This window comes from Globicephala melas, chromosome 10 (assembly GCF_963455315.2).
Source record: "Globicephala melas chromosome 10, mGloMel1.2, whole genome shotgun sequence".
NCBI lineage: Eukaryota > Metazoa > Chordata > Mammalia > Artiodactyla > Delphinidae > Globicephala > Globicephala melas.
This window is the reverse complement of record NC_083323.1, coordinates 73,301,191-73,362,138: the sequence shown is the minus strand read 5'-3', so window position 1 is coordinate 73,362,138 and position 60,948 is coordinate 73,301,191. Positions and strand designations below refer to the sequence as shown.

The 60,948-nt window shown below is 41.4% G+C and overlaps 2 protein-coding genes across 2 annotated transcripts; one reads left to right on the top strand and one right to left on the bottom strand.

Annotated features, from left to right (window-relative positions):
• Positions 1-927: 927 nt before the first annotated feature.
• LOC132598023 (uncharacterized) lies at positions 928-3,454 on the bottom strand. Its single transcript, XM_070046546.1, has 4 exons — positions 3,185-3,454; positions 2,803-2,888; positions 1,692-2,708; positions 928-1,178 (listed from the first exon to the last, which is right to left on the bottom strand). The coding sequence occupies exons 1-4, from the start codon at positions 3,452-3,454 to the stop codon at positions 1,148-1,150; spliced, it is 1,404 nt and encodes a 467-aa protein (XP_069902647.1). The 3' UTR covers positions 928-1,147.
• A 161-nt stretch (positions 3,455-3,615) lies between these two features.
• Positions 3,616-52,663, top strand: LOC132597892 (uncharacterized). The gene is made up of 6 exons (XM_070046545.1): positions 3,616-3,720; positions 6,946-7,178; positions 7,284-7,449; positions 14,005-14,095; positions 16,519-16,580; positions 48,678-52,663. The coding sequence occupies exons 1-6, from the start codon at positions 3,616-3,618 to the stop codon at positions 52,050-52,052; spliced, it is 4,032 nt and encodes a 1,343-aa protein (XP_069902646.1). The 3' UTR covers positions 52,053-52,663.
• The last annotated feature ends 8,285 nt before the right edge of the window (positions 52,664-60,948 follow it).

Genomic DNA, 60,948 nt, shown 5'->3' with positions numbered 1-60,948 from the left:
AACCCTATGTCATCACCCTCGTTACTCCAGCAGAACTCCAGGGATTAGCCCTGCATAGCTCTTGTTAGCCTCTATTCCCTTCCTTGAACACTGTAGCCAGAAGGTTTTTTTTCCTCCTCAAACCTTAAGTATTGAAACCTGGAGGAGGGGCATGTCTGAAAAGAAAATGATGGACTGGACTCTCCCTAGAAGGACGATAAATGGGTGGTCAACAAGAAAAAAAATATCCTCTGTACCAGGAAATGTTTGAAGTGTTGTTTGGGTATCAAAAAACGGGTGCCCTACACATAAAGCAACAAAGGATATTGGTCTAAAAACAACACCATGGCCAAAGGTGCATGGCCTATTTCAACAGAGGATTTGAAAGTTAAAAGTTAACCTGTAAAACATTCAATTCAATTTCATCATTTTACAGATGGGCAAAGTAAAACTCAGGCACAGGAACAGAAGTGCCAAGGTCATACAGGTGGTTGGTGGAAGAGACAACCAACTTCCCAACTTCTGACTTTTTAGGTGTGTGTGTGTGTGTGTTGTTTTGTTTATGTGCAAGGACATTTTTCTTTAGTACACTAACATTACAACAGAAAGTATAGTCTTGTTTTGGTTTTCTCTGCGCCCTCAATTCTGTATAAGACAGTTTCGCTGCCCTCCAACGGAAAGGCTCAGCAAGAGTAGAGACCACCATAAGCAGTACACGTGGGCACCAAGGGCAGATACATTGCCCTTCCTTGTGTAGGAACTAGGGCCACTTGTTGCTGGGCCAAGTTTGGGCTGGACCTGCAGGATGGGACACCTTTGAAAAACAGCTTCCTAACTGCACTACTACCTGCTCTGGCATCCTGATTCCACTCCCCAAACCCCCCAAATCTTCAGCCAGAAAAAAAAAAAAAAAGAATGGATCACTGGATCACTGGATCGATGGGGAGATTTCTGTCTGCTCCTCCTACTGTCACCTCTTTCTTGCTATTTCCTGCCCGAGGAAACCTGACATCAGCCCAAAAGCATCTCTGGAAATGGGTAGGAGGGAGCCTTACACCTGTCAGCGCCAGAGAAGAAAGTGCGCTCTGCAGAGTTCTCAGTTGTTCCATCTCTTGCGATGAAAGGAAGAAAAGGAGCGAATCCGCCACAGATTTACTGGAGACCAGGGTTACTTCATCCGGCTCCGGCCACAGTAACCCCTGAAGACCAAAGATGCATTTCCATTCCCAGCATTTCTTGTTGGCGTCTTTCCCTACAGGCTAGCCCAGTGCCTGGCCCCGGAGAAGTCTCTGCGTAAAGGTTCTTTAGGTCATAAATCAGGCTCCTGTGTGTATGTGTGTTTTTCTTAGGAAAAACTGGCACAGACGAATTAGCAGTAGAGACTGGGGGCTCCCTACTACCCTTCATGCTTGGCGGCATCACCTTCGACTACCTCGCATTCTCCCGGCGCTGACAGCCCCGGCTCCGGACCTCAGGGTTGGAAGCAGTCAGCCCCAGCTAGAACCGCCCTGTCCGGAGCTGATGCCACCCTGTGCCTAGAATGTGCGTGTGGGTGCAGGCGGGCGAGCGAGCGGCTTCTACAGTGAGACCGAAGCAGGAGCTCAGCCTTCGCCTGCGACCTGCAATCCCCAGATTCCCTGGGGACCTCGAAACTCCCAATCGGAGGTACTCCCCCCGCCCCACAGCCGCCCACCCATTCCCTCCCCCCTTACCTCAGCACGCAGCCCCTCCCTGCGTGATGTTGCAAAACCGTGGGGAGGGTGGGCGCTGGGAAGGGTGGGGAGAGCCTGAGAGCGAGCGAGGGTGGGAGGGAGTGGGCGGAGGAGGAGAGGGAGCCGAACGCGCATTTAAAGCGATAGCCATCCTCGCTCTCTCCCCAGTGCTGGGCTGTTGGAGAGCTCGAGCTGCAAGCCACCGAGCGCGAGCTCGAGCGCGGCGCGCTGGCCGGGGAACCCGAGAGCGCACGGCGCCCCAAGCTGGCAGGCGCCGCGGGACCCCCCACCCTCGCCGGCTGCCCTTCCCCGGGCGCCCCTACCCTCCTCGCCCGCAGGAGACCCTGGGCTTCACCGGAGGAGCTCACCCCAAGGGGCCAGGACTCCCGCGGGCCCGCCACCGTCCCCTCCAGTGCCGCCGCCACCGCCGCAGCCGCGGGAGCAGCACGGTCCAGCTGGGGAAGCTGCTCCGCGCCCTGACTTTGATGAAGTTTCCCTGCTGCGTGCTGGAGGTGCTTCTGTGCGCGCTGGCGGCGGCGGCGGCGCGCGGCCAGGAGATGTACGCCCCGCACTCCATTCGGATCGAGGGGGACGTCACCCTCGGGGGGCTGTTCCCGGTGCACGCGAAGGGTCCCAGCGGAGTGCCCTGCGGCGACATCAAGAGGGAGAACGGGATCCACAGGCTGGAAGCGATGCTCTACGCCCTGGACCAGATCAACAGCGATCCCAACCTGCTGCCCAACGTGACGCTGGGAGCGCGGATCCTGGACACTCGTTCCAGGGACACTTATGCGCTCGAACAGTCGCTCACTTTCGTCCAGGCGCTCATCCAGAAGGACACCTCCGAAGTGCGCTGCACCAACGGCGAGCCTCCGGTTTTCGTCAAGCCCGAGAAAGTAGTTGGAGTGATTGGGGCTTCGGGGAGTTCGGTCTCCAGCATGGTAGCCAACATCCTGAGGCTTTTCCAGGTAGGGGGGCGCTCCCTCCGGGGCAGAGCGCGCCGTAGCTCCCCGCGCTCTTTATCCTGAAGGCTGGCTTGGACTCCAGGGGTGCGGGGTCTGGTCAGCCTTCGCTCATTTCCACCCTGGAGATCCTGCCGAATCCCTCCCACCTCACCCGAGGAGGTACTTTCCCTGCTTGATTCATTTCCCTTCCATCTCTCCCCTGTCCGCGCTCCACTCCATCCGGCTTGACATTCTGGATTTATGGCCCCATTTAGAAGAAACAGTCTCCGAAAAACAAGGCGATGATTTAAATGGGTTTGCATTCGAGTGAAATATGGTTCCAAAACAGGCTTGTAAAAGTGCCGGGCTCCTGTGAGAGCCACCTAGGCGCAAGGAATAGGAAAGATGAGAAGACGCCTAGAAACTAGGCATTTCTCAACTCCCCAGCTTCCCTGCCCCAAGCCGCCCGACAAGCTGCAGCTGCCTTGGAAAATTTCGAGAAGAGCTTAGGGAGGCAGTTCTTAAACCGAAGGCTAGGTCTTCACCTACATTTGGACGTGAATTGCCCATTTCGCTCGGGTTGGATTTCCCGACCTGTAACCTGTCTCTGCGAGGGCATGGGGCGGAAGGCGTGGGGACTGTCCTCAAGCGGGGAGAAGCCACCCGCAGACGTGCCCCCAGGTGATTTGCTCTGGGCAGTTGTTTGCACCGTCTAAACTGCCTTTGCGATCTGGCCACTGGCAGGAGCCGGGCGATCAGCTTTCTACTCCTGCTAACTGCGAAGCACAATCGCTTTCTCTGCACCCACCCTGTGCCCATCCTTTCCCACGACCTCCCTAACGCAGCCCCCAACCCCAGTCCTGGGTTTTGAGGACGATTCTCAGAGCCAGACAAGAAGGCGCCTGGAGGGAGGCAGTAGGGTGCGCTGAGCAAGGCCGGGCGGTCCTCTAGCTCCGGGTGCAGGCGGGCAACGGCGGAAGATGCGAGGACGGCGGATCGGGCCCGCTGAGCCGTGGGCGGTGCTGCAGTGCTCTCTCACCGCCTGCTCCCGCAGCCTCGGCCCCACGGCTCCTGTGCCGCCCTGGGTATAGATGGATGGCTTCTGGATGAAGAAATTGAGTTTCAGGGTCTGCGTGACTATGGATTCTCTTGTTTCTCTGTCTTTCTTCCTGTGTGTCTCTCTCCTTGTGTCTCTTTCTCCCTGCTGTTTTTTTTTTTTTTTTTTTGTCTCTCTGTTTTTACGTTCTCCCTTTCAATTTCTGCCTCTCTTTTCCTTCTCTACCCCTATATCCAAGTTTTTTGTTCATCTCTGTCTTGAAGTGATCCTTTCCTAATGCATAGCTCTCTCCCTGCCTGGTAGGACCCAAGCTCAGTTAGTCCCTTCTCCAGATGTTCTGGCTGACCCTTATGCTCCCCGTAGCTAAAAAGTTGGCTCCCTCTCAAGTGCCTTTCCTGAAGCATGTTGGGTTTCTGGAGGGGACTCCTTGTGATTCAAGCTGTCACTACATCAGCACCCAGGAGTATGAAGCTTGTGTTTGTGCCAGAAGGAGGGGTGCCTGTCTAAAGCTGCAGCCTGGTATGGCCCCTCTGAGCCTCTGAGCATCTCTAGCACCTCTTGAGTATGCCACCATGGAGATCTCTAGATGTTTGCAAGGCCAAAAGTGCTTCTGGGCAGCCTTCACTTTGAGGTAATGCTTTCAGGAAGAGCCTGGGTTGTTGTAAGCAAAACCCAGAAGCACTTCCTTTACCTCTGAGCTTAAACTAGAGAACCTGAGGAGGCAGCGCTGCAGGGAGGATGAGGCCAGAGGTCACCTGAGAACCACAGGGGCAACTCACAGTAGTTTTACTGGAGCTCTGGGGGTTGAAGGCACATTTGCTGTTTGACATTTTTAAAATTATTTTGGTGCCTTCACTTGGAGCTTGGGCAGTACTGCAGATGGGCCTGCCTGTCGAAAAAAGAGTGAAATCTTAAAGTCAAGAGAGAGCTTGCCGACTAGGCTGAAGGATTGTGTTTGCTGAAAAAGATTCCAGGGGGAGCTGATTCCTTCTCTGGTGTGTGGATCTGAGGCACTTGCAAGAAAAGAGAACGCTTGCCTTATGCTTAGTTCCCCCGTTCCCTGGGCTGGGAAGGAAAGGAACTGAATGCCAACATTAGCAGTGTGGGTTGGGACCAAAACCATTCAGAGAAAACACTGTCATTTTCCTCTAATTTGCAAATTGCAGCTATTCATGTTGGATTGAACAGCTGAGGGAAAAGAGCCCCCAGTTTTCACCTGCATTTATTGAGAAGAGGCTGGTAGTAGGAGGGAATGCACCAACTTGTAGCTTGTGCTGCAAGCTGGATATAAGCTTGGTGTGAGCATCCTGGTTAACCACTGCCCATGTTCAAATATACAGAGATAGATTCCAACAATCTCTTCCCGTAGCCTTATTTTTGCGTGTGATCTTAGAAGCTCCTGGCATGTAAGTCCAGTCCCCAGTTTCCCAGCCTCTGTAAACCTGCAAAATGAATAGAGAGAATAGTGGAACACAGACCCATTGTTCAAAGACACAGTCACTTTAGGGAAAGAAGAAAAGAACGGGTAGGTGAATCTTCTCTGGGATTGCAGGGTTCAGCTCAATGAAGACTGTCCTGTATAAAAGAAACTCCTCTAAATGGTTGAATTCTTAGCTCTCCAGAGATCTGAGTTTTCTTTTCCCCAGTCCCTGTGGGTTGCTGTGGGGAATGTGCCAAACCTATCATTTGAGATAAAAATTTATGGTGAGGTAAGCTTCTAGGCTGGGGGAAGGAAGACTTAGTGACTGAAATGGGGGATGCTAAGCACTGGGGGGCAAGAAGGAACAAGGAGCTAGTAATGGATGTAACAAATGCTGCAGCTGCCAGCAAAGCCTGGATTGAAGTTCCTTCCTGAAAATGAGGACCCGGGCAAGAATGACCACTCAGATGTAAACAGTGTCTCTGACTGGGAATTCTCATCTGCCTGCCGGTGGGCCAGAGCTGAGCAAGTCCTTTCTCTCCTCTGTATGCACACTGAATTGGTTAGTAAGTGACATGTCAGAGGACAGGAATCATATTCAGTGGATCTTTCAAATCCAGGAGTTTGAGGCTAATGAAATTAGTGTGTGGCCAGGGCTCTGCCAACTAGAAGTAAGTCACTGCAGCCACCCTGCAATGCATTTTCAGCCTGAAGGGAGCATCAGGGAGGAATTTCGGGAGATTTGTTTCTGAGCCTGTACAAAATAATACTCTCCTAATGCTAAGAAAGATTAAATGTAAATTAATATTGACTACGAGTAACATATTTAAAAAATAATCGCCGAGTGGGGGATGGCTTAAAGTGGAGAGATTATATAATATGGTGTCCAAAGAATAAATCTCCCCTGACCACTGTTTCATGGGCTATAAGTAAGATATATTACAATGGAAATTAATGGGAACGTTTTTAGTCAAGGCTTCTCTGCTATTGACTTGAGAGCAAACACTCTGAGAGTATAAATTACTCTTGCTATGTGCTGACTCTGAATGAACAATATTTCATGTGCAGTGACATGGTCTAAGCTATAGACTTGGAATTGAATGGCATCTGTTTCAATTGTTTTGTTCTCTCAAGAGCAACTAGATAGAAAAAAGCGGTCAATTTGACCCTTGTGGGAGCGTGTTGCAAATCTAAACCTGTGTCCCTCATACCATAAATGAAATACATTTGTAAATTTGTAAGTGTTTTCCTTCTGTTCATTGATGCTTGAGTATAATCTCAAACTTTGGGAGCAACATTTTATACATAAGTACTTGGTTTTCTTCCTTTCTTCTTTCTCTTTCTCCTCTCTCTCTCTGTTTCTCTCTCTCTCTCTCTCTTTCTCCATCTTATGTAATTGGATAGAACTGGGCACCTAGGATGATGTGGTGTTACTATAGTGGGATTTTTTTTTTTTAAATCAACTCTAACTTACTCTTTTAAAAATTTCATAAATACAGGTGTCGGTGCCATTTGGAATAGTCTCTATAACAATTTCTGTCTCCACATTTACTGTGTTTCAGCAAATTTACCTAACAGATGGTGAGTGGGCAATTTTTAAAGGGGCATTTTTTTACAAGAGCGGAGAGGGAAGGAATTAGAGACAGGCACATACTATATTTGAAGTTACCTCCACGTGTATTTTATGTATGTATACCCATACAATTAAGAAGTCTTTGGATGTTTTATCTTCAAGAATAATTCAGATAATGGATTACTTGAATATCATAAACATTTAGGGTTTAACAGATTTGTTACATACAGACGTTGTATCATGGATTTAAAAGACCATAGCCAGCGGGCAGCGGCGGTCGGAACGACCGAGGGGCGGCGCGGGCTGGGCGGCGGGTGCGGCGGTCCGTGCTTCCTCGTGGTGGAGGGCTGGGGTTCGCCGGAGACGCCGGGTTGCTCCGCGTTGCCCGGTTACCGAGCGCGTGCCCCGCGCCCGCTCTTCCGCCCGGGCCGCCCTCGGCGCCGCCTGAGCCGTGGTGTGGGCTGCGCGGGGCGTCGGTTCCGCGGAAGCCTGGGTAGGGCGCTGCGTGCGGGACTCTCGTCCCTCGTGGACGGGGCGCGAGCGCGCGGGGGACGTAGGGCGCCGACCTGGGGTTCCCCGGCGCTCCGGCTCCGCTCAGGGCGCCCGCTCAGGGGCCTCCGGCGCGAGGCCCCCTTTCCGGTCAAGATGGCGGCGCCCAGGCGGGCCGCGCCGAGGTGAGCTGGAGCTGGGCCCGGAGGGGGACGAGTCTGCCACGCCCAGGACCTGGACCCCGCGCTGGTCTCCAGTCTCCCGGGGAGCGGCGGGTGAGTGGGTGCGGCCGCGCGTAGGTCCTTCTCGTGGGGTGGTCAGCTCTCCGTGCGTCCGCAGACTTCTTTCCTCTGATAGTCAGATCTGGGGTGGCCCAGGTTGGAGGCGAGGGTGCTTGATTGGGGAAACCTGAGGGGTTTAAGGACTCTGTTGGGATCGTTTCAGACCCCAGCAAGAAGCTGAGCAAGTTTTCTCCTGACTCTCTTCCCGGCTAAGTTTTCTCCCTTCTCTGAAGACGCTAGCTTTTCTGAATCACTTTGTTACCCGGGGGGGATACAGTTGGTGGTTCTGACCGTGGAACGTAGGACCCGGCGCGGGGAAGCCTGAGCTGGTTCTAGTTACTTTGTTTGCAAAGCACTTGTCTTGTCTTTGGAATCTTTGTGTATGTAACCAACGTTGGGAAGAGCCAGCGTTTTCTCCTCCAAAACACTGCGAGGGGTAACTTTATACGTAAGAAACAAGTGGGCGTTCACATCCATCTCTTTTCCAACCACTGAGCCTTGGTTGTGTTTCCTTTCTTTAAGTTTGTCTCGTTTTGAAGTGATAACAAAAGCAAACAAAAAAGACCATAGCCAATTACACAAAGTATACTCTAGTCTCAGTCCTGCCATTAATTAGCTATGTTACTTTAAGTCATTTAATTTTTCTAGGCCTCATTTTTCTCATGTGATGTTTTTTCTTTGAAAAAGTATAGTTTCTAGAAGCCTCTAATCTCTGTGTCATAGTTCAGCTTGGAGAAAACCTGTTCTTATCCAAACTCCATGACATTGTATTTCCAGCTCCAACTTTGGACTTTGAGTGAGTTGGGGGCAACTTTTTAAGGATATTTTCACACAGCTTTTTTAGTTAATATCAGTTTAGCTGACTTGTCATACTCAGACTTTCTCCCATATTCTTTTACCAGTGTGTTCCTTAGTCATAGATATAAAGACTGTTGTGGGAAAAATGACCTCCTGGGTCAGCTTACTGCATGGTCATCGACACAGGGCAGGGAGTAAGATTCTGTGGATTTTACAGAAGCAGATACAGGTTTCATTATCCATGTCCTCTCCCCTTTCATCTTACAAAAACAGCAGGCTTTTCTTGGAGAACTGCCAGATAATGCCATCCTGCCTCCTCACGGGCCCCGGGGATGAGTCGCCCAGGGACTGAACTCCAGTAAAGCAGGTGATTGGCTCATGGGTAGGCATCTGACCTCGGCTAAGTCTATCAGACTCCTCCCCAGGACTTTTCTCTCAGAGAAACATGGAAGAATTGTCTTTTCTCTCTGGAATTTCTAAGCTGGGGAGATATGACTCTGGGACTCCCAGTTACCATCCAGCACAAGAAGAGACTTTCTGTAAAATAAAGTCTTGCAGAGGTAAGCAGGGCTGAGCGATGGAGAGAGAGCTGGAACCCTGCTGATACTCTGGAACTTCCAGATCCAACTGTATCTGAATATGGCTGCATCCCTGAATTTCTAGTACTTGTTTGTTGAGGTTGTTGTCGTTGTTTGGTTTTTGTTTTTAAATTTCCTTTGACTATTTTGAATTTGTTTTCAGCCATGTGCATTTGAAAGCATCGTAGCTAAAAGAGCTAATTTCCTACATTAATGTCAGGTTTGCTGAGTGGCATTCCTTAAGTGAAAAATAATATCCGCTATTTTCTTTAAATAAAATCCTTCTAGCTCAGGTTTGAGATATTCAAAACTCTGCCTCCTACCCCCCTCTTTTCCAACATTTACTATGTCACCTTGAAGCATTTGTGACCACATCTTTCCCATCTAGACGCAGTTGAGAGAGAGAGCAAAGACTTCTGATACAAACTGCAACCTATATGCCTCCTACCTGGAAGCTTTAGAACATACTTGATTCTTGTCATTAAAGCAAATCTTTTGTTGTTGTCTCCAGGGCACAGAAGCATTTTCATGGCATAATGGAGTACAAAGTACATTAAGCCTAACTCTACTTCTCACCCTCTTTTACTTTAAATAGGCAGAAAAGAACAATCTCAAACACATTTTCCCAACAAATAAAATACATATACGATTATGTTTAGAAGACGTTTATGCAGCATATAGTTAGACTGATTAATTAATGGACCTTTCGCCAATTGGCACAGTAAATATATATGTTCAATGTGCTTAATTAAAAAGAAGACAATAACATATTTTTACAGGTTAATTATCTGAGAAGAGTATTGTGCCAGCACACTTGATGCTACAGTATTTCATGTTTGACAGGTAATCTTCTTTCAATTATATTTACTGCTAAATGTTTCTTGGATCGAGCTATTAAATTATAAGGTCAAAAGTAAAATGATATGAAATTACAATGAAAAGGGACACATATCCCACTTTATGAGAATAGAAGTTCTAATTTCTTTTCAATGCTACTAGTAGTGACCACAGTACTAATTTGAGCCCTTACTATGAGCCACTGTGCCCATATACATTTAGTTCTTACAGTAGTTCTGCAAAGGGCATATAATAATCCACACTGTAAAGCTGAAGAAAGTGATTCACGTAGCTGAAAGTCACATAGCTGGTGAGTGGCAAAGTCTAGATTCAAACTTGGAGTCGTCTGACAATGCCCAGGTTGTTGACCACTATGTACACTGCTCAATTGTTGCACCAATAAAGAAGTGCTTGAAATAATTATAGATTTGCCTACCCTGAAACTGCAGTGATTTAAAGACATCAAAGTTGCCAGTTGCTTAACCACATCTACTTACAGTAAGAAATTACATTTTATTTCATTTCTCAAACAAGATTAATTCTGCAGGCCCATAGAAACTTGAGCACACAAATCCTACCTCCAAATGAAAGATGCTTGTTTTCCACTATTCAACAGATGGCCCTGTACAGAGGCAATAAATATATAGTAGAATTTTCATTCAAATAAATGAGAAGAGAGGTTTCTTCTTGTCCTGATTCAGTGCCCATCATTATGGATTATGATGGCTCTTCCCAAACTTTACTTCATTCACTCCACTCTTTCTACAAAACTCCAGTAATGGAATCCATCATTCAGATATATGTGCAAAGCGAAAGGACTGTATTAATACAGTTGCTGAAAGTCAAGTTGATAGAGCACAGGAAATACATCCTAATAAATGCAACATTAATGTTTGTGTGGGCCTTGGAGTGAGGGGTAGAAGAATTTTCAGTTTAATGGAATATTTTGCCTCTTGCTATGAAAGTGTGGCTTAATAGCCTTGTAATTGGTCATTTACAGAATCCTCCATCTCTGGGTTTCATGCTTTCTTTACTCTGCAGCTGTTGATTCCTTCTCTTGTTCTGGATGGAAGATAGCAACGAAGCCACTTCAAAGGGCTCAGCCTGCCTTTTTGTGTTATTGTTTAGATGAAGATATTTCCATTTATTAAAGCACACTATTTAAACATTTTTATCATGTTTCAAACTTGACTGTGTTCTGAAGGTATGAGCACAGGCAGACATAATGGGGGATGTTTTCCAGGAGAGAACATAGACCATACCCTTATCAAAGGAATTATCAGAATTTTCATGTATGGATTGAGAATCAAATTCTGGAGTTAGACCTGAATTTAAATTCATACTCACAACTTATTACCAGTCTCATCTTGATTAAATGGTTACCACACTTCTCATCAATTTCCTTATCTTTGAAAGCGGAATAAGAGAAGTATGCCTGGTGGAGTTACACATAAAGCTCATCTGATAGAATATTCATAAGGATTTTGCACAAAATATACATGGAAATATTTTAGCACCGAGTTTAGCATGCGATTCGTCTTCAATACATTTAAGAGCTATTATTTTATTATTATTATGCTATCATTAAATATCACTATTACTTAAATGTCATTATTGCTAAAATTGCTGTAAAACTACCGCAATAACCCATGATGAATTGCCCTCTTCTGTTTCCTTTGTTTAAATGGAAAATATATATATAAATCTAGACAGAGAACACTTTGGTGATCCTATTCAGTGGAGTGAGAATTTCCATGGCCCTGATTAAAACAAATCCTGAATTGCATGGACTTAAGATAGCAGAGAGGGGCTTCCCTGGTGGCGCAGTGGTTGAGAGTTCGTGACCCGATCCGGGAAGATCCCACATGCTGCGGAGCGGCTGGGCCTGTGAGCCATGGCTGCTGAGCCTGCGCATCCGGAGCCTGTGCTCCGCAACGGGAGAGGCTGCAATAGTGAGAGGCCCGCGTACCGCAAAGAAGAAAAAAAAGATAGCAGAGAGGCTAAGAGATTTGAAGTTAGACATCCCCAAGTGTGAATTCTACTGTGACCCTCTTCTAGCTCTAGAACCTTGAGGAAGTTACTTAAACTTTCTGAGCTTTACTACTAGTTTCCTCATCTGTATCTTTTTCAGGACTATTTATCAAGGATCTTCCTGTTCTCTATGCTTGGACGTATCAATGAATAAATCAGACAAGAGCCTTTGCCTGCTTGCTCCTTCTTGCACGCTTTCTCCCTCCTTACACTCTCGTGTGGAAACGGATGTTATAAATAAATTCTATGCTTTGTCACAAGTTGATGGACGCTACGGGATAAGGAAAAGGATGTGAAGCTCACTGAAGAGGCTTGGGTTGGGAGTGCTGGAGGAGTGTACAGGTAGGTTCTGATTTTAAATAGGGTAGTCAGGGTGGATTTTATAAGTTGACATTTGAGCAAAGACTTGAAGTGAGGGAGTTGTCAGAATGTATGATGGGGAGACCACTCCCTGGGAGCAAGAATAACCAGAATCCTCCATCTCTGCCAGAGTTTTCTGCCAAAACTCTAAGGCAGAAATATGCCGGGCAGCTTGGAGGAATATCAAGGAGGCCACCCTGGCTGACTTAGTCAGTGGGGAGGAAGAGACAGCAGGAGGGCTGGAGGTCGGATATGTGATGGGATGGATTGGGTAAGTCCTGGGAGGCCATCACATGCATTGTGTCTTTTACTCTAAATGTAGGCAGCCAGGGGCAGGATTTTAGCCGAGGTGTGGCATGAACTGTCTCTTGTTTGAAAAGCACAACTCTATCTGTGGCCTTGAGGATGTGGGGAGAGAGTGGAGTCAGGGAGAATCTCGGGAGGCGACTACCGGATCCTCGGGGTCTATGTTGGTGGCCTGCACCAGGCTGCTAGCGGCTGGTAATTCTCAGAAGTGGCACATTGGGAAGGTTGTGACAGCATTTCGTGGTAGATTGAATGCAAGAATGGAAAGGAAGAGGGGGTCAAGGGTGAATTCGAGATTTAGGGTCTGGGGAACTGGAAAGGTGTGGTTACTGTCACCTAAGATGGAAAATGTTTGGGGGATTAAAGACCAGTTTTGGAGGTATAAGATTTGAGATGTTTTCGTGACGTCCAAGTAGAGATGCTGAGTACACAGTTGGATACACAAGTCTGCAGTTCTGAAGAAAGGTCTAAACTAGAGATACACTTTAATACAATGGAGATATTAAGAATAATTACATGGAAGCGCTATTTTAAAGATAAAATGAAGTAATGCAATTAGCACTCTGTCTTCTCAAAACATTTAATAACTGTTAGCTAAAATAATTACCTGAAATGAAAAAATACCTATAGTTTGTTTTGTTGTTTGCAGTAAAAGTGAATAAAATGTCACAATTATTTTAGTAGTATTTGTGACACAGTAGTTTTAGTTAAGACACCATGACTACAAACATTTACAATAAACCTTTCAGTCTCCTACTTTTCACTCTGATAGGGTACTTGGAACCATATTTTGTAAGGTTTAAGTTAGTTGTCATAGGGTACCTCTTTAATTAGAAGTAATTCTGAACTGTCTAGTTCCATGCAGTTTTATATACATATATGTATAATTATTATTTTATGATTTATCAAACTCAGTTGAAAGTTTGCATCACTGATATACATTAGAATTTAAGCATTTACCCAGGTATTCAAGGAAAAAAATGTACTTGTCTTGTAATTTCCATAGGGGTACTTACTTTCACATCTTCCCTTCACTTTGCAATCGAAAACATGGCAGGGGAAATATTATCTTACTGGTCTTTGAGTTCCCCTTAGCTATCTGCAAGTCCTTAAACAGCCTTTGTGGCTTAACCAAAATTCTCTTCCGCTAACAGATATTGGTCTAAGCATGTACTTATACTAAAAAATGCATGACCACGTTGTCTCTACACATCTATAATTTTATGTTAACACTATCATTATGTAAGCTATACTTTAATTGTAATTATAACAGAGTTTATGTCAACACACATCCATTTCTAGTGTTCATCTGGTGTTCAAGGGGAGAGCAGCATCTCGTAAATGTTATCAAAATATAACATCCGAAGAATAGAACAGAGGGTAATTGTGTAATTCTGTATTCACTCTAATTAAGTTCAGTGGAGTTGGCATAATAGAATTAAGATGAAAAAAAAAAAAGACATTGAGGTACCATGGCTCCCTCTCCTAACACACCCTTTTCGTATCCGAGAGCAGAGACTCAGCACCTTTCTGTACAGAAATGGAGACAGGAAGAGGCCAGAGGATGAATGACAGGCACGAATGAGGTGGAACTTTGAAGAGCAACATGGAAATGAAATACTTCTTTTGTATTTGGTAGGTGGGGAAAATGTACCAGCGTGTATGCCTACTGGGACCACGTTTTCCAGAACAGTTAAGCCCAGTGTCAACTATGCTGTCCCACCTTCCTCGTAAGTAGGAACGTACTGTTACTTGAATCTTTGCTTCCTGTTTCTTGATACCTGGTTGAGAAGATTATCACAGGACCTGCGTCTTGTTAGCAAATACACTGTTTTGAAATGATTGACACTCACTGAAGAGTGGCAACTCCAAGCTTGCTCTCTCTTGATCTTGGACTATTTAAGTCTGGAGTGCAGGAGTGGGTTATGGGGAAAGACCATTGGAATTCTTATGTCTTCAGCATAATGGTTATAGCATAATGGTTAGGAGTGTAGGTGCTGGTTCAAATCTCTGCTTTCCACTTGCTAACCGTATGAGCTTGGGCAATTTACCTGATTACCTGAACCTCAATACTCCTGCCTATAAAATGATGTTAATAATATTTCATCCCCATAGACTTGTTTTCAATGTTAAAATGAAGTCACTTACACCAAGCACTTAATACAATGCCTAGAGCATAGTAAAGTCTATTATTATTACTATTACTACTACTACTACTATTATTATTATTACTATCACGATGCCAGGTGCTATTTTTCCTATGCCTTATTCCATTATCTTCTGCCCTGTCCCCCCATTTCTGTCTTGTGACAAACCTACAAGGGTAGGTTTGTCACAGAGCATTTTCTTTCCCTAGTGTCTGACTCTTAGTCATCAAGGTGACTGGTCCACGACCCGGCATTCATTGCTGCTCATTGAAGCAACCCATTTTGAGAAGGGGAGTTGGATATTGATGCCAAGTTGGGTCAAGGAGAGAGAATTTTCTCCTGCACTCAGAGAGCTAAGTGAAATATTCAGCCCTCAGAAGGAGAATCAGGCAAAGGGCAACATGCTTAATTTCATACCTTAGTGATTAAGAACAAGTCAGACAGGCTGGATTTGAACTCATTTCCGTCATGTACTGACAACGGGATCTTTTAGGTGCTTTTGTAACCCGTCTGAGGCTCAGTCAACATCTGAAAGAGACGAATAACATTATCAGGACCTAGCGTATAGCCTCGTTGTAATAAGTGAGTAAATCCTTTTAAAACGTTCAGCACGTTGTTTGGCATATAAACACTTAATAAAATTTAGCTTCTTTGACTACTACCGCTGCTAATATTATTAAGTAGCTGAGCAGATCCGAGGCCCATTTTTTTCTTAGATTGCACATAATCATTTGGACAACCAGCTCACATTGATCAACCGTTGCTTATATATAAACCCCCATGAACCCAAAGGTGCTTTAACTCTCTCCCAGTCAGAGCCTGTTCTGGGGGCAGAAGCAACACCGGCACTACCCCCATCATCTTTGCCTTATTGTCACTACACTGGCCTGCCGTACTGAGCACTTTCTGTTTGCCAGGCACCAAATTTAGCCCTGCGTATGCACTATAGCATATAGTTCTCACACTCAGGTGGGAGACATTATCATCATCCCCAATTTTCAGATAAAGACGCCAAGGTGTTGGAAAGGTAAGAAACTTGACCCACAGCAAGAGATGGAGCCGGAGTATTCAAACCCTTCTCTCTGACCTCAAGAACCCTTAAATATTAGCATACTACTACATCCTGGTAAGAAAATCTGCTTCCAGCCACTCTGGTGAGAGTAGAAATGATTCTCAGTCCCCACATTCCTCTATTGCCCATGCCACCCTAGCCTCAGGACTAGGGGGGAAAGGAAGTGATCTCTTCAAAGAGCAGCCAAAGGGAACCTACTCCCTTCTGCCTTTTCGGAATCAACTAACCAATATTTTATTTCCTTCTTAAGAGTCCCCACATGTTCCTTTTGGTACTTAGCTTGGCCTTTTAGAATTCTGACGTTCTGTGCATGACTCATCCACTGTATTTCACGTTAATTTATTGAGGTCAAGTATAGGGTCTTACTCATCCTGAAGTCCAGTTATCCCCTGTCACATCTAACTCTGTTCTTTTCTTCTTGTAGGACATCTGCAGGTATTTATTTGAATTTTGTTGAATTGTTCTCATCAATAGTACATTAAAAGTTAGACAGAAAGTGCTTTCTTATAAGGAAAACCATCTAAATAGATTTCTAGCTCTTTACTTTTTATAGCACTATTGTAGAGATTATAGATCTCCAGGTAATACTTTTTAGATTGAGTTCTTCATATCATCTTATTTTTACATATAATGATAAATCTGAATTTTCTCTATCAAACCTCCGAGACTTCACTGGCTTGTAACTTAGCTTGTTGATTATGTGTTGTTGACTTTTCCATTTACAATGATATTTGATCCTGGTAAGGATGGGGCTGGGTGGGAAGGTACATCTTAGGGCCATAAATTGGTTTTGTAGAGAACTAACATAAAGATCTAAAGTCTCATCATATTTCTGCAGAACTCATGAATCATTTTATTATAATTCCATTCATTCAGGGAGTATAAAACCATTTTCAAATTGTTATTCCTAATGTGTTCATCTTCTCTTCCTTAGTCGTAGTGAGAAGAGAGCAGGCTGAATGGAAGAAAGTCATTATGACCACTGGGGCCACTAGGGTAGGCATCAGTCCCAGAGTTTTGTTTTCATCTCTCCGCTATTAATATTGGCTAATGTCTTGAGTGCTTACTTGGTGCAAATTACTTAGCCGACCATGGCAAATGGATTGTGTCATTTCATCCCCTGATAGTCATACAATTAATGTATGTATTATTATGATATCCCATAATGCATACATGGAACAGAGCCTCAGAAGTAGTTATTTGCTCACGAAAATATGGTAGATGTGGTATTTGGACTCAGGTCTGATAGACTCCTAAATCACTCCTAGTGATTTTTACCACTAAATTAAAGTTGTATACCTCTGGAGAGTAGATAGTTTCTAAAATTTCCTCAGCTCTAACGTTTTATAATTAAATTTTTGTCTGATGGCAAGCTTAACAGTTAAGATGGGTAGGAAGGAATGCCAGCCTGTTGAATGGAATTTCCCTGAAATAAGCCTGTTTTATGACACCAGCTCACTCATTCATTCACTCAGCATGTATTGAATGTTTGCTCTGTGCAAAGGCATTTTAGGCATCACAGTGGAGTGAGCGCCCCTTCCATAGACTCTCCTGCAACACTCAGAGAAGTCTTGGACTGGTTTGCCTGTTATGGAATGGGGCTTGGTGATAGAAGCCTGGTTTGTCCTCCACTGATAAAACTAAGACATACTCATATGAGTTTATAGGCATCTTGAAGCCGTGGGATAGTAACACACATGAATCTTACCATTTTTGCCTGGGATTAATGATATAAAGGTTTTGGATTTGGGTATGGAAAATGGGTGCAATTATGGGTGTGTTGGTTCTACATATATATGGACATCACGTGTCATCAACCTGCAGCTACCTGCCATTCCTCACTACTCCTTCTTTTCACAAACCAAACAAGTACCTTCTTATCTCTCCTGTGGATAAGCTCTTGACAGTGGCACTAGGGCCTCCCTCAATAAGTACATCATTGGCTAAACCAGTGGTTTCTCAGATATGCTCATTGAACAACCCTTAAGGTGGATTGACATTCCACTGCCTAGAATAGAATATGGTGTTCTTTAGAAATCGGGGGGAAAAAATAGGCCACCGGATGTACTTTCTTTAATTTAAATTGTGTGTATGTATATATATATATATATATATATATATATATATATATATATATATATATATAAACAGTTGTTATATATGTGTATGTATCCTTGTTCATATATATGAATGATTTAAAATTGAAGATATATATATACACACACACATATATATATGTATATTTAAATTTTGGCTTCTGTTAGCAAGTAGTAAATTAAATTATTAGCAGATCCATACTGCAGGGAAATAACCAATCAGATTTCATTCAATAGCTTGCTTTTTTGTAGATTTATGGTTGTGATTTTATATCTGCAGGTATGTTTGCTGAAGAAAATATTTCTACCACTTTACACAAAATTAAATTCATTTAATACCAATGCGGCATGTCTCAAATGTCTTAATACAGTTTTAATCTTTAATCGCATCAGAAGTATGAAATTAGAAACATACCCCAAAATCATTTGAAGATATAATTACTTTCATTTCCCTTATACTTTTGAGACTTTTGAAAAATAAGTATTTAGTTGTACTTATCTGTTTCTGTCTCTCTAAGGGATAGCAAACACTGAAACACAATTCTTTTTAAAAGTCAATATTAAAAATATATTGTCCAAGATGATCAAAACTAAGGAAGTGGCAAAGAAATTCAAAAATTTAAACTTTCAAAGGGTACTTTTTTTGTGAATGTGTAGTACTTGTTCTTCTGAAGGAAGTAATCTCTTTAAAAATTTAATTAACTTATTTTTTATTGAAGTATACTTGGTTTACAGCGTTGTGTTAATTACTGCTGTACAGCAAAGTGACTCTGTTATACATATGTATATACATTCTTTTTCATATTCTTTTCCATTATGGTTTATCACAGGATATTGAATGTAGTTCCCTGTGCTATATAGTAGGACCTTGTTGTTTAGCCAATCTATATATACCAGTTTGCATCTGCTAATCCCAAACTCCCAGTTCATCCCTCTCCCACCTGCTTCCCCCTTGGCAGCCACCAGTCTATTCTCTATGTCTCTGATTCTGTTTCTGTTTCATAGATAGGTTCATTTGTGTCATATTTTAGATTCCACATATAAGTGGCATCATGGTATTTGTCTTTCTCTTTCTGACTTACTTTGCTTAGTATGATAATCTCTAGTTGCATCCATGTTGCTGCTGCAAATGGCATTATTTCATTCTTTTTTATGGCTGAGTAGTATTTCATTGTATATATGTACCACCTCGTCTTTATCCATTCATCTGTTGATGGACATTTAGGTTGTTTCCATGTCTTGGCTATTGTGAATATTGCTGCTGTGAAGATCAGGGTGAATGTGTCTTTTTGAATTATAGTTTGGTCTGGATATACGCCCAGGAGTGGGATTGCTGGATCATATGGTAGGTCTATTTTTAGTTTTCTGAGGAACCTCCATACTGTTTTCCACAGTGGCTGCACCAACTTACATTCCCACCAACAGTGTTGTAGGAGGGTTCCCTTTTCTCCACACCCTCTCCAGCATATGTTATTTGTAGACTTTTTAATGATGGCCATTCTGACTGGTGTGAGGTGGTACCTCATGGTAGTTTTGATTTACATTTCTTTAATAATTGGCAGTGTTGAGCATCTTTTCATGTGCCTATTGGCCATCTGTATTTCTTCTTTGGAGAAATGTCTCTTTAAGTCTTCTGCCTATTTTTTTTGATTGGGTTGTTTGCTTTTATTGTCATCAAGTTGTATGAGCTGTTTGTATATTTTGGAAATTAAGCCCTTGCTGGTCGCATCATTTGCAAATATTTTCTCCCATTCTGTAGGTTGTCTTTTCATTTTGTTTATGGTTTCTTTTGCTGTGCAAAAGCTTGTAAGTTTGATTCGGTCCCCTTTGTTTATTTTCATTTTTATTTCTATTGTCTTGAGAGACTGACCTAAGAAAACATTGGTATGATTTATGTCAGAGAATATTTTGCCTCTGTTCTCTTCTAGACGTTTTATGGTGTCATGTCTTATGTTTAAGTCTTTAAGACATTTTGAGTTTATTTTTGTGTATGGTGAAAGGATGTGTTCTAACTTCACTGGTTTATATAAGGCTGTCCAACTTTACCAACACCACTTGCGGAAGAGCCTGTCTCTTTCCCATTATATATTCTTGCCTCCTTTGTCAAAGATTAATTGTCAAAGATTAACTGAGGTGTGTGGGTTTATTTCTGGGCTCTGTATTCTGTTCCATTGATCCATATGTCTGTTTTTGTGCCAATACCATGCTGTTTTGATTATGTGACTTTGGAGTACTGTCTGAGTCTGGGGTGGCTATGCCTCCAACGTTGTTCTTTTTCTTCAGGATTGCTTTGGCAATTCTGGGTCTTTTATGGTTCTGTATGAATTTTAGGATTATTTGTTCTAATTGCGTGAAAAATGTCATGGATAATTTGATAGGGATCGCATTAAATCTGTAGATTGCTTTGGGTAGTATGAGCATTTTAACAATGTTAATTCCTCCAACCCAAGAACATGAGATGTCTTTCCATTTCTTTGAATCATCTTCACTTTCCTTTATTAATGTCTTACAGTTCTCAGCGTATAAGTCTTTTGCCTTCTTGGTGAGGTTTATTCCTAAGTATTTTATTTTTGGGGTTGTGATTTTAAAAGGCATTGTTTTTTTACATTCCCTTTCCGATATTTCATTGTTGGTATAAAGAAATGCAACCAATTTCTGTATGTTAATCTTGTATTCTGCTACCTTGCTGAATTCGTTTATCAGTTGTAGTAGTTTTCATGTAGAGTCTTTAGGGTTTTCTATATATAGTATCATATCATCTGCATCTAATGACAATTTTACCTCTTCCTGAAGGAATTAATCTTGAAGTTCTACTAAGACTTTTGGGATACCTGTTTTAATGAGCCACTACTTCCTGCCTGAGATTGCACTATGCACCAGAGATTCTAGAATTAGCATAATAAAACTAATAATGCAAACAACAGCAACAAATCTTCACAAACCTTCCTTGTAAGGAAGTAAAGTCCACTGGAAAAACAGACAAGTGAAACACACATTCAAAATGGCAGTGATTCTCAAACATTTATGTGCTGAAAAATCATGACGAGCATGATAACCAGGGCAATTACTAGACCCCTTCTCCAGCTGGTCAGGTGTAAGGTCCTGTAACACTATTTTTGGTGAATGCCTCCAGGAGAGTCTGAGACAGATGTTCTCAGTTGTCGTCAACCTTTAGTGTGCATCAGATTTGCCTGAGAATATTGTTAAAACACAGATTGCTGGGCTCCAGTGCCAGGGTTCTAACCAGTTCCCAGGTGTGGCTGATATTGCTGGCCCAGGGACCACATTTTGAGAACCACCTTTCAAAACTCTGCAGTATGCGGTTGTGTGTGTTGTGAATGAGACGGGCCCAGAGAACCAAAGGAGGGCAAAGGGACTCTGCCCTAAATTAGTCAAAGGTAACAATAGCAGCTAGAATTGATTGACCCAAGAAAAAATTACAAGAACTTTACCTGCATTTGCTCATTTAATCCTTTCAGTAAGGTACATAGGTGCTACTTAGTGTTCCTCTTTTACAGGGGTGTCCAGAGAAGGTAACCACTTTGCCCATGTCCTAAACTGGTAAGTAACAGATTAAGAATTCAGGTCTAGGAAGTCTGATTCCAGAGCCCACACCTCTACCCTTTCTGCATGTAGAGAGGAGTAAAGGGTTGTCAGTGAAGCCTTCCTGGGGGCCCTGGCCTCTGAGTGTAGATAGAAGGATGAGTGGACATAAAGATCATTATTTGTGTGTGGTGGGGGTAGGGGAGGAAGTATGAGGGCTTCAAGAAGAGCCCACCCTCCCCATACATCTGCTATAAGCAAGTCTGATGATCAGGAGTCCGGAACATGAGTATGACTATGGGATACTGAGAAGGGTTCTAGAACCCTGAGGTTAGAGTTCTGGATCAGTTAGTAGGTAACAGAAAGTGAATGAGTGATTTACCTTACTTTCCACGGGTAGCAGGAAGTTTGGAGATAGTCCCTCTAGCGTTAGTCCAGCTGCTGAAGGGCATCACCAGGGGACTGGGTTGCTTCGCTCTTCCAGCTTCCACATCTCTAGCACGTCCACATAGCTTCAAAGTGACCCCAGAATCTCCAATAGTGTTCCAACAATTTGGGCAGGAAGAAAGAAAAGGAAAAAAAAAAAGAAATTAAGTAAGAAAAAAAAGGCAGTGTCTAACTCAGAGAGCAAATTTTTTACCACAGATGGTCAGCAGACTTGCACTTAGATCTCATCAGCTCGGATTTTAAACTGGCCACCTTAGCCTTAAGGATAATGGGGTCTCCTAAACCAGGGCTCTGATAGTAAGGAATAAGGAGAGAGTGGTACTGATTAGCAGTGCCTGCTGTCCCAAACAAATATTATCCCCAAACTATTTTTTTTTATCCTATATTTTACTTTAAAGAATGGAGGGGAAACATTATGTATCTGTAAATAGCCTTTTAGAAAGGGTACAATTATATAGTTATACAACCCCCTGGAGGGCTCCTTTCTTCTAAAATCTCTTTAAAAACTGTTCAAGGTTAAGGACATTTTTATCTTAATTTAGTAACTCGCAGTCGATTATCTTGGAATGACATCCTCTCTCTGCAGATGTTCTGTCAGGCTTTAGAAAATTCTAGAAGTGGACAGAGAAGTGTTATGGTACATGTATTTGCAATATGCACGTCTTTGAAATGAAATCCATTTAGGGACCAAAAGGCATTTCATGTCTTTGCTATACATTTTCACATATTTGCCTTTCCAGAATTCCTTTGAGCAAATCTATTAGATGTAACCCATCCGTTTCTCCCATCTGAATTCTTTATTACTAAACATTCTTCAGTATGCTCTCACTCCCCTCTGTCAAAGGCGTTTCTCTGGGTCCTCACCCTTCTCATCTCATATGTGAATGCGTATCTTAAACTGAAGCAACAGTCTGCTATGACTTCTCCATCACTTGAAGAACCCGTCTTTGTGGGAAAAAAAGTAGACTTACTAACTTAGAAGGTAAAATGCGCGCAATGTTTCTGAGAATTAAAAACTAAGATAAAAACATAAGCAATGGAAAAAACTTCCAGTGGATCCTTTTCAAAGACTTTATTTTACAGAGAAGGCAACTGAGGTTTAAAGAAAAAATGCGTTAGTTAAACACTAAATAATAAACCTTAAACCTCAGTGGAGCAACACATGGACAGTTCATTTCTCACTCACTCAGGAGTGTAGTATGGACTTTGGTGGTCTGAGGGTCAGTTTTCTGCTCAGTTATTCAGGGACCCACCACCTTCATCAAGTGGCTCTACGTTTGTCCTAAAAAGGAAAGGCGAGAGGAAGCTGCAAGCTACAATTATCAACTCGTTATCCTTCAGACATAAACTCTTCAGGTCACCTCTGGTCACGTTCTTTGGGATAGAACCATACCCAGATGCAAGCAGAGATGGAGAATGTTGTTCCTATCTTGGTCCTAGTGATGCCTCTACAGGCTGGAGGAGCTAATTAAAGTGTAGTCAACAGCTCGTTGTTTCTGCCACAATGAGTGATTAGCCTAAGACTGTGGATTAATTATGTGTGTGTGTCACATATACATATAATACAAACATATATATGTGTGTGTATATATACATTTTTTAGCATGAGTTGGCACATGGGGCTTCTGCCGTATCAAAAGAGTACAAACTGCCTCTTGTTGCTTTTTCTTAATTGAAGTTGACTACTACTATCTATTTCCCTTCATTTTGCTACCTCCCCCCCGCCTTTCAGTATTATATGAAAATTCTGAAAGAAAGAATTTCAAAGTTTCCAGTGCTTTTAAAGGTAATAGAATACTCAGACCTTAACAATTTTCCTGTGTGAAACTTTTGCCAGACTAAAATAGTTAACTTATGAAAAGTAAATTTAGATTGATACAAAAGAGAAAATAAGCTGATTTTTTTTTTTTTACACAAATGCCCTGAGTCAGGGTGGAAAATAAATGGAAAAGTGGAGGAATTTAGATCCTTTTGTTGTAAATTTAAATATTTTTAATTGTAAAAATAATACAGGCTCATTGCAGAAACTCCAAAATTGAAAGGATTTAAAGAAAAAAGGAAGAATAACTCAAAATCCCATTTCTGATAAATCATCTCTGTAACATTTTTGAGGGTATCTTTGGAAACTTTTTTGTGACGGGGTGCATATAAATACAATGCAAGTGTAAAATACCTTTAATTATTATATCAAACTACAAAACAGTTCTATAACATTTTTATTTAGTAATATAAGTATGATTACTCATCACCTAATAAAAATCTGCAGCATCATTTTTAATGGTTGAACAGCATTCTATTATTTATTTAACCAGTCCCTACTGTTCAACATTTAGATTATTCCTGTTTTGCTTTGCTAAGCAATGAGACAAGCATCCTTGTTCATGTCTTTGAGCATTTGTTTATTTCCTTAGAATGGACTTCTAGAACTTGAATGGCTGGTTGTCAGTTCTGGTACATACTGACATATTGTCTTCCAGAAAGGTTACCGTGCTTTTTATTTCTACCAAGAATTTAACATCCAGTGTGGTTTCTTACACACACTCATCAGTACCAGTATTATCAATATCAATACCGGTATTATCAAGTTTTTTAAAACTTTGTCATTCTAGTCAGTAAAATATGACACCTGAATTACTTTATTTGTATTTCGTTGATTAATAATAGCAAGGTTGAACATATTTTCATATCTTTATTGGCTGTTCATACTTTTTAGTTTGTGACTTTATGACATCCATTTTTCATCGATGTATAACAGCCTTTTATATATCAATGTGTTTATTTTGTTTGTTGTAAATGCAATTTTTTCTCTTCATTTATTAATTTTTATTTTGTGTGTGTTGAACTTCTTTAATACTGTCAAGTCTATTCAAAAACCCTTTAATGAACACAACAAATGTGGAAAATCAGTCATTCTCCTGCATTTTGTAATCAATTTATTTCCTTTTGGGCAGTACAGAAATGTAAGTTCTTATTTCATCTTATGGTTGGAAAGAATCTATTCCCTCGGAAAGGGATTATAGTCTCCATGATGCAGTAATGGGAGATTTTATAGGGTAGGCAGGGTCTACAGAAGAAAAAACCCTAAATCACACTCCATTGGTGGTTGCCTTATTTATAAAAATGGCATTTGAGGTTGTGTGACTGCCATCAGGTAAGCAAAATTAATTTTTAGCATGAAGTACTCCTATCAGCAAGAACAGCCTAGGATAGGCTAGCAGTAAGAAGTGAGGGGTTATGGGATTGGGGCATAGCCTCTGTTTCCTCCAATGCAGCTGGAAATTTAAACTCTGGGGCTCCTGCTTGATCCAATCAGCCCAGGTAGTATGTGTTGCCAGGTAGGGTGAATAGACTCAGAAGTACAAGAGCTCATCCTTGGTCCCCTCTGGAAATGAGCAGAGAATACTGTGTCAAGCAGAGGTGATCAGTCCATGGTCTGGAGACTTGGATCTCCTCACATAGTCCTTAAAGTCAGGGTGAGACAAAATGCCAATACAAATTATATTGATGACAGTATCAATGAGGTGACATTGAGTCCTTTGACCCAACGTGTGTCTGCAGTGTGCCATCCATTAGTAAATGGGCAAAGCCATTTGACAGATCTATCTGATACAATGAATGAATCTGACACTCATATTTTGAAAAACTGAAACTGTATCCATTTGTCAAGAACAGTGGCTACTTGTTCTGCTTTATTCCCCCTGGTAGAACTAGGTAACATTGCAGGCAGTAAGACGTTCCGGCATTTCACCCTGGAGTAGCCCCAAAACTGAAGAAGCTGTCTTATCGGTAGTTAGCTCCTTGTCACCAAGAATGTTAAAGTAGATTTGTATGATTAGCAAATTAAAGAGACTGTAGTGCCTACCACTACTGTATTCACTAAGGCACCCAAGTTATTCTAAAGAAATCCTAATAATACATTAGGACCGTTCTGAATATTTTTATTTGATTAGCCGTAATCTTCTAGTTATAACATCCATCACCATTTTGACCACTGAAACTTGGCCTTCTTTTCTTGCAGCCTAGCCCTGTGGTCTTGGGCTAATCACTAACCTGCTTAGATACAATTTTCTTCTCTATGAAATAGAAACAATATTATATACTTTGAAGGACTGCAGGAAGATGAGCTGTAATGTTTATCAAGTGCCTAGTAAGTAGCCTGGCCCATAACAAATACTTGGCTAATTGTAGATGTTAGTTTCATTTTTAGTTTTATTTCCAAACATTGCTCTTTACTTTTGGAACTCTAAAATTTGTTTTGAGAGTGGAGGACTTGTTGTTTGGATTCCTCCAACACTCTCTGTATATTCTGTACTTCTATCCCTACATCATTTATATTAATGGAATAAATGATCTTTGGTCTGGTGATTCCAAGGTGACGAGGAGCTAAGTGGAGGTTCAGTATACACCTGGAAGTATGGATTTTCATGCCCAGTGCAAATGTGGGAAAGGCATTATTCCCACATCATAAAGGGGGTAAAGACCTCCAACTTGAGGAGACTCTGGGTTGAGAGATGAGAGATTTACAGGTACTGTGTTTATCCTACAGGGTACCACAGGGGCTTTTATGTTCTGTAGCAAGAATTTGCACCTTATACCCTTGTAGTTAGATGTAAAGCATACCACATAACTAATATCTAGTAAGCATTAGAGTTAGAATAAATACCATTTATTTAACGTTTCCTTTGTGTTAAGCATTTTACAGTTACAACATATGGATGGATACTATATTGTAATGGTTAAGAGTGTAGTTTTTTGAGCTGGATAATCCTGGATTGGAGTCTCATCTTTATTACCTCTTTTTTTTCTGTTTTATTGAGGTATAATTGACAAAATTGTAAGATAGTCAAAGAGTATATCATGATGATTTGATATACATATCTGTTGTAAAAGGATCCTTCCCATCACGTTAATTAATACATCTAACAGCTCATGACACCTTTTTCCTTTTTTTCTTTTTTTGGTGAGAACACTTAAGTTCTATTCTCTCAGAAAATGTTAGTTATACAATACAGTATTATTGACTGTAGTAACTATGTTTTACAGTAGATCCTCAGACCTTATTCATCCTGCAGCTGAAAGTTTGTACCCTTTTACCAGTCTTCCCCCTTTTCCCCACCCACACCCCAGCCCCTGGCAACCAGTTTTCTACTCTGTTTCTATGAGTGTGGCTTTTTTTCTTTTTAGATTCCCTATATAAATGATATCATTCGTATTTATCCTGTCTGACTTATTTCATCAGCATAATGCACTCCTGTTTCATCTATATTGTCACAAATGAAAGGATCTCCTTCATTTTTTTTAAGGCTGAATAATATTCCATTACCTCTTAAATGAGTGACTTTTGGTACATTGTTTACACTTTCTAAGCCTCAGGGTTTCTTTTCTTCTGTAAAAAAAAAAAAAAAAATATATATATATATATATATATATATATATACACACACACACACACACTAACAGGTTATTTTCTGATATGTGGAATGTTTGTTGAATCAACAAATAATTAGTTGAGATCATAAATGTGACACTTAGCACTGTATTAACATTTATTAATACTCTCCCTGTTAATTTCTACAATAAATTGTATAATAAGTAACAATAATAATAGTACTACTAGTAGTTTTAGAAAATGCATAGGATGTGCCAGGCATCATATACTGTACTACCCTCCTTCATGTGTACCACAGGTTACATGTGGATATCATCTTCCACGTTGTTTCCTTTAAAGAAAATTGAAGCTCAGCAAGATTGAGTAGCTTGCTCCAGATGTGAACTCAGGTCTGAATCACTCCACATATAGGTTCTTAATGACTCCGTGTCTTTAATTCCACATCTGCATTTGTTTGCTGTTGTTGTTTTTAACTTTCCAAGCATCTGATCTGAAATTCCTTTCTCTTTGGGGAATTTTCCACTTTGTGGGTCTTGGTGTGAAACAGAGCCTTCCTCTCGTTATACAAGCTGAACATGTCAGATACACTGTTTACTCACATGCTCAGTCTCCCTTACAGATGGAAAACAGTCGGGCGACCTCAGGTTGGCCAACTGCACCCCTCTCTTGGATTTTGAATTACAAATAAATGATGTAAAGAAGCAAGGCCAGCAGTGCTGGGTCAACCTCCTGTTTCCTGTTCCTGCTTGGTAGCAAGGCCAGCTAGGACTTATAACATCACTTTGGCCTGATCCTATAATTGCAATAGCATAGCCTTGGCTTTCAGTTGTTTAGTCTGCTTCTAGTTACTGAGACCTAACCATAAACTTCCAAAAGTTTCCTTTTCTGCTCAAATTAGCCGTATCTGGTTCCTGATGATTACAAATAAGACCTTTCCTGATATACAATGGTGACCTACTTATCCAGGCAGATGTAACATCGTCCTGGCAGGGACAGAGGGCAGGCAAGTTCCTTGAACAGCTGAACAAGAAGAAAAAGACCTAAGAAGCAAGAATTGAAGCCATTTCTGCTTGTGTTATAATTCTACCCGCAGCTGCCTCTGTTTCACAGACCACATGCTAAGGACCATGTCCCTTCCCCTGTAACAGACGAGCAAAGTAGACCCAGGCCTTCCAACCCAGAGACCAGCTGAGCTGTACCGTGGACAATCTAGGATGTGAAAGACTTCACTCAATGTCTTTGTCACTTGACACATTGTTCCTCTCTTTGGGAAGTAGCTTCTTTGTGTGACAAGAATATGCTAAACCAACACTTAAGTGGACAGAGGTGAAAGATGCCAAAATTAGCTACAGAAAAAAAGGCGTAAAGACTTGTATTTTCTGTTATTTGAAGGTGTTAAGACCCCACATAGAATATGAGTCCTTTAAAGGAAAGTTGTGAATGGCCCAGGGAATGTTGAATTTCCATGTGGCAATATGTTCTTGATCAGTCATGATGATGATGATGATGGTAGCATCAGTAGCATTTATCAGTGTTTCCTGGGTGAGAGGCACTTTATCCTAATGACCTTTTATCCCCATGACGACCCTGTGAAGTAGGAAATACTGTTTCAGCATCTCCAGGGTTTTTCTTTTTCTTTTTTTTTCCATCAGGAATTTACCCTAGATCACAGTTGGGTGGTAGAACGACCAGAACTGGACACTAGCCTTTCCTGAATTCCCAGCGTGTGATCTTAGCAGTTGTATTGCCTGATGCAGAGCCATGTAAATGTTGCCAAAGCAATGAAACGTGTACCTATTTCTAACAGATTCTAACTCAGAAGCTCTGGGGTTAAGTGCAGAGCAGTTGAGTGTGATTGTCTTTACAGACAGTAGATAACTTAAGAGAAGTTGTTTAAAAGTATATTTGCATATTGCACTACACTGTCATATCTGTGATTGGTTAGCTATTGAGTAACTAACACAAATCCCAATCCCATCTCTAATCTCATTCATCTCTTGTATGATATTTGACCTAATTGAGGCAGGTTTTTTTTTGTTCTTTCCCACAAACACACATCGAACATCCAAAACATGCTTACCATTTGTGAGCATATTCTCTTAGTTATTTAGGAGTTGAGTAAGAGTGAGAGAGAAGGGCTTCCCTGGTGGCGCAGTGGTTGAGTGCTCTGCCTGCCGATGCAGGGGATGCGGGTTCGTGCCCCGGTCCGGGAAGATCCCACATGCCGCAGAGCGGCTGGGCCCGTGAGCCATGGCCACTGAGCTTGCGCGTCCGGAGCCTGTGCTCCGCAACGGGAGAGGCCACAACAGTGAGAGGCCCGCGGACCGCAAAAAAAAAAAAAAAGAGTGAGAGAGAAAAAGACACATAAATATGAAATACGGTCATCATTTTTTTAATATCCTTTATGTTGTTAATCCCTCTTAGCATTTACTGCCATTCACTCATTTGTATTATTTGCGGTATAGCAGTTTATTCACACAGCATTTTTACATATGGCTTATCATTTGTATTCTATTTTAATAACACTAATAATTATAGACTATTGACAAACTCATCAGACCCTACATATTCATTTCAAAATCATGAAAATAAGGTGGAAAATGAGGTGTAAAGTGGAAAACCTATGTGTATGTTTTCATTGGTGGAATGAGGAGCTACCTGAATACCACTCCTTTAGCTTTTCCTTCAAATGGTGCACTTTTTCCTCCATGCATAGGAGTCCCTCCCATTAGGTCAACAGTAGTCTTGAGGGCAAACCTCAGAAGTAGAAACAGGAGAACTTTTCAGTTATGGTAAAATCAAACATATTTTTCTTCAGTAGTGAAAAAAAAATCCTTCATGAGAAGTTCAACCACCGTGAGTTCCATGGTGAAAAACTTTCCACTTATAGATGCAACTTCCCCCAGAATTCTGAGAAATGTCGGTAGTAGAGAGGGGTGTTGCATACACCTGTTTCATTTCCCTCTGACTTTTCCTTCTCCTTTCTCTATTGACATTAAAATCTATAGTGAAAGCACATAGTAAGCAGTCTAGGACAATTGATATGACATTTGATCTAAATCTCCAAAGCCTATTTTAGATGGGGATGCTATGAGAGTCACAGGAGGGGAAAAAATCTAGAATTATTCTTATGTGATCAAATGTACTAAAATAACAAAAGCAAATCTTATTTCTAGCTAATAAAATCACATTCCTTATATGATGTCATATTATGGCAGAAAAGAAATATATGCGTCTATTTTCTTCTATATTAAAACTGCTAAGGAGTGGGGACCAATGAACTAAATCAATTGTTTTGGGTTCAAGTTGTAGTTTTTAGTAGCCATCCTTCTTAGCAAGTTTTCAGAAGCAAATGTAGTTCGTTTACTATCACCACTAAATGTGCAATTGTGTAGATTTGTGGAAAAAAGTATTATCAAATATATATACTTCAAAATGATTTGTGTAAATTTATCTATTCATATTATTATTCTCCCCAAGTAAATCAAAATCTACTATATACTGTGTTTTTCTTCTATAGCTTAAAAGGGGAATGTATGTTGAAACTTATTCAAATATTTATTAGGTGTCTACTAAGTGCCAGGCACTCTACTAGGCAGTAGAGATGTTGTATTAGAGGTGGAAAATGTCCTTGACCTCCAGAACTGATACTCTTGTAAGAGAAATACTGGGTCAAACTAAGTCAACAGTTTCTTTGCTACAGAGCTTTTTACGAGTCTTGTGAATTATGAGTCTCTGATAAGGAGATGTAGTGGACAACAGATCCCAAATTTATTTGAAATCTTTTCCTTCATGGACTGTCTCATAGGATTTATGATCCACTGAACACACCTTGAGAGACACTAGTATTCTGCAGTGGTTAGTTAATTGTTTTCTATTAAACAACTATATACTGAATCCATGATATTATTATCTGGATTTTTTGGAGGATACAATGATGTACATGGCCACTGTGATGATAAGGGGGTCCAGTTTAGTTAAGAAGAGAAACCACAGGAGTTATAACTTAATGTAACAAAGAAATACACACACATATACATATATTTATATGTAAATTACTATTTATATAGTATACAATGTCTTCTGAAGAAGATAGAGTTGTTTGTAACTTGGGATCTCACAGGAGGTTTCACAGAGAAGGTAGACCCTGAGCTGGGCAGAATTTCAGTAAGTTAATTTGGTTCTGACCGTACAATAAAATCGGGTATTTGCACTGGTCAATCTGACCTTGATGGAACAGCATTCCATTTGCAGGGAATAGTGTGATCAAACATGCAGTGGTGGAGATTGCCAGCTTGTAATATTCCAGTACCTGGAAAGTGTTGGAACATCTGCTTTCTCCACGGTCTAGAAAAGTGAATCTCGAGTGAAATGCAAGTATAATGGAGGCCAGTGCTCTTTGCTTTGTACACTGCTTTGATTCTACAACATGCAACGATGTAGTGATCTGTTTCAGATTGTCATTATTCGAGAGGGTTCTTAGTAACAGGAGTGGAAAAGGAAGACCTCTCTTCCTGTGTTTCTGCCCTATGCTCTTAAGCCAGAAAAGGTACCAACATCACTGACCTGACCTTGTCTCAGGTATCTATCAGGATCTGCTAGAATCATTCTAGTGAAAGGTAAATAGACGTCCAAAGGACTTAAAAGATACACTATAACCTTTGTATACTTTATATACCTGGTGAAACAAAAATGTCACCTGAGCGGTCCCCTTCCCTAGAAATACCAGTATGTTTTTCCAGTGCATGGCAGAACTTTGCAGGTAAAACTGGGATAAAGGTGAAGAACAGTCTTAAAATTCTAGTCCTTGAACAGCACCTAACACACAACAGGTTTTCAATAATCTTAGCAACAGTATTCACAAATAATGACCATCAGCGTAACTGCTCTTTTGTGCCAAAATACATTACCATATTACTTTTTTTTCCTTCAGCTTTACAACTTGGGTTCTATTATTGTTTCCATTTTACAGATTAGGAAAGTGAGGCTCAGAGATGCTAAGTCACTTGGGCAAGGTCACAGAGCTTGTAAGAGATAAACCTGCACCCTTACTGTTGGATCCTACAAAGCAGACCATAATTTAAGTCCTTCAAAATATACCTCAGAACATTTGAGTAAATTAATGAATAAATCCTCCTAGTCAGACTGACCAGATCATTATATTAGGTTCAGCTCTAAGTGGAGGAAAGTCATAATCATAGTTGGACAGTTAATACAGTAATTTACTTGCTTTGAATTTTCTAAATGATGTTTAGCTGGTAGTTTCATGATGATGACCATCGAATAAAAACAGGCATATTTTGGTGTTTGGAATAAGATCTCATATTGAGTAAAATACATATTGATTCCTAGACCTATATGATGTGAGTAACAGATGACATTGAGATGTCATCTAGAAGTACTCCTGTGCAGTTCATCATGTCAACCCAGCTAATAATTTTAGAATGTTCAGAGTGAATAATATATGCAGCCATAAAGCATATTTCTAATCAATGCAAATAATATTTTTCCTATGCTAAACCCAGAGTTAAGTTATAACACGCATCATAAGATTAATGGGCCATTTTTTCTTCATCACTTTGCTAAATGACTTAGTCTGGAAACCATTCAGAAGGTTGCGAATTGGAGCTGAGCAGTAGTAGTGAGACTGTGCCTCTGATGATGAAACTATTTCCACCCCGACCCCTACCGCTCCCTTCTTGGGAAAGAAGGCAACATTTCTCCTAGAAAAAGTCACAGGTTCACAAGCTGCCTTGTATAATACGTTTGGAGGAATAGTGTGTCTTTTAAGCAGAGCCTATCTCGGCATATAAAATAATTTTTACCTACCATTTAATGAAATTAACACTCACTTTGAGGCTAGGTCTTTTGCCATTTGACTCCTGGATCACGTCTATGGATATATTTTTTTCTTGAGACGAAGTGTGAACCCAATATAGTATCCATCATTCAGTCTATCTAGCTGATGTACATCATCTGAAGCACAAGCTCCCTGAGGCCAGGCACTTTATCTGCTCTATCAGTGTAGCCCTGATGCCTAGTGTCTAGCTTTTGGAGATTCTTAATAAACATTTGTACTGAGTAAGGTATGTATATGGCGAGCAAAAGTTGGCTTCCCATTTTACAGTCAAGAGAATCCCACTCATGTTCTGTGAACACTGGATAGCAGAATCTTACTATGTTATTTTTCTGTTCCCTTTGCAAGTTTCCTGAAAGGGCATTCCTGTCCTTAGAATGTCCATCTCCTCCCATCTTCCTGGAGAATAACTCTTCTTTCTTAAATACTTAGCCCCATTATTGACTCTTTAAGATTGAATTTATTACCTCCTTACAAACAGGAAAATGCAGTGCTTTTTTTTTTCGACATTTATCACCAGAAAATTATTCTAACACCTGAAATTCTGGACCTAAAATGCCTGGACTAGTGGTTCTCAAAGTCTGGTAACCCAGACCAGCACATCAGCTGCACGTAGGAATTTTTAGAAGTGAAAGTCTTGGGCCCTGCTCCAGACCTACAGACTCGGACACTCTGGGGGTGGGGCCCACTACCTGTTTCAGCAAGGTCTCTTGGTGATGCTGATGCATACTCAAGTTTGAGACCCACTGCTTAGACCTAGAACTTAAGGTTTAGGCTTTGGACAGATCTGAGTCCTAAACACTACTGAGACACTGGAGTGACCATGAGCAAGTTACTTCTGGGAACCTCTTAGCATCTGTGTGCCTTGCTTAGCTAATAGTGATTTAAATTAATTAGAATAATGCACACGGTGTACTCAAGAGAGTAACCAAAGCATGCTTTATGTTCCATAAATTCTAGCTGTTTACCATTATCACCAATCAGAGCTTACTGACACATCCTGAAGACATTCTTCTAATAAGTGTAATAATGTGGTTTGTAAAATTAACAGCTTAGAAGAGCATATTACGAAGTTCATCAGACAGGGTCTCAGCAGGAAATCAGGGGTACATCAATAAGGATAAATGGAGCCCAATGTAGAGAATCAAGAGATAGTGTAGTGCCCTGGGTTCAGTAAAAGTGTGGCTACTTTATAGGAGATGAAAGAGAAAGGAAGGCTTGCTGGAGAGCGAGTCCTCCCCAAAGATGCTGTGACGCCCCACAGAGAAGCACTATATGTTAGCTGGGGGATGCAGCCAACTCCCAACAATTTGGCAAGAATTAATACCCTAACTTCACTCCCCTCCTTCGTTCCCTACAATCTTCTATTGGTACTCTTCATTGGTGAGCCAAACAGAAGCCAGAGCAAGGACACTTACTAAGATAGGCCATGCAAGCCATCCATATAGAGTTGGGTGGAGAAAGGATGTGGAAGGGCAAATAGGACATATTTCCCGCAGGTGGTGAGCGAGCTGTAAAATCACTCGCCCTTCTAACATCATTGCCATTGCAGGAGCACGGAGGAGCAAGTGGTTAGTTCTGACTTGGCAGATCCAGGAGACTGCAGGACAGAACTGGTATATGAGTTGGGCTTTAAAGGTAGATTTGAATTTTAATGGAGAGTATGGAGTAAGAAATGGTGAAGAACCAAGGGAAAGGGAGATTCATTGCAAATGGAGAAAAGAAAAGTGGCATAAAGACAAGAAAAGTCAAGACTTACGGAAGAGATAGCAAATACTCTGCGTGTGACTGGAGCAGAGAATGGGTAGACGAAGGCTGGAAGTTAAGATGAAGTCATCCTTGAATAACATTAAAGTTTCCTCCTTTAACCTCAATTTCCACCTTCTACTCCCTTCACTAACATTGGAAAATTAAAAGTGAATTTGACTGGGTTGGTGGCAATGGTAGTATGAAGCAAAGAGAGGAGAATAAGAGTAAAAAATTTAGTAGTGCCTTGGTGAAGCTGGGTAAATGATGGGTGGTGGTGTCACGTCAAAGCATGGGCAAGTGATTGTGACAAATATAGGCTTATTTCTTGACTATATGACTTCAGTTAAGGTACTTAAGCCCTCTAGGCTGCAGTCTCCCAACCTGTAAAATGGGGATAAAACCTCGCTTCCTGCAAGGTTTCTGTGAGGATCTAATGAGAAATGGAAGTAAGAGTTGAGTCCAGTAATCAGTTTTTAATACATATCAACTAATGTGAGGATAAGGGTAAGAATACTTGCTATCATTTATTGAATACTTATTATGTGTCCAATATTGTGCTAGTCCATTTACATATCTTTTCTCACTTAGCTTTCTTTTCTCTTATCTGCCTTTCTATAGGCAAGAGATAACTGGTGGCTCAGTTATGAGGAAACGCAGTTGTGAGGAAAATGTCAGAGGGAAAATGTACCAGAAAGTTAATTCCTAATGGATCTGTCAGCCTTAAACAGAGCATGTCTGTGCTAAAATGTGTAAAATATCTGTGCTAAAACTACTCAATTGGACAAGTTTTGATAAAGTATTAACTTAATGAATAGGCATAAACAGCTTGGAGCTTTTTGGAGGGTATGTGGTAATATTAGTATTGGTGTGATGACTTTTCAAAGTTCTATGGCGTATAGAAGTCAAAAAGAAGACCCGGAAAGGGGGAAAACTCTCTCTGAAAGTTATTGGGGAAGTGTGGCTAGGAAGACTCCAAAAGGGAGAATCAGTAAGAGGCCAGGTTATTCATAGGCCTTCTAAGAATGTGTCCATGAGAAATATTTACAATGATTGGATGCCGGAATAAAGGAGAACACTGGCTCCATAAATGGTAACTTATTTTATACAAACAGGCTAATGATAAAAATAATGAAAATCTGATGGATTTTTGAGAGTTTCATTGACCAAACTGAGACAAAAGTACATAACAGCTAGATGCTCATAGTTTTAATCAGTTCACTTTGGAGTCAAGCAAAGATAGCACCTGAAATGGTAAGGGACGTTTATGCAAGGTCACAAAGATTTTTGGTGGTGCATTTGGGATATAAACCCATTTCTGTAAGAATTCTTTCAGAAGTCAAATGTTTGCTTGTCAAAAATAGCATGAACTTACTTCCAGGAAAAGTTCCTAAGAAAAAATAATTTGAGTAATGAAGAACACTGATGTAACAGTTAATTTAAGAACCCAGAAATAGAGGTAAAGAGTAAAGCAATTATGGGTTAAGAGTCTGCATAGGCAGAAGGAGCGGAGTGGCTGCTGCTCAATGGCGGAAAAGCCGCCGGTGTTCTGACCGCTTCGTCCCCCTAGCAGTTGCGGGGGAGTTTCCTGCCGGCGCGGCTGGAGTCTCTGTTTCTCAGGGTTCGGTGGCTGGAAGATGCTCCAGAGAGACGAGGCTGCGGCGGAGGAGGTGGCGGCGGCCGAATCGGCAACGGCGCTAGTGTGGAGAGAAGGCGGCAGCGGCGGCGGCGTGCGGGGCCCAACGGTGTAAACAGCCCCGGAGGCGGCGGAGGCGGTGGCCAAGACCCCGAGGGGGGAAGCGGCGGCCGAGCCAGGGTCGCGCCTCCTTTGGAAGCCTGGGCTGAGTGCAGCAGAGGGGTTCTGCGGCGGGCGCGAGCGGACGCCCTAGACCTCGCCTCCCTCCCTCGCCCCAGGTAAGGCCGCTGGGCGCCCCGCCGCAGGGGGAACGGCTCGCGGGCACCGCCGAGGCCCCGGACCGTTTTCGGGGTGCCGCCGAGCTGCGGCCGGGACCTCTCCCCGCTTAATCCTTGCCTCTTTCCCTCGGCCGCGGAGCCCAGAGGAGCGGGACGCCGGGCCTGGCTCCTGGCTAGGCCCCTTCCCCAGCCGCCGCCTCCGCGCTCGGCCGAGGCTGGGAGAGGCTCGGGGCAGGGAATTTTAGTTTGCTCCAAAGCCTGGAAGTAAACTGCTTGTCCCTGTTCTCTGCGAGCATCTCTTTCACCTGAAAGCACTGGGGCTACTCCAGGCGGTAACTCGTCCCTTCCTGGTGCATGCCCGTTTGAAAACACTACCTTTTGCCATTTGTTTCCTCATTAGCTTCTGCCTTCCTCTGCGCTCCATTTCACTTCTTCGTTAAATCTTCTTTCTCGCTCTTCTGTCTACGCGTCTCACCACCTCCTTCCTCCTTAGCGACTTTATTTAAATCGTTTCTCTTTTTCTTCTCAGGAGACTCCGGTCTTCTCTTCCCTGTCTTCCCCAGCAGTCCTTTTCGGATGTCATTCTTTTTAGTGAAGTTCTTAAATCAAACTGCTATCGTCAGTATCCCAAAGCTACCAGAAGCCCATTAAGAATAGACTCACCAGCTTTAAGTGGCAGATCAGTTTCTGATTTCACCGAGCCTAACATCCTTTTTAAAAAATTGTATTATTAAATGTAGAGTGTGGAAATAGCCCTGAAGTTATTTTTAAAATGAAGGGCTCAATGAGTGTTGGAAATAGTTATTTCATTTTTTCAAGTTGCATGACCTCTAATGTCAGATTGAGCAGATCTAGAACATTTTTGCCCATCTTGTCTGGCAGAATGCTTCTTAAGCGTTTTGATAGCGGCTCACATTCATCACTATTCAAGTTGGCTTAAAAACAGTTTGAAAACTTTAGAAAAAAGACATTATGAGAACAACTAGGAAGCTGTTTTGATGAAGTCACTGTTAAATACCTTTTAAAATAGGCTTCACATGTTTAATGTATCAAAATAAAGTTGGCGGGGTTCTTGTAAAAAGGATTATTTAGGAATTTGAGTAGTCTTAAGAGTTATGTAGCTATTTTGGGAAAAACATTCTTTTTCTGTTAACAAACGTTTACAACTCCTGTGATGTGAGGATTACCGAGGTTTACTGTGGGATTAACACAGGAACTCATTTTATTTGAGCTACTACATGGATGTAGAAGTGGTAAATTGCTCAGGTTAGCGTAAATCAGTATGTAGAAGAAAACAAAAAAAAGAGTCTGCATAAATTCCCCTGGAAGGGGGGGATATGGTCAGAGATGGCAATTTGAAAACAGTGAATCACCAAAAGTAAAAGTAAATTACAAGCTGTTTTGGGGGTCTTCAAGAGAGATTTTATAGATTGAACAACAACAGCAGCAAGGATAAAATATAACGCTGTCATGTAGACTGCAGCCTGAAAAGAAAGCATCGCAGAAAAGCCACATCATCCTGAATTAATATTTCCGTGCATTTGAACAGATTGGAGAGCAGTAAAGTTGCTTTAAGAGCGAGTGATTTAAGTCAGCCAGCTTGTGAATAATACAAGATATTTTTGCATTTACATTAACTTATGTCCATAAATAACGAACTTTAACAATGAACAAAATCCATAATCCTGATAATGCTAAGAAAACTGGAAAGATACCTTTACCTTGAAAAGACAGGATAAAGAAGACAGCATAGAAATTTAGGGAGATTGCAGTTTTGGAAAAATTATATTAACATTTATTAGCTGCTACAGCTTTGAAATGTGATGATTTAAAGAAAGAAGTAGACTGTTGATTTCTAAAAGGTAATGTGTTGGCTGAAAGAGAAGAGAATCTTGTTGAGACCTAAAGTGTTCTTTTAAGGGTATATTTCAATGTCATTTCAAAAAATAAACACATTTCCCATAACAAAACAGTGAGGTTAATGGAATAATGCAGGTGAAAGCTTTTTGGCCCAAAGGAGTTCCATCCTTTGGAACAAAGTTTTATTGTTGAACACACCATGGCCCGGGCCTGTGAGTGCCAGCACAGTGGCTGTTTTTACAAGATCTGGTACAATATTCACAGTAGTTCTGGCCTTAGCGCTAGGCAAGGATCATTCTTTTTGTATCTTCCTGATTGCTTCCTCTACAGAAATGGGATAATCCCTCCTCTTCTAAACTGGAAAGTAGTTTCTTCCCTCAATAAAACTAGTTTCTTCTCCAGGTTGAGCTTTTCCAACTCCTGGAGGTCTAAAATGAATGATATGAAACATACTATATTTGCATCTATTTTTATTTAAGAGTTATCTAAGGAGATTTATCTAATTAAATAGGAATTTCCTAACAGATGCCAAAATAAACAATCAACAAGTTTTCTTTAGAGATCATATATATTATATAACAAGATCCACCTAAGAGTTAAAATATAAGTAGGTATACAATTTAACTATTTGCAGATAATTTTTCTTCTTACCACTGAAGCAATAAGCAGGTGGTAGTACAGTTTGGGGAAAACAATATTTCTGGCTTTTGTTTTATTTTAATTTGTGATATTCATGAGATCTTTTGCGAATCTTTTGGGTATATAGTAAAATTAATGGGTTTTTAACTTTGTATTGACTCGTATTTTTGTAGGTTTAAAATTTTTCTTCTGGCTTTAACTTATACTATCTCCTTTTACTTTTTCATTTAGAAATAATGTATTTTTCTCAGAATTGCAATCTCAGTGCAGTCCTCTACTTTTCTATTTGTTGGACGTTCTCTTAGACGTCTACATTTTTGTCTAGTTAGTACATTTCTAGTTTTTTATACAATTGATAAGAACTCTTTAATCTTACGAATTCTTTATATTTTCTCTTTGGAGACAAGACTTATAGGGATTTCCTTGGGCTTAAACTAGAAAGAAAAACGAATTTGCATATGAAATGTTGAAGGCTTTGTTACAAAGTGGGTTAACATTATATGTATGTTTGAAATAAACTACTTCAACCAGAGCACCTAGCTGTTAACCTCCAGATTAATATCTATCATAAAATATGTGCATGCTTCCAACACATGGCATTGCCTCCTATCACTGCATGTCCAGGAGAAATTGTTTTGTCTTGTAGCAAAAGGCATTAGCTCTTTGCACATTTTTTTTTTTTTTTTTAATGACAGCTATCCAAAAATCAAGCTGAACCCTTGTATATGAGGACAGAAAAGGACAATTTTTGGACAGGTCTAATATCCAGTTGTACCTTTCAGTCACTTAGAGAGAAGGCTTAGACCCCTGAAGCCCAAAGTCACAGGTTTTTTAGGATTATGGTGGTATATACCTCCAGTTTATAGAAAAAAAATGCGTTGTAGAAAGTCCAAGTTAAATTAGGACTAAAATCCAAGTTAAATCTATAACTAAAGTTTTACTGCCCCAAATACTTGTAAACTCTAGGTTACTGCTCTGTTGTCCATTTCATCAGTTGCAAAATATTCAAGTTAGTCTTTCAATGCTAACAAGAACATAAAAATGCATTATATCTAAAAGCAGAACATGATTGCCAAGCCAGATCTGCGCATTACCTGAGAGTTTGGGGGGCCACCCAAGCGGCATCTACTTGTTTGCTACTGACCTTCAGTTAGACTTGCTCAAGAAGTGTTACAATGTAATAACATACACCCTTATGTACTCTTGAGTTTATTGAAAACACACAGCAAATGTGCACACACACACACATACACACCAGCACACCAGCACGCACCTACTCTAGAGCCTAGAATTTTAAGAGTCAGAACTTTTTACTTGCTTCTGGATTAAGATGGACCCTGTATTTCCTCAGCATGCTAATTAGAAACTCTATAAACAATTCAAAACCAGCTTCTTAAAATTCTGTTTTAAAAAAATTGATGTTAAATAGTATCCTCAGAGAGTTCTACTCTGACTTTTCAAATTGTTTTTTTCTCCCTTCATGGGATAAACAGTTAGGGTTTGTTTTTTTATCTCATTGTAAAAAATTCTATCTTAAAAGCTGATTTATTATTTCTTCCTTAGCGTGGATGACATGGGAACAAAGATGATATTTCATCAGTCTTGTTTTTGTTTAAGTTGAAAGGTTATATATTTCTACTATCTACTGCAATAATGCTAAATATTTTTATAGTGCTTGTAAATCTTATGACATTATTTTTTTAGTTTGTATTTAAGGCATTTACTCAAAAGGGACCATATGCCTCAGTTCACGTTACTCTATCATCAGTGTGTACGGTCACTCTATTTTCTAATACTTTTAGATTGGTTTTGGCCCCGACGTTCCTCTGCCAGATTTATTTCCTTTATTTTCCCCTATATAGCACCATTTGGGCCATTTAATATGTAATTTCCCAACTCACCTTTCATAGTTATTTTAAACATGTGTATATATTTGAAACACCGAATTGTTTTGTATTTTCTAATTTTTGCAAAAGTAGTATCGACTAAAAATCACATCCTATTCTTTTATTTTTTCTACACAAAATTATTGTTTTAAAATTTGTCTGTGTTGCTCCATGGAAATGATTGCTTTTGGCCACTGTCTAATATTCCACCATATGTTAATACCATGTTTTGCTTATCCATTACCCTGGTGATACATACTTAGGCTATTTTCAACACTTTATGTCCACCATAAAGCATTAATACACTCTTTCCACATGTCCCCTTGAGTAACAGTGCAGCCGTGGAATGGCTGAGGTAGAAGTCATATATATGCCTTATTTCACAGATTCCTCCCCAGAATAGCTGTACCATTTTCCCCTCACCAGCAATACTTGGAATTTCTCTCTTGCCATATCCTTTGTCACCACACGCTGTTAATCTGCATTTTTTAAAATTAATTAATTAATTTGTTTTTGGCTGCATTGGGTCTTCGTTGCTACACTCAGGCTCTCTCTAGTTGCAGCGAGAGGGGTCTACTCTTCGTTGCGGTGCGCAGGCTTCTCATTGCAGTGGCTTCTCTTGTTGCGGAGCACAGGCTCTAGGCACGCGGGCTCAGTAGTTGTGGCTCCCAGGCTCTAGAGCGCAGGCTCAGTAGTTGTGGTGCGCAGGCGTAGTTGCTCCACGGCATAATTTGCATTTTAACTTCTGGAAATTTGGCATGTGTGGATTCATAGGAAGTAAGGTGTTTTAATTCTGCATTGCTCTGATTCTAGAAAAGTTAGGTCTTCATATACTTTCTTGCTATTCATGTTTTCCATTCTATGAATTGCCTATCATGACCTTCGCTCATTTTTCTATTGAGTATTCTGTGTCTTTAGAGATGTAGAAGTTTTTGTATTCAGATGTTGAGTCCTTTATTGGGTTTTAGATAATGTATATGTCCTCTACCCATCAACTGTTTTTCAGTCTGACTTTGGTATCCTTTATTGTACATAAAATTCTAATTTTTTATTAAAGTATAATTGATTTACAATATTATGTTAATTTCAGGTGTACAACATGGTGATTCAATATTTTTATAGATTATGCTCCATTGAAAGTTATTATAAAATATTGGCTATATTCCCCATGCCCTACAATATATCCTTGTATCTCGTTTATTTTATACATAGTTGTCTGCACTTCCTAATTCCCAGTCTGTATCTTGCCCCTCTTGCTTCCCTCTTCCCACTGGTAACCACTAGATTGTTTTCTATATCTGTGAATCTGTTTCTGTTTTGTTGTATTCATTCATTTGTCTTATTTTTTAGATTCTACTTATAAGTGATATCATTACAGTATTTGTCTTTGTCTGACTTATTTCACTAAGCATAATACCCTCCAGGTCCATCTATGTTGTTGCAAATGGCACAATTTAATCATTTTTTATGGCTGAGCAGTGTTCCATTGTGTATACATGGCACGTATTCTTTGTTCATTCATCTGTTGATGGACACTTAGGTTGCTTCCATATCTTGGCTATTGTAAACAATGCTGTTATAAACACTGGATGTGGGTGCATGCATCTTTTCAAATCAGTGTTTTTGTATTCTTCAGATATGTACCCAGGAGTGGAATTACTGGATTATATGGTGGTTCTGTTTTTGTTTTTTTGTGTTTTTTTTTTTGTGGTACGCGGGCCTCTCACTGTTGTGGCCCCTCCCGCTGCGGAGCACAGGCTCCGGGCGCGCAGGCCCAGCGGCCATGGCTCACGGGCCCAGCCGCTCCGCGGTATGTGGGATTCTCCCGGAGCGGGGCACGAACCCGTGTCCCCTGCATCGGCAGGCGGACTCTCAACCACTGCGCCACCGTGGAAGCCCCTGTTTTTGTTTTTATTAACATCTTTATTGGAGTATAGTTGCTTTACAATGGTGTGTTAGTTTCTGCTTTATAACAAAGTGAGTCAGCTATACATATACATATGTCCCCATATCTTCTTCCTCTTGTGTCTCCCTTGCACCCTCCCTACCCCACCCCTCTAGTGGCTACATCAGTTAACATCCCCACCAACAGTGTACCAGGGTTCCCTTTTCTCCACATCCTCGCCAAGGCTTGTTAGTTTTGTTCTTTTTTATCATAGCCATTCTGACATGTGTGAGGTGATCTCTCATTGTTGTTTTGATTTGCATTTCCCTGATGGCTAGTGAAGTTGAGCATCTTTTCATATGCCTGTTGGCCATCTGTATGTTTTCTTTGGAAAAATGTCTATTCAGCTCTTCTGCCCATTTTTTTAAATCAGATTTTTTATATTAATAAATTTATAATTTTAATATAATTAAATTCATCATCTTTGCTTCATACAATGTATGCGTCTTTATTTTTCAAAGATCTATTTCATCTCTTACCCTGAAATCACAAATATATTCCCTTGCAATTTCTTTTACTCTCTCTAGATTTTATTTTTCACATTTAAATATTAAAACTATTGTATTTTAGTTTTGTACATTAGGTGGAATTATATAACATAATGGTTAATAGAATGATTTCTGTGGGGTTTAAGTTCCAGCTCCACCATGTACTTCTTAGGCTAGTCATTTTATCTCTCATACCTCAGTTTTTCCACCTGTAAAATGAGGATAATAGTTTATGCCTTGTGGATTTTTTTGTGAAGATTAGGTGAGCTATATAGGACTGGGTACAACATAAGTGATATCACTAGGTTAAGATCCAGTCTCATATCTCTTTTGAAAATGAGACTGTTTCCCCAAAAGCTGTAATTCAACTTCCTCCATTGGACTATGATTCCATCTCTTTCATGTGCCAACTTTCTATCTGTATACAGCTCTATTTCTAGGCCACCTGTTTGATTTGTTTTCTTGTTTGCTGTTTCTTCCAAGGGCATCACACAGTTCTTATCTATCATGACTTCCCAATATATCTTAATGTATAGGGCACATTCTCCATTTTGAGCTTATTTTTCAAAACTACCTTAGCTGTATGGAGAACTTTATTCTTCCAGGTACATTTTATTTTACTTTATTTTATTTTAATTTTTTTATAGGAGATAGAGCAATGTGCTCTTTTTTTTTTTTGGCTGCATTGGGTCTTCATTGCTGCGTGTGAGCTTTGTCTAGTTGCAGCGAGGGGTGGGGCAGGAGGCTACTCCTTGTTGTGGTGCACAGGCTTCTCATTGCAGTGGCTTCCTTTGTTGTGGAGCACAGGCTCCAGGCTCGTGGGCTTCAGTAGTTGTGGCTCGTGGGCTCTAGAGTGCAGGCTCGGCAGTTGTGGCGCACCAGCTTAGTTGCTCCGTGGCATGTGGGATCTTCCTGGACCAGGGATTGAACCCGTGTTCCCTCCATTGGCAGGCGGATTCTCAACCACTGCGCCACCAGGGAAGTCCCCCAGATGCATTTTAGAATCACTTTTTTATGCTGTCCCTCAAAAAAAAAAAAAAAGAGCTTGGCCTTTTATTACAGTTGCATTTAATTTTATAGATTAATATAAGGACATTTATATTATTATAGTAAGTCATCTCATCCATACCTGTGATATAAATTTCTTTTACTCATGTGTCCTCTAATAAAGTTTTCATTATGAAGATTTTCTGCATAATTTATTAGGTGAAACCCCATACTCTCTATAGGTTTTGTTACTATGGTAAATTCATCTTGTATTGTATCTAGATATTGATGCTATGGAGGAACACAATTGATTTTGGTGTATTAATTTTTTTCCAGCCCCTATGTTGAGCTCTTTTCTTAGATTTAATAGCTTATTGATTTTCCTGTGTTTCCAATGAAATACATAATCAAAACAATCTATAAATATGACATTTTTATCTATATTCTTCTAAACCTTCTCTCTCTTTCTATTTCTCTCAATACACAGCTCCAAAAAGGTCAGTTCCAATAGACCAGGAATGTTAGAAATCTTTATCTCAATTCTCTCCTTAAAGGAAATGCTAATTTTTAAAAAAAATTAGTAGTATAATAATTTTTGTTAGTGTATACATGTGCCATGTATTTTTGGTATATAGCCTTTATCAAGGAAAGATAGTTATTATTTGGATCTAGTTTTATAAAATTTACCCTACCCAATAGATTTTGAACCTCATGGGATGCTTTTTATCTCTTCTATCTAAAAAGAATGATGATATGATTTTCTCCTTTTATTTAACTAATACAGTGAATCACATGATTTGACTGGCTGATACTGAACCAACCTTGCATTCTCAAGGATAAACCCACTTGACCAAATCGTATTATAGTATAGATTAGCTTTCGCTGTATTACAAACCACCTCAAAACTTAGTGGCTTAGGGAGATCAGCTTGGTGCTTTGTGACCACCTAGAGGGGTGGGATAGGGAGGGTGGGAGGGAGGGAGACACAGGAGGGAAGAGATGTGGGAACATATGTATATGTATAACTGATTCACTTTGTTATAAAGCAGAAACTAACACACCATTGTAAAGAAATTATACTCCAATAAAGATATAAAAAACAAAACAACAGCAACGAAAAACTTAGTGGCTTAAAATAGCAATTACTTGGCAATTTGGGACTGGATTCATCTGGGTAGTGTTTTACTTTTGGTTTTATCTGGGCTCCTTCATGCAGTTTTAGTCAACTGATGGATCAGCTGAGTGAGAGCTTGTCTGAGACAGCCTCGCTCACAGGTTTGGTGGTTGGCATGGACAGTGGGAGCACCTGGTCTACTTGTCTTCAGAACCTAGTGGGCTAGTCCTTGGCAACTGAGCCATCAAGCTCTTTTGCTATTGTCTCATCATGTGGGTTGAGTATGCCAAAGCCCAGTCCTGCTGAAGTGGTGACTCAGGAATGAGGGTGTCAGAAGGGGATTGTACCATAATTTTTGAAACATCCTATCACAGTGTTTTTAATATACCTTAAAACTCTGTGGAATAATATTGTATTTAGGTTTTTGACTTATATTTTTAATAAGGAAAATTTGATTGTAATGTTTTTTTATATTGCCCCTGTTTGGTATAATATTCTTCTTGCACCTCTAGCCCCATTATTCTAGCTTGGAGTACTTAAAATGTATTGAAGGGGATAGAAATGAGTATTGCATCTTAAATAAAATAGTCTTGGACAAGTGGTTCCCACTTATCGCTGAGGTTGTTCAAAAGGCTGCACTCTCACAGTGGACTATTGAACCCTTATGCACACCAAGCATTACATCTCACTTATACCTTTCTAGCATTCTTGTGCTGGTTCCTTGATTTTAATTTAAAAAGTAATAAGTCCTTGAAAAAATACAAAGTAAGAAGCAAAAACCCTCCATCGCCCTAGTCTCTTTCCCTCACAGGGGAAGCAACTATAAAGTTAAGATGTCAATTAAAAAATATTTACAAGATGAAAATGATTCTTAAAAGTCCTTGGGGGCATTTAATCATTGAAGGGTATGCTGAAGAAGGTAAGTAACAGTTTGACCTCCAATCCAGAGACTATTGGCAATAAGTGTAAACAGTGCTCTAACAACATGGCCTAATAGAACTAAAGAAAAAGCTAGGATTAGGATTATTGGGCCCGAATTCACATTGTTCCTAATGAAGAACCTTAAAATCATGAAATATTGACTGATCTCTAATTCTAAGTCATTCCAGAATGCTATTTTCTATGTCGAGGAGTGGAGTTTGAGAGAGAAATAAGAAGGAATAAAGTCCAATTTGGTTTTAAAGAATCACGGAGAAATGAAGATTGTTTCTTTCATAATTTCCCTGTAGATAGAGCTCTTCTATGACTGGCTGTTTCACTAAAGCAGGGAAATACAGGGTGTTATCCAGAAAATCATATCAGTTTACTTCAAGTCAGTCCTCTTCTGGGCAAACACATCTTTAACTTCATTTGTATTATATAGTATTTTAAATTATGAATTGTTTTGTCTTCTCAGGTCAGTTTCTTTTAGCCACGTGGGTTTGTTCTCTGTTTATTCCTTCCTCCTTCCCTCTCTTCCTTCTTCTCTCCTGTACTCCCTTTTTTATTTGTGAATTGGAAAGACGATTTCCTTATATATGCTAAACTATGCAATAGCAAAACCCCAAAATATAACGAACTGTGGGACTCGAGGGACATTGTTCCAGCTAATGATTAAGAACTCTCCAGACAATAGGGGCTTCTTAGACAATGGGTGAATTTCCAGGATGTCCGGCCCCCTTCCGAGAAGGAGGGAGATAACAAAATGTAAAAAAGGTGTCTGTCAAAGACCAATCAGGCAGCTGGGGACAAGTTCCCTCTCTGGTCCGAGCCTAAGCCGGGACCAATCAGCAGGAGAACACAACCAAATCTATAATTTACATACGGGGAAGTGGGAACCTATAAAACTGACATATTCGCGCCCAAAAGGGTTCCTTCTTCGACCTCCTGCGTGAGGACCAAGGAACCCCGGTGCACCGGCCTTCAATAAACCTCTTGCGTTTTGCATCGACTTCCGACTCTTGTTGTTTCCTGGGCGAGTCGAAACTCCTAGGAGACCGCGCAGGTCTAACATTTGGGGGCTCGTCCGGGATTCCACTCGCCCCGGACCACAAGAACATCGGGAGTTGGAGGTACCAGGTAAGCTCGAGCTTGATTGTCTGTTTGTCCCTTGTTCTTTGTGGGCCATTATCGGAGGAAAGCCGTAAGAATCGGCTTATTATGGAATCTGTATCGGACCTCTGGCTAGGCAGACGTGCTAATAGCCGGCGTCCATGAGCCCTAGGGGACGCCCTGGTGGCTCATCTGGAAGGAGAGGCAAACTCTGTCTCCCCTTCACTCGGTTTCGGCAGTTCCCTTGGTGGTAACTGCCATCTGAAGAAGTTTCGGTTTTGAAGCGAGCTCGCGGTGGCCCATACGTATATGTGTTTCGTGGAGTTTTAACTGTTTCTGTATTGTGGTCTATTCTTCTTCTCTGACGGACGACAATGGGACAAACTATGACGACTTCTCTTTCCCTTACCCTAAGCTATTGGACCGAAGTTCGGGCCAGAGCCCATAATTTTTCGGTAGAGGTAAAGAAAGGAAAGTGGCAGACTTTGTGTGCCTCTGAATGGCCAACATTTCAGATAGGATGGCCCCCCGAAGGATCCTTTTTATTAGACAAGATTAAGCTGCTGAAGTCTAAGATATTTAATATAGATCCCCACGGACATCCAGACCAAGTACCATATGTCTTGGTCTGGGAAGATTTAATTCTCTCCCCACCTCCGTGGGTCCGGCCCTTTGTTTCCTCAACAGGTACGTCCGCTCATACATCAGCAGCGTCGGAAATATTAGCCTTAAAGAAAAACCCCAACACGGAGAAGCTACCCGACGCCCCGGATCTACCGAAGGCGATTTATCCTGACCCGCAGTCCGATTTGCTTCTTTTGGATTCCCCACCCCCTTATCCTCCGGCCCCGAATCCCCTACCACCTAGAGGACCCCCAGCTCCACTGCCCTCGGCACCAAGGGAACCATCCATGATGGAAGAAGAAAGGGGTCCCTCAGTGGGCACTAGGAGCCGGAGGGCTATCTCCCCGGACTCCACTGCCCTACCTCTTAGAGAATATGGCCCCCCCGATGGCCAAGGGAATAGACCTCTCCAATATTGGCCCTTTTCCTCTGCAGATCTTTATAATTGGAAAATGCATAACCCAACTTTTTCCGAAAATCCACAGGCCCTTACCGCTTTAATAGAATCTCTTGTTTTCTCCCACCAGCCCACATGGGATGATTGTCAGCAGCTGCTCCAGACTCTCCTAACGACTGAGGAGAGGCAACGGGTTCTTTTAGAAGCCAGAAAAAATGTATTAGGCGCCAATGGGCAACCTACCCAGCTGCCTAACGAGATTGATGCTGGTTTCCCACTTGTCAGGCCAAACTGGGATTTCAATGCCCCGGAAGGTAGGGAGCGCCTGAAAATGTATCACCAGGCTCTGGTGGCGGGTCTCCATGGAGCGGCCAGACGGCCCACTAATTTGGCTAAGGTAAGGGAAGTAACTCAGGGGCCCCAGGAATCGCCAACTGTGTTCCTGGAACGTTTAATGGAAGCCTTTAGACGCTTTACCCCTTATGATCCAACTTCGGAGGGACATAGGGCTACTATAGCAATGGCTTTCATAGATCAAGCGGCCCCTGATATTAAGAAGAAATTACAGAGGCTAGATGGCTTGCAGGGATTTTCGTTTCAGGAGTTAGTAAAAGAGGCAGATAAAGTATGTAACAAAAGAGAAACAGAGGAAGAGAAGGAAGAAAGAAAGCAGAAAGAGCAGGAAGCCCGTGAAATAAGACGGGAAAAGAGACAGGAGAGGAATTTAAGTAAGATACTGGCCACTGTGGTCGGAGGAAGAAATATAGGGGATAGAAATAGGCAGGAAGGGCGAACGGCAGACAGAAGGCGACCATTAGACAAGGACCAATGTGCCTACTGTAAAGAAAAAGGACATTGGGCGAGAGAATGCCCTAAGAAAAAGAATGGAGGAAGGCCAACCAAAAACAAAATCTTAACATTGAAAGAAGAAGACTACGAAAGTCAGGGCTCGAACCCTCTCCCCGAGCCCCGGGTAACTCTTAAAGTGGAGGGGGAACCTGTTCAATTTTTGGTAGATACCGGAGCCCAGCACTCCGTCCTTCTCCACTCAAAAGGTCCTATCTCAGCTAAAAGGTCATGGGTACAAGGAGCCACTGGGAATAAACAATATTCATGGACCACACGAAGGACAGTAGATCTTGGGATTGGACGAGTAACCCATTCATTTTTGATTATTCCGGAATGCCCCTATCCTTTGCTGGGAAGAGATTTACTCTCCAAAGTAGGGGCTCAAATCCACTTTCAGCCAGAAGGTCCCACCATAACTGATAATAAGGGAAGGTTACTTCAAATATTGACTATGAAATTAGAAGATGAATATAAATTATACGAGCAGCCTTCATCCTCACGAGTTAATGTTACTGATTGGGTAACTCGGTTCCCTCAAGCCTGGGCAGAAACTGCCGGAATGGGGATGGCCAAAAATCGGTCCCCGGTGCTAGTGGAACTCAAGGCAACTGCCACCCCAATAACGGTCCGTCAATACCCCATGAGTAGAGAAGCCAAAGACGGTATCCGTCCCCATATACAGAGGCTACTAGACTTGGGCATCTTAATAAGATGTCAGTCAGCATGGAACACCCCTCTCCTGCCGGTAAAGAAACCAGGAACAAATGATTATCGGCCGGTGCAGGATCTACGAGAGGTAAACAAACGGGTGGCAGACCTCCACCCCACAGTTCCAAACCCTTACAACCTCCTGAGCACTCTTCCACCTCAACATATGTGGTATACTGTTTTGGACCTTAAAGATGCTTTTTTCTGTTTAAGACTCTCTCCCCTGAGCCAACCCTACTTTGCCTTCGAATGGAAAGATCCAACATCGGGAATGTCTGGTCAGCTGACATGGACATGGCTACCTCAGGGATTTAAGAACTCCCCGACCATCTTTGATGAAGCCCTCCATCAGGATTTGGCATTATATAGAGAATCAAATCCCCAGGTAACATTACTCCAATACGTTGATGATATTTTATTAGCTGCTGAGACCCAAGAAGATTGTATCAAGGGTACTGAAAAACTGTTAACGGAACTTGGAACCCTGGGATATAGAGCCTCAGCCAAGAAAGCACAAATATGCCAACAACAGGTCAGTTACCTGGGGTATCTATTAAAAGGGGGGCAAAGATGGCTCACGGAGAGCAGAAAGGATACGGTGGCCCAAATTCCGGCTCCCAAAAACGCCAGGCAGGTTAGAGAATTTTTGGGGACGGCCAGATTCTGTAGACTATGGATTCCAGGGTTTGCTGAGCTGGCAGCCCCATTGTACCCCCTAACCAAAAACAGCACTCTTTTCGTTTGGGGCGATACGGAACAACGGGCTTTTGACCAAATCAAACGAGCTTTACTTTCAGCTCCAGCCCTAGGACTGCCAGATGTAACCAAACCTTTTCATTTATATGTGGCCGAAAATAAGGGCATTGCAAAAGGAGTATTGACTCAGAAATTGGGTCCCTGGAATCGCCCAGTTGCTTATTTGTCAAAAAAATTGGACCCTGTGGCATCAGGATGGCCCACCTGTTTAAAGATAATCGCTGCAGTGGCCGTTCTAGTCAAAGATGCTGACAAACTAACTTTAGGACAAAATCTAACGATAACAGCTCCTCATGCCCTGGAAAACGTAGTCCGTCAACCACCGGATAGGTGGCTAACTAATGCCAGGATGACCCACTACCAAACCCTGTTGCTAAACTCAGATCGCATCAAGTTTGCTCCAGCCACAGGACTCAATCCAGCCACCTTGCTACCTGATCCTGACTTGGAAGGCTCCACCATCATACATGATTGTCAGGAAGTACTAGCCGCAGCACACGGCAGTAGGCCAGATCTGATGGACCTGCCCCTCCCTGATGCTGATTTCACCTGGTTCACGGATGGGAGCAGGTTCCTGGAGGAAGGTAAGCGTCGAACTGGGGCAGCCGTGGTAGATGGAAAACAAGTCATATGGGCAGCGGCGCTACCACAAGGGACCTCAGCCCAACGAGCTGAATTAATTGCCCTGACGAGGGCATTAGAGATGGCAGAGAACAAAAAAGTAAACATCTACACAGACAGTAGATATGCGTTTGCTACCGCTCATATCCACGGTGCCATTTACCAACAGAGAGGGCTACTAACTTCAGGTGGCAAAGAAATTAAAAACAAAGACGAAATCGTGGCTTTGTTGACTGCACTCATGCTTCCTACTAAAGTCAGTATCATCCACTGCCCTGGACATCAAAAAGGAAATACCCCAATAATTAGGGGAAATAATATGGCTGACCAAGTGGCCCGAGAAATAGCATCGGGAGAAGTCATTTTAGGACTGTCAGATAAAGTTCCTGAAAAACCAGGCCGCGATGAAGAAATCATCCCGGCCACAACAAAAGGAACTTTGTCCCCTCAGCAAGCAGAATCCATGTTACAACAGATGCACAGATGGACACATTTGGGGACTAAAAAGATGGTAGCCTTGTTACAAAAAGCCGGGTACGAAACCCCTGGAATGACAAAATTAGCTGAATAAATTGTGCAGGAATGCGTCCCATGTCAACAGATAAATGCTCACAAAGGGAAACTTGAAACTGGAAAGAGACTCAGGGGGGACCGCCCAGGAACTTACTGGGAAGTGGACTTTACCAAAGTGCGTCCTGGAAGGTACGGTAATAAATACCTTTTAGTTTTTGTAGACACTTTTTCAGGATGGATAGAGGCTTTCCCAACAAAGAAAGAAACAGCTGCTGTAGTAGCCAAGAAGATTTTAGAAGAAATTTTTCCTCGATTTGGAGCATCAAAGGTAATAGGGTCTGATAATGGTCCAGGCTTCGTCGCCCAGGTAAGTCAGGATGTGGCCAGATATTTGGGGACTGATTGGAAATTACATTGTGCCTATAGACCCCAAAGTTTAGGTCAGCTAGAAAGAATGAATAGGACTCTAAAAGAGACCCTAACTAAATTGTCCTTGGAGACTGGCGGTACCGATTGGACGGTGCTCCTTCCTTTGGCCCTATTCCGGGTTAGAAATACACCTTCCCGATACCATCTTACTCCTTTTGAAATATTATATGGTGCCCCGCCTCCCCTCCTCACTTTAGGAAAAGAAATAAAACCTGATTGTCAAAATAACACTGACTTATATGCTAGGCTACTGGGACTCCAGTTGGTCCAGAAAGAAATATGGTCCCAACTCGCCAAGGCCTACCAACCGGGAACACCGGGAGAAACTCATCCTTTCCAAGTCGGAAAGGATACGTCCGTCGGCATCGAACCCAGACGTTGGAACCTCGATGGAAAGGACCATACACCGTCCTCCTCACCACCCCAATGACCATAAAAGTGGACGGCATCGCTGCCTGGATCCATGCTTCACATGTGAAGGCTGCACCAGCGACGGCATCATCAGGATGGCGGGCCCAAAGAACCGACAACCCGCTCAAACTCAAGCTTCTACGAACCTAAGACTTATAATTTTGGTTTTACTGCCTTTACTGACTGTAAGTGATTTTAGCCCTCATCTCCCCCAACGTTTAACTTGGCAGGTAATTTCTCAGACTGGAGATGTAACCTGGTCCATTAGTCATACTGCACCCCCCTGGACCTGGTGGCCAGATCTTTTTCCTGATGTTTGTAAATTGGCTATAGGAGCACCTTATTGGGATACAGAAGATTCTCATGATATGAACACTGTCCCTTCCAAAGTTTCGGAAACTGATTGGTTTGGGCCGGGTTGCAAAAATGCAGGCAAAAGAATGATGCTTGGTATCCTCACTTTCTACGTATGCCCCGGGTTCCACCGCCCTTGATCTCTGAATTATAAATGTGGTGGAACTGAAAACTTTTATTGCAAAAGCTGGGGATGTGAAACTACCGGGGATACTAATTGGAAACCCACCTCAACTTGGGATTTTATTACTGTAACGGCTAATTATTCTCATAATGAGGATACCGGACACCGGAGTAAATGTTCAGGATGGTGTCATCCCCTTAAAATTTCCTTTAGTAATCCCGGAAAAAGAGATAAAAAATGGATAAATGGTCATTCTTGGGGCGTTAGATTTTACATGAGGGGATATGATTTAGGAATATTAATGACCCTTAAGCTAAAGATTGAGACTCCTGCTCCTATATCAATAGGCCCAAATCCCATACTTGGCCCCCCTTTGCTTCCCCCGGCCCCTTCAACTACGTCAACAAAGAATGAGACTAATGAAACCTCTGGATCCAAAGAACCCACAGTTAAGCCTGGGACTCCTCAGGATAGGATGCTTTCTTTGGTGCAGGCAGCCTTTACGGTTCTCAATGCTACAAACCCAGAGGCTACAAAATCATGTTGGCTTTGCTATGCTGCCCCTCCCCCTTATTATGATGCTATAGGATATAGCTCCAACTATACTAATTCTACCTCTTCAGACCAATGTCGATGGAAGCGAGAAGGGAACAGTAAATTAACCCTGTCCTCGGTTTTTGGAAATGGTACTTGTATAGGAACACCTCCCCAGTCCCGTAGACACCTTTGTCATGATTTTAGCCTCCCTTCAGGCTCAGGATATCTTGTACCTCCTCAAGATGGATGGTGGACATGTAACACGGGGCTCACCCCTTGTGTCTCTTTAGAGGTTCTTAATACTTCAGCTGACTTTTGTGTGTTAGTGCAATTAGTCCCTAGACTTATCTACCATTCAGACTCATCCTTTTTAGATGAATATGTAGGAAAAACAAAAAACAAAAGAGAACCTGTAACCCTCACATTGGCTGTCCTTCTAGGACTAGGAATATCTGCCGGGATAGGAACAGGAACCACAGCCCTCATACAACAACCCCAGTATTATGCAAGTTTAAGACAGGCTGTAGACATCGACCTTCGAGCATTAGAAAGTTCCATAACTCAACTAAAGGAATCACTCACCTCACTTTCAGAAATGGTGTTGCAGCCTAGATTTGCTGTTTCTTAAGGAAGGGGGATTATGCGCCGCTCTAAAAGAAGAATGTTGCTTTTATATTGATCATTCAGGAACCATTACCAAAACCATGGATAAACTAAGGGAACGCTTAGATAAAAGGCAAAGGGAGAGAGAGAACGAAAAAGGATGGTTTCAATCATGGTTTGATAAGTCCCCCTGGTTTACCACCTTAATCTCTACTCTGTTGGGACCTCTTATTGTTTTATTGTTGATTTTAACTTTTGGACCATGTGTTCTAAATCGCCTGATAGCATTTATTAGAGAACGTATCAGTACTGTACAAGTTCTAATGTTAAGACAACAGTACCAAAGTTTACCAACAGAAGGTTGAGATTCCATGATTGGAATCAGTAGTCACAAGAAAAAGGGGGGAATGTGGGACTCGAGGGACATTGTTCCAGCTAATGATTAAGAACTCTCCAGACAATAGGGGCTTTTTAGACAATGGGTGAATTTCCAGGATGTCCGGCCCCCTTCCGAGAAGGAGGGAGCTAACAAAATGTAAAAAAGGTGTCTGTCAAAGACCAATCAGGCAGCTGGGGAGAAGGAGGGAGATAACAAAATGTAAAAAAGGTGTCTGTCAAAGACCAATCAGGCAGCTGGGGACAAGTTCCCTCTCTGGTCCGAGCCTAAGCCGGGACCAATCAGCAGGAGAACACAACCAAATCTATAATTTACATACGGGGAAGTGGGAACCTATAAAACTGACATATTCGCGCCCAAAAGGGTTCCTTCTTCGACCTCCTGCGTGAGGACCAAGGAACCCCGGTGCACCGGCCTTCAATAAACCTCTTGCGTTTTGCATCGACTTCCGACTCTTGTTGTTTCCTGGGCGAGTCGAAACTCCTAGGAGACCGCGCAGGTCTAACAGAACATTTTATGAAGAAGACAATAGTGAAAAAAAATTATAGTGGAAAAATCTTAGGAAACTGGAAGGAATTTGGGGGTCTTTCTGTCTCGAAGTAGATTTGGAATGTGAATTTCAGGTTCTCTTTTTTAATGCAGGGTTGCTAGTTGAGCCTTTATTTTGTTTCCAGAAAAACAATCAGCTTACATATTTTTTTTTAACAAGGTTTTCTTCACCTTTGGAAATTAGTAATGATTAAAAAGAATATTATATAGTTAAGTGATGTCTAATTTTTTTCCTCATGGGTTCACCGTAGTTCAGGTTATAGCCCTGATCTGTTTAATCCTCCAACAATCCTGAGAGGGAGCAAAGGGGCAGATGTTCTTTCCTCATTTCACAGATGAGAAAACTGAGGTTCAAAGATTCAAAGTGAGGTTAAGTGCTTCTGCCAAGGTCATTCTCTGAGGTGAAGCCGGAGCCAGGAATAAGCACCTCGTCCTCTTGTTTTCTCTCATGTGATTCTCCATCGGCTGACCCACTCTCACTATAAAAACACACTGTACCAGGCCTCACACAATCCCTGAAACGTCCTTTTAGTAGGACACTATGGTAGTGACAAGGTTGAACAGATACAAAGAATGCTGTAAAAAAGGACCTGTCTTTTTTATTGACTCCATCCCCTAAACTTCCACAGCCACACTGCATGAGAAACATGAGACATCCATTAAGATCATGTTCCCATTAGTTCCCAAAATCTAGCTAGAACTAGATTTTGCAGAAATTGAAGACACATCTTGTGGCCTGACTGCTGAAAATGAGTGTCTCAGGAGTCAGAAGGGCATTGCTGCTCAACGAAGTCAAGAATGCCCTTTGCTAATTGTTTCTCCTCCATTTCTGAGGGAATTTAAATTCATGATCGGCACCATATATTATACTTCAATACTATTCATCATCCATCTTGTACATATTTGCAGGAAAGAATGTTGCCCAAGTCATTATATCTGGCCATGATTCACAGTCATATGACCTTAGGTGGCAGCTCAGCAGGAGCTTACCGGTGCCTTAAATCATCCCTGTTGTGGACATACAAGAGCGTGACCTCCGACTTCCCAAGCTGTCTCTTCATGAAATGAAAATGGAACTGAGAGTTTAGGGGAACGTTTTGAAAGTGTCTGGCTCTTGTAGTCATCTAATGAGGTCCTCATTTCTAGCTGCTAAACATGCCCTTTAAGTGGTGGTCACTCGAAAATCAATGATAATATAACTGTCCAACTCTTTGGAGCTATTTTTCTCTCAGCTTTCTATCCTGCAAGTGCACGATAAAAGAAACCACCCATTCAGCCATTATCTTGTGTCACTTACTATTCAGAGATCAGTCTTCCTTTATGTGCTCCTTCAGGAAAGACCTGGGTTGTATTTTTCACTTGCCTTTCAGGCAGAGAGTAGAGTCCTTGGCACAGATTAAGTCCTCAGAAATGTTAGATGGGTGGATGGGTGGGCAGTGGATTGCAGCACATGAGCAACTACAGTAACATTGTGATCTTTCACTGTACATGACAAGGAAATGACCTCAGTTGGGGAAATAAATGCCTAGCACATATGCCACCACTTTCCCCTTCCATCTTCATTACAGTCCTTACTAATCTATTATGACATTTTTTCCCATTGGGTCTAGACATGACCTCAGGATGCTTATAGAATATAAACAGTCCTGTGCAATGTAAACCTTGTATAATGTAAACAATGCTTTACTGTTTGATTTGAGTTGGGACACGAGAAGCATCCTATTTTCCATCCATAACATAGATGTTGGGAATAATAGCTAATGCTTATGTAAACATATAGATTCATAGGATAGAAAAAATAATTTTTAAGAAATGACCTAGTACAGACTCAGGGGGAAAATATATGTTAACTTGATTATAGAAATTTGGTTCAGCCACTCAGCTTCAACCTTCAAAAATCATGTCACTTTTTATTTTAAACCAACATATGAAACCAAGGTATAGCAAAATAAACCATAAACCTTGCAGAACAGGGCCCTTCTAGATACGATCTCATTAGGACCTGATCCTCCATGGTTGTATCTACACAGAGGGGTAATGCCAGGTCCCCTACTGGGAAGTTGAATTGGAGGAAGAGAGAGACATAGAGGTACTATGGGTAATTCTAGACTGACATGGTCATCAAGAAGGCCTATGAAAAATAATTTCTGGTGAGTATAGAGTAAATCAGCAATGAGAAATGGAGAGGATTGGAATTAAGTAGACTCATCACTAGTCCGTGGTTATTACCAGTGTACCAGTTTAGCAATGAATTACTCAAGGTAATTGATGCTAGGTAGTCTAACAAACACTCCTGAAAGCCAAGTGTCTTAACTTAATAAATGTTTATTTCTCTTGTCAGAGACCAGTGTGAATTAGGTGGTTCATTCTTAGCAGATTGCTTTCAAGTAGTGAATCAGGAACCCATGCCCCCTCCACCTTGAGGTGTTGTCTTAAATGCATGACTACCTAAACTACAGCAGAAGGGAACATGGGCAATCATGCATAGTATCTCCTGGCCAGGCCTGAAAGTGGTAGACCCATACCCTTTCAACAAGAATGCAAAAACTTGACCTCTGCCTGGCTCCAAGGGAGGTTAGAAAAGGTCATTGTTCTGTGTGTCCAGGAAGAGGAGAATGAAATGCATCTCACTGTCTCATCCATAGCTAAAGGCAGGTAATCTGTAACAGAGAGCAATGTTTGCAGATGGTGATACATGAAGATTGAGGAAGATTGATTTCTCAATCATTGAGGAGTACTGTTCCATCTAACTGAGTTCTGAATGGTAATAAAGTCATCCACTGAAAACTTACCAATCTAGTTTGTGTGCAAGATATTATGAATTATAGTCTTACCGTTAATTTAGCAGACCCACAAATATTTACATCTACCAAGCACCGTGCTGGCAACTGCAGCTTACCAGTACTTCTTTCCTGGGCCCTGGATAATTTCCAGTAGTTGGTATCAGGATCTAAGCTATCCACTTGATGTGGACACTAGTCCCCTTGTAGCCCTCTCACAGGAGCCTTTAACCATTCGTGGCCACAAACAAAGGAAATGGGAAGAGTTACTGCTATGCTTATCAGAAAGTGTCTCCTAAAGTCTTGTCTCCTAAATCATTTTTCTGGCCCCTTTATAGTAATTCTTTCTTTATTCACATTTCTTGGCCTACTGAACACTATAATCAAATCCTCCCTCAATTTTCTTTTTTCTGAAGTATATAAAACTACGTTTTCTTCAGCCTTTTTTTAAAAAAATGATAATTATCTTGTTTATTTGTGTTTGGAAAATCTAATGAGATCACATATTTAAAAATCACATACTATCAAAAGATAAATAGTGGTAGTAATTCCTTCTGGAATATTTTTCCCCCTCATCCAACCAACGTTAGGTCCCTTACCCCCTTTCTTAGCAACTTTTATTAATTTCTTTTGTGTCTGTCAGAAGTTTTTTGTGGCAAAGGTACACGTGTATGTTTCAGAGGTTACTGTTGTCATGAATTCACAGACGCCAGAGCCTGGAAAGCATTAAGTGGTCCTGAGCACCCCATTTCCAATGAGAGAGCGTAGCAGTGCTCAAACGGCTGGGTGTCCTATAATTCAACTCAATTCTGGCACTATCTACCTGTAGATAGCATCAGATCTCACATGTTAAGGGCTCAGTCCAGCAGGAATGCACACACACACTTCAGGTGCCAGTCACCAAGTACATGTTGTCACCTGTGCTTCTGACCCTTGTACCACAGATCAGAGGTTCCAACGACCCCCTTCTTAGCTTTAATTAATTTGCTCAAGTGACTCATAGAACTCACAGAAATATTCTATTAACTAGATTAACCGGTGTATTATAAAATGATAAAACTCAGCAACAGCCAGAGAGAAAACATGTATAGGACGAGGTATGGGGAGAAAGCATGGAAGCCCACTCTCCCCAAATCTCCATGTGCTCACCAACTGGGAAGCTCCCTGAACCCTGTCGTTGGGGGTTTATGGAGGCTTCAGTACACAGGCGTGACTGAATGACTCATTGACCATGGGCGATTGAGCTCAATCTTGAGTGGCTCTTCCCTGCCCTGAGGTCAAGGGGGTGGGACTGAAAGTTCCAACCTCTAATCACAAGGTTGGCTCCACAGGCTGCCCGCTCCCATCCTTAGGTGCTTTCCAAAGATCACCTTGTTAACGTAACAAAAGACACCATTATCATCTCATCACTTAGGAAATCCCAAGGGTTTTAGAAACTGTGGCAGAAACTGGGACAGAGACCAAAAATATAATTCTTACTACTTCTAAATCACAGTTATCTAGGTAAATGTTTGTATTACCCCAAACAGGCAGTAGTCACCAGGGAAAATAAGTTAATTGCCAGTCTTTTTTATTAATTTTTAAAAATCAGATTTCAGAAGAGCATTTTTTTAATGGCCAGTGAAAATGTCTCTTACTTTAGCTCTTGCCTTTTTCTACTTATTATTTATTTTTTTCAATTTTTAGTTTAGTTTTGAAAAGTGTCTTTAAGTTATTTTAAGGTTAGAACCGAACCTTCCAGGGTTAAAAAAAATATTGCGTCTCTTGAAAGAGATTATTTTAGACTTAGTGAAATGGATTTGATGCTAGAGAACATGTGACATCATACATTTGACCTTTTTGAAATGATTTACATCATATCAGCTACATTTTAAGTCCAGCAACTGTAACCAAAAAAAAGAAAGAAAAAACCCTACTAATTAAGGCAACTTTGCAGATTGATGGCATTAGATTATCAATTAAGATCTCAGTTTTAAACCAGATTTTTCCTCTAAATAGTGATCCAAAGAACACTAGTTTTATGGTCAGTCTAATTAGTCAGACAGCCTTCTGATTGTTTAGTGCCTTCACTTGAAGTTTGTTAAATATTTTGAATATCACCTATGCTCCCATGGGACATTAGTGAATGTGAAGTCAACAAAAAAGAAAAAAAAGTAAGAAAAAGGATTTTGTAGTAAAATAAACTTGAGAAATCCTGGGTTCAGTAAATTTAAACATGCTTCGTGACTGGAGGACTTTTGAGATGTGGAATGAGCTATAATGTGCTCTGTGAATTTCACTGTTAAGTAGAGTTTGGTCTGAAGTGTTTTTAAACTTTATTTGGCTCTACAACCCTTTGTCAGTGGAACATTTTAAAGGACTCTTTGTTTCTAGCAACTTTGGAAAATGCTGTTCTGGTCTCAGTTAAGCCCTTGAAATCTTAGCATTTGGAAGGAGATCCACACACAAGCTCATCCAATTTCTGGTACAGAAATCTACCATGTATCCATGCTATAGGCTCACTCAGCTGTGGATGAGTATTTTGATAACAAAATGCTCACTACCCATAAATCAGCTGATTCTATAGTCGGAATGCTGGTCTGTTAGGAGGTTTTAACTTTTTAAGTGCCTTTTACTATTAGAAAATTTTAAGTTTTAAAATTTTGTCTATTGGACCTAGATCTGATCTCTGGATTAAGATAAGTCCTACTCAAGTAAAAGAATCCTTATTTTTCAAGGATGATTTGTACATGAAAAAAAAAAATCGAGATACTTAAAATCATCTGTAAAT

Coding starts and splice junctions, on each gene's coding strand:
- LOC132597892 (XM_070046545.1), top strand. CDS start 3,616: ATGCGAGGACGGCGGATCGGGCCCGCTGAGCCGTGGGCGGTGCTGCAG. Junction 7,450..14,004: donor AGTCTCCCGGGGAGCGGCGG/GTGAGTGGGTGC, acceptor TGTATTTGGTAG/GTGGGGAAAATGTACCAGCG. Junction 14,096..16,518: donor TATGCTGTCCCACCTTCCTC/GTAAGTAGGAAC, acceptor TCTCTTCCTTAG/TCGTAGTGAGAAGAGAGCAG.
- LOC132598023 (XM_070046546.1), bottom strand. CDS start 3,454: ATGGGCACAGGGTGGGTGCAGAGAAAGCGATTGTGCTTCGCAGTTAGC. Junction 2,889..3,184: donor TGGGCAATTCACGTCCAAAT/GTAGGTGAAGAC, acceptor CCATAAATCCAG/AATGTCAAGCCGGATGGAGT. Junction 2,709..2,802: donor AAAGTACCTCCTCGGGTGAG/GTGGGAGGGATT, acceptor TTCAGGATAAAG/AGCGCGGGGAGCTACGGCGC.